The sequence below is a fragment of the Ricinus communis genome, chromosome 4, assembly GCF_019578655.1.
Source record: "Ricinus communis isolate WT05 ecotype wild-type chromosome 4, ASM1957865v1, whole genome shotgun sequence".
NCBI classification, from domain to species: Eukaryota; Viridiplantae; Streptophyta; class Magnoliopsida; order Malpighiales; family Euphorbiaceae; genus Ricinus; species Ricinus communis.
The window spans coordinates 7,938,682-8,010,770 of NC_063259.1; the positions used below are offsets into that span (position 1 = coordinate 7,938,682).

General features: G+C 32.4%; 2 protein-coding genes across 3 annotated transcripts; both read right to left on the reverse strand.

The window, feature by feature from the left end:
* Nucleotides 1-20,295: 20,295 nt before the first annotated feature.
* Nucleotides 20,296-31,854, reverse strand: LOC8286544 (DNA repair protein XRCC2 homolog). 2 transcript variants are annotated; one of them, XM_015717259.3, is made up of 10 exons: nt 31,402-31,854; nt 31,231-31,322; nt 30,693-30,763; nt 29,788-29,847; nt 27,931-28,068; nt 22,118-22,208; nt 21,173-21,209; nt 20,956-21,056; nt 20,762-20,838; nt 20,296-20,654 (listed from the first exon to the last, which is right to left on the reverse strand). In XM_015717259.3, the coding sequence occupies exons 1-9, from the start codon at nt 31,718-31,720 to the stop codon at nt 20,815-20,817; spliced, it is 933 nt and encodes a 310-aa protein (XP_015572745.1). In that variant the 5' UTR covers nt 31,721-31,854; the 3' UTR covers nt 20,296-20,654; nt 20,762-20,814. The 2 variants fall into 2 exon arrangements, with proteins under 2 accessions (XP_015572745.1, XP_048229431.1); XM_048373474.1 differs by lacking the exon at nt 27,931-28,068.
* Nucleotides 31,855-49,203: 17,349 nt separating this feature from the next.
* LOC8286542 (beta-glucuronosyltransferase GlcAT14A) lies at nt 49,204-52,511 on the reverse strand. The gene is made up of 4 exons (XM_002515765.4): nt 51,519-52,511; nt 51,343-51,418; nt 51,065-51,180; nt 49,204-49,825 (listed from the first exon to the last, which is right to left on the reverse strand). Exons 1-4 carry the CDS (start codon nt 52,057-52,059, stop codon nt 49,281-49,283), a joined length of 1,278 nt encoding a protein of 425 aa, XP_002515811.3. The 5' UTR covers nt 52,060-52,511; the 3' UTR covers nt 49,204-49,280.
* Nucleotides 52,512-72,089: the final 19,578 nt, after the last annotated feature.

Genomic DNA, 72,089 nt, shown 5'->3' on the forward strand with positions numbered 1-72,089 from the left:
TCTCTAGAGAGAGAGTTGCCTTCATTCAATTCGCTCGTAGAACCTCAAATTTATTAATAAAACCTTAAATCCATTTTAAACTTGAGGCTCCAGAACTTTGAATTCATTCTAAATTTAAGGCTCTACTTTAACAGAGCCTCGATTTCATTCTAAATTTGAGGCTCCACTTGGATGAAGCCTTGTATTCATCCTAATTTCGAGGCTCTATTTAGGTAGAGCCTCAAATTCATTACAAATTCAACGCTCCCACCTAATGTAAGTTTCAAATGTTTTAACAAATTTGGGTCTCTATAAAGGGTTGAATAATTCCAATTATATTATAAGCTTATCAAAGGCCTATATTTAATTACTCTACAACTAAGGTTTGAATTCATATGCAATTTAATTCAACATCACCACAAAACATAATTAATCATACTACATGATTGTCTAAATTTTTTAGCATGCCATAAAATCACCAAAAATACCAACATCCAAATAATCAAGAAATTCACCACAAATCAACAAAACACAAAATGAAGTTAATTTGAGGAAGTAAATTGAGTTCATTTTTACTTTATCCTTATTTGATAGACAATGAGGAGTCTTGATTTATCAACAAAAAAGGAGGAAGTGTATCAAAAACCTCCCAAAAATATTTTTGATATTTTTTAAATAGTGGATCTTAAGCTAAAGAAAGTGACACCCGGTTTGGTTGGCTTTGGCTTTGAGAAATGGGTGTTCAAACAAGATTATTGCTGGTTGTTATGGGTGTGAAACTTGTTACGGTCAATGAAGAAGCTAGAAAATGGCTATTGTTATAGCAATGAGGGGGGCTGTTAGCATGCAAACGATAGGTGCTGGCATATAGAGAGAGGTTTAGCATGCTTTTAAACGAGAGAGGATTTGCTGCTGGCGCTGGGGAGCTAGGCATTATCACTACTACAGTTACAGCACGCGAGCTAGGTGACGATACTACTACTGGTGCTACTGTCTTCGTGTGCATGCCTAGGCTAATAAGCGAGTCAAGCGATGGCGTTGTGAAGCTCGTCGTGATTGGTGAACTAAGGACATGTGAAAGAGTCGGTGATTAGTAGTGTTGGAAGGGTAATTTTTCAAAAGCCATGGAAGTTACGGAATGATTGTATTAGCTACTCTAAGGGATGTCGGCAGTGTAAAAAATATAGGAGTATTCAGAGAGTCCCAATTGCAGAAATGCATTCTATTATGAGCCTTGGCCATTTAGAGGTGGGCAATTGATTTAATAGACAAGATTCATCCAACTTCTTCTAAGGGTCACATTTTTATAATTGTTGCTACTAATTATTTCACAAAGTGGGTGGAAGCTACTCTTATGAAGAGAAAGTTGAATATAAAAATATAATTTAGTCATTAAGGAATAAATCATATACTAGTTTGGAATTCTAGAATCAATTACCACTAACCAAGGAACTATGTTTATGGGAGACAAATTGAAGGATTTTACAAAAGATTATGGTGTAAGATTCCTAAAATCTACACTAGTTTATGCCCAAGCAATTGGGCAAGCAAAGGCTTTCTAATAAGATTTTGATTGGGGTTCTTAGGGAAATGCTAGAGCATAATCCTAGAGATTGCCACAGAATCCTATAAAAGACTCTATGGACCTGTCGAACTTCTAAAAGAAGTGTTATTAGTGTATCCCTTTTCCTTAACCTATGGCCATATGATGTTGTACTTCTTATGGAAGTAGTTGTTCCTTCTTTCAAGGTGGTAAAGCAAAATGGTTGAATTTCGAATGACTATAACGAGGCAATAATGATAGAGTTGGGGGAAATTGATGATGAAAGACTTCAAGAACTTAACATATTGATTGTTCAGAATAAAGTGTCTAAAGTCTATAATAAAAGAGTAAAAATGAAAAGGTTCCATTGGAGACTTAGTGTAGAAAGTGGTATTGCCTCTTGAAAGTATGGAAAGTGGTCTCCTAATTAGAAAGGACTGTTTAAAGTGGATCAAGTTCTAAATAGAACTCTTGCTGGTTATCTAGCCTTCAAGATAAACCTCATAAAAGATTTATTAATGGAAAATATTTAAATAATATTTTCTAACTATACGGAAAGTATTTACAGCCATAATTGATAAAGTAATCAAAATTCAACTCATCTCAAGATAAATCCAAATAAAAGCATAGGTATATCATATTATAAAACCAAAATAAGTGGCTAAGCATGAGTATATAAAGTCACATCACAAGCATTAAAAATGAAGATAAAAGCAGACAAATCCGAAATATCATCCAGTTACAAAAGAACATATTGATCAAGTCTAAAGATTTAAATACCTAACTAGGTTAGTGCTCATTTCTTTGACGCCATGTTGCTCCCTTAAGTAATAGTTCTCTTTAAGTTTTTTTATCAATCATGGCTCGCAGGATACCTCTATCTCAAAGCAATGCCTTTGTCTTGAACAACCTTGGTAGCTTCTTCACAAGAGGACTTCAATTTCACCCTCTCTTGCAGTAAATCCTTGAGTTATTACTTTTGAACCTTGACTTCTTCCTTTAGCTTCTAAAGATACTCAAATTCGTCCTTATAAGCTTGAGACATGCTCTGATACTTCTGCTGTAACTGAGTGGCTAGTAAGGCCACCATACTCTTATTTGCTAGAACTAAAGGAAGTAATTTTTCTTGACATGTCTTCAATAATCTTGCCCTTATCTTTGATGTCATAGAATATATAGGAGTTAGAAGCATCAAAAGGAGAAGGATAAGCAACGTATAATGTAGAAAAAAAAGAGATAACCAGTTGATGTTCATCTTTGTTGAGAGTCAATAGCTTTAGGCCAATCAATTGTTGAAAAGTCTGCTTGGCAAATCTAATGGTTGCTTAGGTGGGAGGAACCAAAGTGGTGCTCAGAGTCGAAGTAGTAGCCAAGACATAAAAATCAAGACTAGAAAGTGGGTCTGCAAACTCTTCAAAATTAATAGTCTTATGACTTCTGCTTCCTCTAAATGATAAGGTTCGGTAGACTTCTCGTGACATTGCCAGTGGTGAACCACCTACATCACCGCGATCCAAATACTTCACCAGACCATTCAATCCATAGGAGCGATGAGTGGTATGTAGAAAGGGCAGGAACGTAGTTAATGTGAGCTGATGACTCGCACTTGCTAGGAATTCCTTATTGAAGACCCACATTTGCAATGATTTAACCCCATCACGATGAAATTTTAAAGATTGCTTGGGCATGTCGCCTAAGGCTATAGACTCATTGAATACATCAATGTAGCACGCATGCAGCCTAGAACATCTAAGACAATCACAAACTTGTTATTGCCTCAAACTTCCTTGGCTTAGAAAGCTATAGTCCTTCTAAGATGCTGGGTTGTGGAGGGATACCTCCGCATAGCTAATTAGCAAGCTGAGGTCTCATTCGTTAACGGAATTAACCATACAAATTGTTCCATCAACTAAGAACAGCCACACCCATAGAATCAAGAAAGAGTTTTCAGTCTATTCAGTCTATCAATCCTTACTATGTCTGGATCTGGTAAGTTTAAGCCATATGCTCCACTCCTAGTGGTGCCCTTCCATCAATTCCTTTAAGTTTCAGCCTTGCGACTATACTTCCCTCGGAACCCGAAGACTTTGATTTCTCATAAGATGCCGATGGAGTCCTAAAAGCAACATTCGCCGATCTCTGGTTGGTCCTAAAAGACTAAGATGGTATCTAATCGTCTTTGAGCCCCTAACTTTCATTCTTGATTAATGAAAACATCATTGGCAAATGCTTTTGCAGTTATCCGTCTTTCATAAATCCAAGAATTTTACCTCTGACTATGAAATATGGATGCTCCTGATTGTCCCTGTTAATCATTACTCTGGTCCCGAAAGCCAATAAAATAGGACCAAAATCCTATGATGTTATCCCATGTAATGTATACAGAGCATAGGCTTGCTTTAAGCACTCTAATTTCTTCAAAGTAATAGCATCGAAAGCACGACTAGGCCAACAGCACATCGCTGGCAAAAGGGACGAGACGACAGGTGCACATTGCTAGGTGGACTAGTCGACCGAACCTAAGGTCCAACTACGAGATCTTTAACTACAACAACTTAAATATATGCTATTAAAGCTAGAATTACCGCGGTTGCTAGCACCAGATTTTCCCTCTAATAGATCCTTATTAAGGGATTTAAATTGTACTCATTCCAATTACCAGACTCAAAGAGCCCGGTATTATTGAAATAGATGAGCTACAAGATTTGTAAAAGGATTGTTATAAAACTGCTATTTGGTTTCCAAATTAATATATTTATAGTGATATATTAGTTGTTGTATTTATATTATTTTATAGATACAATTATAATATGTTGAAAAAGAAATTCAACAAAAATTAAAAACACCACAAGTGAGTTTGAAAGAAGCTATGGAAAATGCCTTCAAATTAAGTAATGTAAATTTTCTTTTATAAAATTTTGATTTTAATAAAAAATATATAATAGTCTTTATTTATTATTAAATATTTTTTAATTTTGTAGAGATTTCACATTTTTTTAAAGTAAAAATATCAAAAATTGATGATAAGCTTTTTGGTTAGTACGAATCTTGCAAAAAGTGCAACACTAAAGTCTACCCTACTGGTATAAATAACAAGCTTGCATGTATTAAATGTAAGAATCAAGATGTGAAATATGTTGACAAGTATGATTACCATAAAAACATATTATTTTTTTCCACAAGTTTCATAGTTTTTTTTAATGTTTAATTATTTTAGAATATATGATAGGTACATTCTAAATTTAAAATACTTATTGGAGAAAATTTTACATGAGCAATTTTATATAATAATGCTCAAATTTTACTTGAATGCCGCATTGAATAATATAAAAAAATCTATAGAGGTATGTTAAAATTCTATTAATAAATATATAAATTAGTATATTATTGGATTTATTATAATATCTTTCTTGCTTTTTTTAATAGAAAAAATAAAATAAAATAAGTGAATGCTATAAAAAATTGACAAGCATGCAAAATGATAGAAAAGAGTTCTATTTTCTTGTGAGATTGAGAAAAGAATATAAATATAAGGAATTTATTAAGGAATTTGTTGTGGAGAAAGTTTAAGAAGTAACAAAAATTAATGAATCATTGGATATTGATGATGATGAAAATGAAGAAAAAAGAAAAAAAGGAGAAAGAAAGACGAAGAAGATAAAAGCCAGGATGATTATGGAAACGAAGATGGAGATAAAAACAAACATCAAAGTCCAAGACCAAAGAAGAAGATCAAGATTGAAAAAAAAAATTGATGAATTTAATATTTTAATGTATATATTTATTCCAAACGTTAAAAAGAATTTCTAATTCAGATATAATTAATTTTTTTATTTATTCTTAATCTGACATCAATTGAAGTTTTTTCTATCTTAAATTTTTTTTTTAAAATCTATATTTATGTTTATATTTATCTATCGGAAATAACTACTAGAATCTTAAAAAAACAAAGCTAAAGCATCCGCTATTAAAGGTAATTGTTAGAAGTTGTATTTATTCCACGTCGCTTGATTACTGTATATAAGTGGATTGGACATCATCTTCCTTTGAATTAACTTTTAGAAATGAGTTCTATCCAAACCCATTTATCATGGTATCCAAGCGGACGTTTGCACTTATAGATTTGGATTCAACCCGTTTGCATGTCACGCTAAGCTTAAATTGTTGGATTGGGCATCCTTTTCTTTTGAACTAACTTTTGAAAATAAGTTCTACTCAAATCCATTTAACAGTAATATTAAAGCCTTCTCTTTTCTTTCTTTATGGACTGCAAAGATTCTGTTTCTTCTATAAGCTTTCTCTTTCTTGAAGAAAGAAGTTTGTCATCTTTTCTTTTTGTTGAGTTCCCTTCTTTTCTTTTGTTTAGATGTTGAAATTTTATAAATTATCTTTTTATTATTTATAGATCAAAAGATCATCTTGATATATCTGGTAATTGTTATGTGTTCACTCGAGTATGGTCCGATCTGTTTGCAGGGAGCCAGCTTGAGTCAAACAAGAAAGCCATATCAATTCAGGTATACTGTTCTTGGCTACTGCTGCAACTCTTTAAGTAACTTTAGTAGCAGTAGCTTATTAAATCATCCGTTTTTGAAGCTGAAAATTGAGCTTATTCTGCTCTAAGATTACCAACAAGGAAAGGGATTTGGATCCTATTTTGCAAACAATGTCTTATTCAACATGACAATTTTAAAATTTTAGCTGGTAAATTTTGTGTGTGTTTTTGTGATTTTTGGTTGCAATGCAAAGTGTGCATGCAGACATTCATTTGCACCACTACAGAGGTGAAGGGCAAAAAGCATGCAGAAGCAAAACGCCCAAAATCTGACCTATTTGTTTGTTTCCCTCACCTTAAGAAATGAAACAATAAGATTAAAAAAGAAAATTGTAGAGATGGGTTTCAAGCTCCCATTCATATCATATCCTTGTTTCCATACTCTGTTGGATATCATTGCTATGTTTATGAAATATGTTGATATTATTTGCTTGGACTTAATCTGGTTCTTGTTTTCTCTAAAATTCAAAACTAAAATTGGATGATTCAATCAACTCCTTTTTTTCCAGTTGGATGATGTCTCATTGCAGATGAAAGTTAAATTTCAAAGTTGTAATTAAGCCTTCCCAGTTTTCAGGACTGAAACGTAGGGGGTATCAACTGAATGGTGGAAACTATGCCCAAATACGCAAAGTATCGAAACTTGATGTAAAATTGATCTTTGTACCCTATGCTGTCTTGGACCAAAAATCCGAAGGATGGATAAGGGAAGTTAGGAAATGGAAGATTTTTATTAAGACTTGTGTAAGAACAGAGCTTTTAAGATCATAAAATGATACATCCGTCGGTAAAGTGTATTAAAAGACTTCAGCATCTATAATATGTAACAATATTAAACTGATTGAAAAATAGAGATCAGAGTTCAGTTTTACAATACCAAACAGAAAATCTGGAAGGACAGCCTACACTGGGTTCTCCTCAAATAACGTGGCAAAATGGAACGAATGTGCCAAAACTGAATTAAGAGAGTTTAAGTTCTCCCAAATACCATCTTTTGATTGGAGGTAATTTCCATTTTATGGCCTGTTACAACTCGCCTTCCTTTTTCTTTTTTAAGGTTAAAAAATAAAAATCTTAGAGAACCAAAATGGAAAAAGAAAAAAAGGTGAAAACTATGCACAAAGAAAACAGTAATTTTATCTTATAGATCAAGATAGAGTTTGGCCACAAAATATTTACCGTTTTTAATAGTAATTATAAAATATTAATAGTTCTCGAATTATTGATATAATTTTAAATATACATTAATTGGCCAAGTGTGCACCTATTGTTTTTTTTATTTATTTTAACTAATTACTAGCAACCACTAATATTTACTATTTCTAAACATAATTATATAATATTAATGGTTCTCAAATAATTGATATTATATTATATCATATAGTATAACATATATAAATGTGTAAAAAAGAGGACAGTCATATTTAATAAAATAGTCTTTTTGATTATTTAATTAATTGAGTTAATTAAGATATTTATTAATAAATTTTATTTATAATTTATTAAATAAAAATCTAATTCTAGAAGACTAAGTCTATTAAGATTTTAACTTACAAATAATTCTAATTCTAGAAGATAGAATTATAATTATATTTTAATATTGTACTGACTATATTTTTTTATAAAGTGATGTAATTAATTGAAGAATGCCTACAATGCTTATTAAATAATTGAATAGTTTTTCCGTTAGTTTTTGTATTAAATTACTTAGTTTTGAATTAAGATTAGAATTATGTAATTATTATGCCAAAAAAAGTCTTTTGGCTTTCTAAGTAGTTTTTTTGTAATAAATTACATAGTTTTAGATTAGGTTTAGAATTGTATAGTTATATGCCAAAAGAAGTTTTTTGATTTTTGTATTAAATTACTTAATAATTGAAATAACTTACTGTCTTTTGGTTAGATCGCTAATCTTTTTGCTTCTTACGTAACTTTCTTTTATTAAATTACTTAGTTTATTAGAATTGTAGTCATAATGCCAAAAAGAAAGTCTTTTGATTTGCTTTCTACGTAATTAAAAGTGTTAATTCATATTTTTTAAATTCAATGATTTTTGCTATGTAATTTTTGGATAAAGATTTTAATAACTTTTTGAGTTTAATTGAATTAGAATTAGAATTATATCTGGATTAGGGTTTTAATATTGTCATTGTTATACAACTACTACTAAACTAACAATATATAAAAATTATATTTATTATTTTTAGATATTTTAGTAGTATTTATTTTACTTGAAATATAAGTTTATTTTCTTGAAGCATTAATTATCATGATGAAGAAGAGAGGCGGTAACTTATCATTCTCTAATTTCCTACATTATTAAATAGATGCTTGTGATTTTTTTCTAATTTCATTTGAGTAAATTTTTGGTGCATTTGCGAATTTGTTGGCTATTAATGAAAGTTTTGGTTTGGAGTGAATTATGAGTGAAAGTTTATCATATTCTTGATTGTTGGCATTCTGAATTAGATAATAATTAACCTTTTCAATGTCAAAATGCAAGCCCAAGCAATTCTCGATAAATATTAACTATTCTTTCTAAATCGAATATACTGATTTTACTACAGAATTGTTGAATTTCAGATTTACTATAACATCTTAGAGTGAATCGGCTGTTACATAGCATATCTCCATTATATTTTTTTATTCTTATATTTATAATCTTATGCTATCATTTTCTTTAAGACAGTAAGTTATTCCAATTACTTAATAACTTTAATAGCTCATATATGCTATCTTTTCTGTTATCCCTTAGAATTAAGAAGAGGGGTTGAATTGGTGATCTTAAATTATAAATTTAAGTAGTTTTGGTAACACATTAGAATTTAAGAAAGATTAAAAAAGATCTAAAGAGAGTTAGAGTTAGAAAAGTTGGCATACATGTTCATAGTGGTTCGGAAATGATCCTCTCTATATCAACTCCTGAATATCATACTTAAGTATTTCACTATAATTTTTAAGATTACAATATTTAGGTTTTACAAGTTCACCCAACAACTTGGTATTTTCCAAGGCTAACACTAAATTTCTTCTTTTAAGATTACAATATTTAGGTTTTACAAGTTCAGCCAACAACTTGGTGTTTTCCAAGGCCAATGCTAAACTTCTTCTCTTAGTAAACCAATCTCTCACTAAGTCCATTAACTCTTGAATATTAATGGTTACTCAACAACTAATTTTTATATTTTTAATATCTATGCTCACACAACAACCATTTACACTTTTAAATGAATAAGAGTTTCAACTCAATACATAATAGAAAGAAAAAAAATTAGATGTTGAGAGTTGATAAATAAATTTGTAAGAGTTTTGATACACCTAAATCACACACTTAGTTATTGAGTCTTATGAGGGGTATTTATACTCATATCAATCTCTTAAAAACATTATCATTGGTCCAAAACTCATTAAATGTAAATTTAATGACTTGACAAAAACTGTCTAAAATCATAAAAAGCACCATCACGCTTTATAGGGCTATTTATAGTCTTTCCTTGAAAGCTTAAGGATACTTTTACTTTGATAGATTCTTTTAATATTTTGTCATATAGATACTCAGACACAAAGTTAGCAATATTCTAAAATAGAGATCAATTCCTTAGATCAACTTTTTCCATAAATTTGTTTCTAATATATTCCTATCTAGGCAGCTAGTTTCTTTGATTATGATATTAGTACTCCTTTTGTCAATTTTTTTAACTTTTTTGTAATTTAAATATTTTTTATTTTATATATTTACTAATTATTACTAATTATTTATTATTTTCTTATTTATTATTCTCTTATTTATTTATTTTTTAGCTACCATAAAAAATGATACTAAGGAGAAAAATAAAGTTGAGGATTCTACAATTATAATATTATATTATTTGTAGAACTAACTCATTCATATTAATTTATAGATATATAAATATGAATATTGGTGTTTGTTGTATATTATCTCTAAAATTTTAGAATCTTTTTTCTATACAAATTGCAATTCTATACTTATTATTTATTATTTTTATTAACCACAACATCTTTTTTATTAATTTAATTATTTATTAATTAAATTTATTTATTTAATACATGCTTAATTTTAAAAATCTAATTCTATTAATATTTTCAATATTTACTAACCTTTTTAATTAAAAATGGAGGCAAAAAAATTAGCCAAACTATGTACTACTCAGCTAGTTTCTTAATATCTTTACTAACCAATTTTGTTATAACAAGCTTTTAAATTTTAAACTAACAGACGAATATGGTCATTAATACCCAAAAAATACAACTACAAGTCTTTAATTGGTCAACCATCATGAGATCTTTTTTATTTTAATTCTTTATTAGCAAACTTAATTCTTTTATTTATTTTATTTTTCTATTATTTAACATATTATTAAAATGACCTTATTGATTATTTAGTTAATTGAGTTAATTAGGTCATTTATTAGTTAATTTATTAATAAAAATATTAATAATTTATTAAATATAAGTCTAACTCTATTAAAATAAATAAGTTAAAACAGTACACATAACCAATTGATAATCTTAATGTCATCTCATTATAAATAATAACTAATAATAAGAATAGGTATGCCAAGAAAATAAAGTGAGAAATAATTTACAAAATAATTAAATTGAATTGAAAATATAATTTTTTATCAGAATAGTAATTTATATTTAAATGAAACTTATAACTAACAAATAGTTAAGTTATGTGTCTAAGTTACACAATTGCACGAACCGTTCCTATATTAAAGATAAGTTCACAACGAGGTCGATCTCTCAAGAAATTATAAGGCAATTTATTATAAAGACTAATTATCAATACAAAAACAATAAAAGTAAATCTAAACACTTTAAATCAGTATTTTTGAGAGAATAATATTCATAAAGTAAAGTAACCAAACAATGAATAAATATACAATGCAAATGCAAATGCTTATGATTTAAAATTATGCTAAATATAGTATTTAATCTATTCATTTATTTAGTAATCTCTTTATTTTACTTTAAGCCTAGATCTAATGAATGAGATGGTGATGTGTCTTTTCCTGTAGTCTCTCAAACTAATGATGTAACTAAAATTTCTTATACCTACATAGATTGAAGTAAAGTTGTTGTCTCTAATAAATTCAACCTAAATATGTTCATAACAATTACTATTGCTAAATTAATATGATGATTAACTAACAATAATAACTGAAAGTAATAAGGATATGAAGGTAAAGAAATTATTCATTAAATAAATAAATAACAAGATTCATATAAAAGTAGAAAGGCTAAACTAAATACTAATAAAAACTAGCCTAACATATTTAATCAAATTATCATGGTATTAAATAGAAAGACATACAACAATAAAGTAAAAGCTCCCTCTAGATCTATAATTTCTTCAAGTAAGAAGATGATTGGTCATCACTCACCATTTCTTAAAAAGCTCCTTAAATCTTAAAAAAAAGTAATGAAACTAAACTAAAGTGTTTATGAAAAAACAATAGAGAAAATAATGGTGGATAGATATAGAGAGTTCTCCTCCTTTTTTAAAATTAGATTTATAGAGATATATATAGAGAGAAAAATCCTCTAAATAAGTCTTCTTAAAGATAAGTATACCAATATAAGTCTATATGATAGATAAGAATATAGGTATCTTTATCTCCACCAAATACTATCCTATAAATAACTCTTAATATAAATCTTAATAATTATACAAAATGACTAAAATGTCCCTTAAGTCTTGTAATTTTTTGCCAGGCCTTGCAAATAGCAGTTTATGCGTCTTAATATTGGGCATCGATACGCACATATCCAATTAAGTTTCTTTTTTAGTGTAGTACCTGAGATTTTCCTTTAATAATGATAATGTTAATAATAATTAATAAATGAGTTTTTATATAAATAAATTTTACTTTATTTTTATTTGGTTTAAATTGGAATGATTTAAATGAAAATTTTAATGCTAGACAAATAAAGGAGTTATTTTCTATATCCTATTAGTTTGACTTTTAAGGAATTAATTAAGTAAATTCTATGAAAAATATATTATATTTTTGGTTAATCAAAATTTTTTCCCAAATGAATATATATATAAATTAAAATCTATATTTGAGAATTATAGAAGAATTTATAAATGATATTTTATAAAATAATTATTGGAAAAAAATGGGCATTTTAATTAGCTAATAGTATTAAATTTTAATTAAAAGATATTTAGCAAATTGATTAATTAAAAATTGTGTTTTAGGACTAAATTAGAAATTTATTTTGGGATAAGGATTAAAAGTATAATTTTATTAATTTGGGGTTTTAATGAAAATTTGTAAGTTTGATATTTTTTTAATTAAATATGTTGGCAAGGGCTTTTTGGTAATTTTACATTTAAAAGCAAGGGTAAATATGTAATTGAGTATTTTCAATAATTCTAATTTGGCCTAAATTAAATAGTTAAAGGCTTAATTGAAAAGCTAAAGAAAAGTTCAGGGATTAATTAGAATTTCTACAGGATGAAATTGTTGTAATTAAAAAAGTTGAGGGACCAGATGGTAAGGAAGAAAAATTCAGGAATCAAAAGCTGATATGGAGAGGAAAAGAAAGAAAAGAAAGAAAAGAAAGAAGAAAGGAAAGGAAGAAGAAAGAGGTAAGGGGAGAAGGGGGCGTCGGCGTCCATGGTGGACGGATGCTGGAGGCCCGACCGAGGGCGACGTCGACGTCGGGAGGAGCGCCCATCAATGGCGAGCACGGTGAGGCGGGGCGGCAGCTAGTCGTCAGTGGCGAAAATGGTTTATTTCGGCATAATTTCTCTTGTCATCGATCAAGGGGTTTCTGGCGACCATTAGCGGTGTTCTTAGGCTCAAAATGATCAGCAGCTCCGAGGCTTTCTTTTCCGACCATCGCCACCCCTTGAGGCTGCCGGAATCACAAGATCCGGGAAAGTGAAAAGTTAGGGGCAGCCGGCGTTTTCCAGCTTTTCCGGTGAGTTCCGGCAGGGGATGGATGATCGGAGGACGTATCCGGACTCTCCTCAGCTCAAGCTTCGCAATGACACTACTTTCGTGGCGATCAGACTCTGTTTGCAAATCGACGGCCGAGATCGTCCGTAAATCTCTTAATTGGGGGTCGGATTGGAAAATCGGAAGCGGGGATCGTTCTCAGTGCGTCGACTCGAGTCTGTTGGTGTGTTCGAATCGTCGATCGGACTCCGGCGGTTGGAGGCAGGTCGACCGAGCGATCAAGCGTCTCGGTAATTTTCTCTAGTCCGTTGATTTTAGAATTCTTTGGTAAATTATATGCTTATTGAATTGTGTTGACCATTAGAAAATATTGTGTGTTAAAATATTTATTTGTCGGACTGCCTGCCTTAAGTTGTGTTTTGATATGTGTGGCGGAGTCGGGAAATTAGTGAAGTCTCGGGGCCTCGACTCCAGTTAAAATGAATTGTTGGTTATTTGAAGTGTTTTCGGGCAGTTCCTTGACCCATTTTACGTGGGTAAATGTCTGTATTATAGGGGAGGTTCTGCCGAATTTTCGGTAGAATTTACCCGAGTCGAGATTCTTAGACAGTTAGTCCTAGAGATCTAAACATAGGGTTAATTGTCAACTGTTTCAGCGTTATTGATAAATTATTTTTCGTGATTAGATAAATCCGTCAGTTCGGCTCGCTCTACCCGAGGCATCAGAGCAGATCTAGGAGATCGTCAAAGCTGTGAGTTAAAGTCATATATCTGCTTACGTATGTCATGCTAATATTTTACACAATATCTCTAATTTAATGATTAATACTTTGATTATTCAGTTATGTACTATTTATATATGTTTCATTTTTCCGCATTATGATTTTATCGATTTTGTGTTGACTTGGGATGGGACGGCAAAAGGACATATTATTTTGACGAGTGCACCAGTATGAATCCGAGAGTGATGGGAAAATGGTAAATTGGTAAATTTAAAAAGGTAAGTTAGAATTTGCCCTGGTCGAGCATTGCTCTCTTGGCGCCGGCTTATTTGGAAACCTAAGTGACCATACTAGAGTTAAGGACTCTGGTCGAGCTTCGCTCTTTAGGCGTCAGTCTTATTGGAGTAAGAGAGCCGAAAGGCTAAAAGTGTTAGTAATAATTAGTGGCTGAACTGGATTTAAGGACCCTGGTCGAGCTTCGCTCTCTGGGCGTCAGTTCTGCTAGAATGAGAAAGTCGAGATGTTAGTGTTGAGATTAGTCGAGATGTTAGTGTTGAGAGTAGGGTTCTGCTGAGGTGCCCTATCCCGCTATATGTGAAGGTTATATTTTTACTTTTATTCAAGCATGGCATGACACGAATATCGTTGTATGACTTAATATTTATTTTAAATTAAATAAATGTGTTATTGAAGTGTTTGAAATTATTTTTGGGACATATGATTTTAATTAACTCTCGAGACTGACAGTCTCAATTTCATTGTTTTTCAGATCCGTGATTATTAGTCTTTCCGCGGCTCTTATCTAGCAACCCGACTCCTTCATCATCGGGTGATATAATTTTATGTGGTTTCCGGTCTCGCCTAATTCTTCTGGCAAATCGAATTAAATATGTAAAAAATTTAACGATTAAGATAAATTATGGCATCAGTAATATTAGATGAGATTTAATTGAGTTAGTGAGTGTCAGGCTTACTAAGGGATTCGGTGGCCTTACGCCTACCCATTCTCTAGTGCCGGTCACGGGCCTACAAATCGGGTCGTGACATTGAATATTTAGCTCCATATTTTTTCTTTTGATTAATATCACTTGAAAATAGACAATTAAACTTAAATAAAGTAAAAATACATATTTTTACCATATTATATATAGAAATTATATTATTAAAACTCTAAAATATTCTAAATATTTATATATAATTTGAACCTATCATTAAACGTATTATAAATATCTAGCACACTAATATTTATTTTCTTAATTATTTTATCTTTTATTAAATGAATAATAACAAGTCCAAATAGTAAATTTCCATGCAATGCACGTAAAAAAAATCAGCAATTTTAAATATATATTAATTGGCCAAGTTTGCACCTGTTGTTCTTTTATTTGTTTTAACTAATTACGAGCAACCACTAATTAAGTAATATTTAAAATAAAAAATTAAAATTTGTTATTCAATTTGATAGGGAATTTATTTTATATACAAATTCTAATCAATAAAAGAGTTATATGTTTATTAAAATCCTAATAAAAAGAGGATTGATAATTCTCTAATTATTTACGTAATATTATTCACAAATTAGGAGATATATTTTCTGCACAAAGAACACACCATTTCTATAATGAATCAACAACACTAAGAATATGATGTAGAATAATCTCAACATCTTCCTGCAACATGGAGTAACAAGAGAAGTTATCATTGATAGTAAATCAAAGCTTGTAGAATCTTACAAGATTACATGTTCCAAGTTCAAAAACCAGTCTGAACTGATTGAAAAGAAAAGTAGAAGAAGAGATTAGTAAATGCTGCTTCAAAAGAGAAAAAAAAAAAGGAACTAATAATCTTTTAAAGAAAAAGTCTTTAACGATTACCAGAGAAGTAATGATGATCCCCAGAAAGTTTGGATTAGCTCAACTAAAGAGGAGAAAGAGGATTTTGATAAACAGAGAGCGAAGGGATAAGGGTAGCAGTTGGTAGGGTTTTGGTTTAGTTTGACAATTTATTAATGGCGAGTCCTAAAAGAACTAAGCATTTGTTTTTCGGTGCTTCATGGAGTAAATGGCATTATCTATAATTCTAGTGGAATCAAAAGAGGAAGGTAAATTGGTTGAAATCAAAAATAATAAACAATATAAGTCAAAGATAGAAAATAAATCACAACTCACAACACTAAGAAATTATAGTGGTTTGGCTAATCTCTTCCCTACATCCACTCCTCAAAAATTTTCTTAAAATTTCCACTATCAAATAAAATAACAAACCTAACTCTATTTGTGTTGTTTTACAAAATTAAAAACAAACCTAAGTATTTTTCTAAAAACTCACACTCTAATCCTAACTAAGACAATCTTAGTTACAAGAACCTTTAATATAAGATGAAAAAAATGAAAATTTTGAATTGTTGAGAGTAAATGCACAATAGAGACTTAAAATAAATGCTCTTGCTTAACCTAGAACATTTAGAAATAATGTTTAAATACTTTTAAGTGAAATAGAGACGTTGCACCCTCATTAAATGTAAAAATAGTTGTTTCAACAACTTTTATATATGCAGTTTCACGGGCGTAAATAATTCTTCACGGCCATGAATCGTCTGTGCGAAAAGCAGATTTAAAAAGCTGGAACTCGTTATTGCCATGAATAACTATTCATAGCCGTAAAGATTGCTTTCACGGTTGAGAATTCTAATTTCACGACTTGAAAACTCTAATTTCACAGTTTGGAAACTTTAGTCGTGGGCTCTTTTATGATTCCTTGAAAATTTGGAGAGAGTTGCCATCATTCACAGTCGTGAACATTTTCAGGACTGTGAATATCTTCTTCACGGCTAAAAAGATTTGTTTATGGCTGGGAATCCATGTTCATAGCTTGGGAACTTTTCCCATGAATTCTTATATGGTTTCTTTTGATTTTAAGAACATCATTTTCACGGGCATGAATATTTCTTCACGGTCATGAATTCTCATTTTTACGGCTAGGAAGAATGCGACTATCCTTTTTACTATTGAGGCGAGAATTTTTTATGCCTAGAAGACTGAAGTTTCACAGCGGTGAATAAAAATTCACGGACGTGAATCTACTCTATTTTAGAAGACCCAATTTTCTTTTCTTGCATATAAACACCCAAACATAAAATTAGTCATTTTTTATTGTTTGTAAACACCAAAATAAGATTAATAACCCTGAAGGTTCAATATTGTCTATAATTTAAACTTTTTGAGTGTGTCTTTCCTCTGTGTGTATGCAATTATTCTTTTTTTGTTTTTTTTTTTTCATTGGTTTTGGTGTGCTTACTTTGGCTTAAAGTATTTGCTTGAAAAGATTGGTTAGATTTTACTTGAATGTTAGAGCAAAACATGGCTATTATCCGCACTAATATTGTTGGTGTGCTTCAAAAAAATGTTTACACCCATGTACTTATTCATATGTTTAAACCAATAACAAACATGTAAACATGGTAAGTAATTTTCTATAAATTTTATTTTAAATAAATTTTTTTATTTTTTATTTAATAAATAAAATAAATTAACATAATAAATTAAATAGATTTACAAGAATTACAGTAAAATAATAAACGAACAAAAGAAAATAAAATAAGAAAGTAACAAAGCGAGGAAGAAAAAGAAAACTGAAAAATAAAAAGTGTGTAAAAGGAACGAGCAATAAAAGGTTCTTCAATACGAAGAAACAAAAACTAGAATGGGTATTTAGAGCATAATTAGAATCATGCCAATAATATTTTTTTTCAACCACCAATATTTTTTTTTTTTCAACCACTAACACAAAGTTAAGTTATTGAACATAAACACAAACAATAATTAAAATATTAAATACAACATTATTGAAGTGTAAGAACAAATAATGTTAGATTTTATTAATAATAACAAGGTAAAATAATAGTTTAACAAAGTTTCTTATCTAATTTTTTAGAGAAGAATTTAATTATCAATTGACACAAGTAAAAAATTTTGATGTGATTGATCATAACATATATATATATGTATTGTTGTTCATAAAATAAAATATATTATTGTTAAAATTTAAAACCATAACAAAGTCTAACATAATTCTTAGTTTATAATGTTGATTTAAATTCTATTTTTTATTTTTAAATAGATTGACCAATGTATTATATTTATAAATCTATTAACTAAATTAGAAAAAAGGTGGGAATAAGCCCTTAATATTTAGAGCGAGAGTAGATAAGCCATTATTTTCTTTTTTGCACAAATAAATACATAAAAAACATTTTTGTTGTATTCTAAGCCCCTAATTAAACGGAATATCTATTTCAAATGAATGCGGTGCCGTTATCTAGAAAAAAGGTTTTTAAATTACTTTTAATTTTTAATATTTGATTTCTATACAAAAAAAAATTAGAAAGAAAACGAACATCACGATTTCCAATTCACTGCCGCCTTCACCACAGTTAACACTCCACCACCTGCAACCTATCATTACCACTACCATTGCTCCATTACTGCACACATGCATCCGCCACCACAACCACTGCCGCATCTTCTTATCACCATTAAAGCAACCAACAGCTCAACTATGAGTCTAATCTCTTCCAAAAATCAAATATCCAAAAGCAACAACAGTAACATTCATTACCGCAACTGGTTGAGCAACAACAGATATCGCCTCAGCCATATCTCAATTTGCTTCAACCTCTCAAGTAGAAAAGTTGGGCATCCTCAGGCAAACATCTCTCTTAGTTATGTTTCATTATCAACGTTCCCAAACAAACATCTCAAAATACTCAAAAGCAAACATCTATAAGATTAATGTAAAACAAGAAAGATAAAACCAGAAACACTGCAGCATGTTTACTTGTAAAAAACTTTTTTCATTTTCATTTTCTAGTTTTTGAGAAAAATGATAACTTAACATGTTTACTTTATAAAAAATATTTTGTATTCTATTTAGGTAATATTTTATGTATAAAGGTAAACTTCGAATAAATGAAGTGAAAACTTTTTAATTTTATTTAAAAATAAGTGACTTTTATATAAAAAAAAATATAGAAAACATATTAAATTTATTTTCAAAAATTTTTTAAGGTTTAATTATAATTTTGAAAACTTAATAAATTATTTTCTATTTTCATTTTAGAAAAATAGGATAAATAAATATAAAATTCTGTTTTCTATTTCCATTTGAAAAGTTTTATAAAAAATTATCAGTTTTATATAAGTAAACAAGCCCTCGGGATCTGCTTATTTGTAGAAATTTTTTTCCATTATCAGTTCTTGATTTTTAAGGAAAATGAAAACTTTTATAGGAAATTTGTAGAATTTATAAAACATGTTTACTTTATAGAAAAAAGATTATATTCTATTTAGGTAATATTTTAAATATAAGGATAGACTTGGAATAAATGAATTGAAAACTTCTTGCTTTCATTTAAAAATAATTAACTTCTTATATAAAGAAAAATATAAAAGAAAAACATATTAAACTTGCTTTTAAGAATTTTTCAAAATTTAATTGTAATTTTAAGAACATAAAAAATTATTTCTATAAAATAGTTTATATGCTCCTAGCTCTAAATGTTAGGGGCTTACCCACTATATTATTATTATATTTAACTAAAATAAAAACTTATCAAATTTAAATATATAATTACTTTTGACATTAAACAGGGGAATTTTCTTTGAGTTGTAATCCACTTATTTAAATTTCATTATATTTATAAATAGAAAAATCCATTTGTTATTTATAAAAATATTTACTCTTTTTTAAAACTAATAATAAATAAATTTACTATAATTTTTAGAGTTCAAATAATATTTACTACTAATATGTGTTCTCTAATATTTATCTCTTAAAAATACTTTATTAATTTATATGAGATTATAATTAAGATTATGTAATTTTATATTAATTTTATTTTCTAACAAAAATTAAATTAAAAATACTTGAGTTTTATTGTCTACAAAATATTCTTTTTATATAAGAATTCTTTTTTATTGTATTTAATCTCACTATTGTTAATTTTATTTTTGATTTAATGCATGGTTAACTCCTTTGACTTAAAGGATATAACCAATTTAAAGTCATTTTCATACGAATAGAAAATAACACATATATAAACTATTAAGATATTAATATTGAGTGATTGACAAGTACTTACTATAGGTATATATATATATATATATATATATATATAATGATATAATAGTTGATCAATTACTTATTGAATTGAGAATGTCCATAAAATTATGATAGAATTAGAATTGAAATGTATTATTACTAACTAATTATATTAGAATTAAGAATGTAGATTTTTATTAATTTAATATAATTTATTAGAAAAATATTAGATTATAAATAAAAAGACAAATTTTATGGACCTAAAGCTGATACCAATTAGTTTCTTTGTTTGGAAAGGTAATTAGAATTTTTATTAATAACATATAATTAGTAATGAAAAGTCCGAAACAAATGTTTGGTTCAAGCTATACTATTTTTTTTTTTTACTTTTAAAATTACATTAAATTATAATTAATAGTTAAAAATTTTAATAGAGTTAGACTTTTATAATTAGACTTGTAGTTAATAAATTAATAATACAATTTATTATTAAATTAAATTAACTAAATTAATTAAAAAATAAGTAAATTGTTTAGGTAAAGTTGTCCGTCCCCTCCCGTTGCATTTTACATAATGTTATGATATATATAATCTCTTCTTTCCAACACACCGACATATTGTGAAAGAAATCATGCCCATCAAATCTAAATGGATGGTTAATTGGTTAGCAGCAAGCCCATTAGCTAGATGCTGCAAAGGGCACTTGAAGGGAAACCATTGTTAGCATTGCTGATGTCTTAATACTTCCTACATGAGGCTAAAAAGAAATGCATAGCATCAAATTCAGAGAACATATGTTACATCAGCCAAAATGCAGGTACCTGGATTGAGCGAGTAAAGTTAAACAGTGGAGAAAGAAAATGAAATCGAACAGTGAATGAAACATTAGAGTAAGAAAAATGAGTTATTTTTGCAAGAACAAACTCACCTGGCCTCATGAGAGAAAATCCAAGTCTTATGCTTGTACAAATACACGCATCATCATGAAACACAAAAGACACCAGCCTGCATATTGTGAATGGTTGTAAAATCAGAATATTAACATGAAAACAGAAGCTCAAGTCTCTTGGATATATTTTTCCGTTTTCAAACACGAGCAAGGGTGTTACTGTTTTTCCTTACATCTTCGACAATAAATTTATCCACATAACTCTGTGATGGCAATAACCACTCTGACAAGTAGACTGACTTATTATGGTTTCGGTCAATAGAAATATGGTCATCTGCAAGGCAATAACAAAACTGCATATGTGAATGGAAAGATGAAGTTTGGCTACCTGTAAGACAAAGACAACAGAGAGAAATTATTGAAATGTATAGCATAAACAAATTTTTGAACCTGTGGCTTGTACAAGTATTCTGAGCGTAACAAAGGACTGCATCAACACAGCACAATTAATTAGATGACGAAAAGAAGAAAGCAGAAAACATAGTGCTATTCAGTAATATATTCAAGATATAGAAATTGTGAAATTAACAAATACTTGTGTTTTGGATTTTTTTCAGCATAATCTGTGCAAGTAGAACATATTAAAAAATAATGTCACCTTAAATTACCAGTTATAATTTGGCTAGAATAAAGAATTGTTGATTGGGCGCTTATATTGTGTTATTCAGTAATTACTGGCCGAGTTTTGGAACACAAAAGGTTCAGCATACAATTTTTCTAAGAAAAATTATAGAACACAAATAATTACAAATAAGAAGTAGATCGGCAAACATATGGCCCATTCAGAACAATTTTAGTACAGTTTGTCATAGATAACAATTGTTTATCATGAATCTTTTCACCTGACAGTGCCAGTTCAACCTTATAACTTTATTTTGTGTACCTATGGAGGGATTTGAAACCTGGAGAATTTGATAATACGTAGAATATCTGATTGATTAGATTCATGTACTTAGGTTTCCTACAAATACTCAACAGCAAATAAGCCCTCATCCCTATTATAAATATAATTTTCATGCATAAATCTATTACATTATCAAGTACACTTATTTTCATTCAGAACAATTTAAATTCTCTCATTTGCAGTACAACTACCCAAGCAGAGCATAAGATTGTTCCTTCATGAGGTACATAACAAAAGAAATTGTGGCATATGTTTGACTTAAAATTCTATTCTACAAAAGAACGAAAAAACAGCAGGCCTATGTTAGGAAATTAGTATTCACATAACTATTAGGCTATGGGAAGAGTTCTAACAGGCGCCAGAAAATATGAGATGGAGAAGAAGGCAATCTCTAAAGATATTAAAGCACACAAATAATCAAGGAACATTACCTGCCAGACAGAAGACATATACTCACGATGCACAAGCTTATTTGATACACTTGAAACTGCAGAACCCGGTGAACATGGCCTCTTGAGATTCCTTTGCCAAAAAAGATTATTGGGCATCAACAAGTTACATGAGAATACAAATAGAAAGTCAAACATTGGCTTCTAAGAAATTACTGAGATAACTTTTTATTCATTGAATCTTTGTTAGGACAATTAAGCCACGCTTAAGAATATGGCTTTAAGCATTGTAGTCTGCTTGAAAAGGAATTAAAAATGATAATGGATATCACGAGTCAATTATGAAAATATTTCAAAATACACTGCAAGAATCTGAATGCTACAGTGATACATGGAAACATCAAGTCATTCAGAACCCAAGCAAGGACCAGAAAGGGGAAGCCTGTGCATAGATATAGATGCTCGGAATTGGAAATTTGTACTACTATCGGATTTAACAGATTGAAGAATACATTGAAGGTCATGCCAACATATAAAATGCACTATTGCTATATAGAAGGCATTGCGAAACTGGCAATAAATGCATAACCTGAACAAGATTGTCAAGAAAGGAAGAGATGAACACAAAAAAAAGGGAAAAAATATTAGCGCCAAGTTTTATGCTTGCCCGTTGTAATTTGATTGAAGGATTCAAAAATATTAATCAATAAAGTTACACCCATATATATAAATATACACTACATACAATCCTAATCAATTTAGGATTTCTAATTGAACCAATCTTCTAATTGCTATATACAATCATATTTTATGTACAACACTCCCTCTTAAGCTGGAGCATACATATTAATCACGCTCAGCTTATTACAATAATAATCAACCCGAATTGTTACAGTGATAATCAACCCGAATCCCATTAAGGGACTTTGTGAAGATACCTCCCAGTTATTCTCCTATGTTACAGTCAAGCTCACTCCAAACACATTTCAAGGATTGGTTTACAGACGTTTCACTCATGGTCAGAAGAAAAAGAAAGTGACGGCAGCATCTAAGAAGGAAATACTGGCAGCAGCTGGTGATTCAAAGAACTGATGATAGCAGTAGTTTGATTTAGTTAAGTTCTATGTAGTAGTTTGTTTTTGTTTAGTTAATTTCTATACAATGTAATTTCTTTATTTTTTTTTGTAATTTCCATGTAATATATAAACATGGAAAGCAGTTACTATTAGGAATAGCAGTTATCTTAATGGGAAGTTTCTGCTGTAGGATAGTTATATTGTAATGTATTATAATCAAGTTTGTTTAATGAAAAGAAAACAAGTTGAAATTCCAAAAATCTGGTGTGTTAATGAGATCGTTGGGTTCTCTCTTAACGAGCCTAAATTCAGTTAATTCACAAAATAGGTCACAAGGACAGAGATTCTCAAACGAATAAACCAAACACTAATCCACATTTTGATTTCCAAGTTCATAGACCTATAACTTAATCTATTACCTGAGACCATAACATCCGGTCTTCACATAAACTGTAGAAATCAAACCTTGCTGAATCTTCTCACGAACGAAATGGCAATTAATCTCGATATGCTTAGTTCATTCATGAAATACAGGATTGCATGCAATGTGAATAGTAGCTTGGTTATCACACCACAACTTGGCTGGTACTGAAGATTTAAGACCTACTTCAATCAAAAGCTTTTATATCCACATTATTTCACACACAAGCCGTAGCTCTATACTCTGGTTACACTTGAACGTGAGACAACATTCTGCTTTTTGCTTTTTCACGAAACCAAATTCCCTCCAACAAGTACACAACAACCTAAAGTAGACCTATGATCATCTTTGGATCTCGCCCTGTCAGCATCTGGAAAACATTCAATTCTAGGATGATCATGATTACCATACAATATTTCTCGCCCAAGTGCTCCTTTTAAGTAGCAAAAAAATTTGTTCAATGGTTGTCTAGTGATTAATTGTTGGAGAGCACATATATTGACTCACCACACTAACTAAATACGCAATATTTGAACAAGTCCAAGTAAGATAATTCAACTTTCCAACTAATTTTCTATATCTCTCAAGATCTTTAAATAATTCATCATCTTTATGAGTTGCAAGTTAGGAACCATTGGAGTATTGCATGACTTAGCTCCCAACTTCCTCATCTCAGACAACAAATCAAGTACATATTTCCTTTAAGATAAAAATATTCCCCTCTTACTTCTTGTTACCTCAACACCCAAGAAGTATCTCAACATTCCCAAATCTTTGCTATGAAACTGAGTATGGAAAAGATTTGAGGGATGAAATCCATATAATATCACTCCCAGTAATAATAATATCATCCACAAACACGACTAACAAAATGATACCAATAGCAGAATGCTTATTAAAAAAAAGAATGATCCAACTTACTTTTCTTCATGCCAAAATTCTTACCTACCTGACTAAATTTTCTAAACCAAGCGCAAGGACTCTGCTTCAATCCGTACAGAGACTTATGAAGATAGCAAACTATTCCATGCTCCCCTAAGCAATAAAGCCAAGCAGTTGCTCCATATAAACTTCCTCTTGAAGATTTCCATGGGAAAAAACATTTTTGATGTCTAACTGATGGAAAGGCCAATTATAAGTAGCCGCCATAGAAATAAACAATCTTATAGAAGTCAGCTTAGCAACAGGAAAAATGTATCAAAATAATCTACTCCATAAGTCTGAGAATATCCTTAAGCAACAAGACAAGCTTTAAATCTGGCAATGGATTCATCAGGATTGACTTTAACAGCAAACACCCATTTACACCCAATAGCCTTCTTAGTTGCAGGCAAATTTACTGAAATCCAAGTACCATTATCCTCTAAAGCACTCATCTCCTCAATCACAACCTTACGCCAACCAGGATGAGAAAAAGCTTCTTTAACAGTCTTAAGGATAATTATAGAATCAAGAGATGAAATAAAAGAACAAGAGGGCGACAAATGATTATAAGACACAAATGAAGACACTGGATATATGCACGTACGCTTACCTTTACGAAGAGCAATAGGAAACTCACTGTCAGAGACTGGTAGTGATGATGAAGGAACAAGATCATTTAAGACTGGATCTGACGACGAAGGAGCTGGTTTAGAACATGGAACCGGAGGGGTTGATTGCGAGAATAAACTTATACTATAGGTGGCTTAGGTTTATCAGGAGCAGATGTAACAGTATAAATTAACAAATCCTCATCCTCCCCCAAACTTAAATGAGAAGTAGATGGAAAGAAAGGTGTATCTTTTAGAAAAGTGACATTAGCTAACACAAAATATTTGTTAAGAGAAAGACAATAGCATTTATAACCTTTTTGAACACGAGAATACCTAAGAAAATACACTTTAAAGATTTTAGATCTAGCTTGGTAACCTGAGGACGAACATCCCGAACAAAGGATGTACAGCCAAATATCTTAGGCTCAACAGGAAACAATGTTATATTTGGAAACAGAACATGATAAGGAATTTTACCTAAAAGACAGATGAAGAGAAAAGGTTAATTAAAAAACATGCTATGGAAACTGCATCAACAAAGCTCTTGCAATTTCAAGAAGGTCTCTATTTCTTTCTTGTAGCGACTCCATTTTAAGATGGCGTATCTACACAAAAAGTTTTATAAATACTGTCATGCTGAAGGATGTAAGTTTGAAAGGATTTTGACAATTATTCTTTAAGATTATCACTCCTCAATATTTGTACAAAAACATTAAATTGAGTTTTAACTTCTGCACAAAAGCAAAAAAATGAGAAGACACCTCTGACCAATTTTTCATTAAATATAACCATGACATACAAGAGTAATCATCAATAAAAATAATAAGATATATATACCTAGTTTTGGACTCAACTAGACACGGACCCTAAACATCTGAATGGAGTAACTCAAAAGGAGCACTAGCTCGTTTATTGACTTTAGGACTTGAACTAAGATAATGGTATTTAGCAAACTAATAAGAATCAAAATTTAATGAAGACAAACTCTGAAACTGGGAACAAAGTTGGTTTAACACATGAAGAGAAGGGTGACCCAACCTAAATGTGCTTTGAGAGGGGCTACAATTCCATAACAGACTATAGATCTTGAAATTTTTGTATTAAGGATGTAAAGATCTCTAGACTCATGTCTTTTACCAATAATCGTGTTCGTCATAAGATCCTAAAAGAAACAGTGATCGGGAGAAAATGAGATACAACAGTTAAGGCTATGAGTGAGTTTGTTGACAGAAATTAAATTAAATGATAACTGTGGTAAACTAAGAACAAATAACAAAGAAAGTGATGGTGTTGAATTAATTGTTCCATACCTAATAACACAAAATGTTGACCCATCTGCTAAAGTAAGTGAAAAGGTAAATTTATGCGACTTGAAGGTAGAAAACAGATTTGAATTACCTGTCAAATGATCTGTAGCACCAGATCAATGACCCAGTTTGAAAAGGAAACAAGAAATGTATTGGGTTTACCTGACTCAACGATGGTAGTAACAGGAGGAGATTGAGTTTTCAATAATTCTTGGTACTGGGCAAATTTTGCATACTCATCTGCAGATAGCATTACAGGCTTTTAGAAGTATCTGTGGTGGATGCAATATGGGCAAACTGTGTTTTCTTATTCTGCAACTTTCTAAAATCCTACTACATATGTTCTGGCTTATGACAGTAGTGACGCGCTATCTCTCCTGACTCTCATCCACAAGTATTAGTATTCCTATCATAGTTGCTAGATCTCATCCCTTTACTACCATTCCCGCTCTTGTATTGTTGTCTTCCTAATTTAGATGTAGTATTATGACTAACAAGTACACTACTAAGCTGAACAAGTGAAGAATTTTCTATACGAATGACTCTACTAAAAGCATCTTGTAGAGAAGAAATTTCTAAGCTAGAAAGAATTTGTAGTGTCCTAAATAATTCATTAATTCTCTGACTGTCCTACAGAAATTCTTAATTCTTCAACTCCAATCAAGATAATTTGTAGCATTAAGTTTATGTTCTGTGATTTTCGACATCAACAAAACCACATCAGAAACAACCAGTCTTTTTCTCAGCCATATTTCATGAAGAATAAACCCAACATACCCAAATATAGAAAACAAATTTTGCCTAAGAAAATTTTTGAAAAACCAAACCTGTAAGAAAAGATGTCCCACACCGCAATTGATATTGACCCAAACAGGTACACAAACAATTTGTAGAAGCCTAGGCGATTTCATTGAGACAAATCGGAGCAAATTTTGGCACAGGACATGTCTCCACATGCCGGCAAGTTAGGCTGCAACAGAGATCTTCCATAGGTGTGTGTGGCTCACGCGCAGGGCTGCTGATCGCCGGATTTTGGAAAACCACTAATTGGCAGGTGATCTTTCTTCCTATATGGGCGATGACAATAACAAAGCACTCTAGGATGATGACCCAAATATTGAACAAAAACTGTCACTATATTTTTCAGCAATCCCAAACCCAAAAAATATACTAGAAGTTCTAATTTCTTTAGTTCTTGGCTCTGATACCATGTAATTTGACTGAAGGATTCGAATAAATTAATCAATAGAGTTACACCCATATATATACACACACACACACACTACATATAATCCTAATCAATTTAAGAGTCCTAATTAAACCAATCTTCTAATTGCTATATACAATTCTATTTTATATACGTCTATAATACCGATCAACCGAAACAAATGTACTCTCGTTGACAAACGTAGGATGTGCATTTCACCACAACCAGCCAAATAAGTAATTTCTTAAACCGAAACAGCAATACAATGGAACTATAAAAATTCATCATTTTGGTTTCTCAAGAACTAACCATTTGATGTTATTTGCTGCATATCTATTCCCAAGAATGGTTGCTTTTGCAGCAATCACGAGCATAGGATGCACCAGTAGAAGCTTTTTGATCTCCTGAACAATAGTTTCCCAAACATTCTGGAGCGAGAAACCTTTCCTATGTGCCAAACATTACCATGACTATATCACAAAGTCCTTCAATATGGTACACAAGAATAATGTATTATAGCATACACATCACTAACTCGCTGTGCATAGTTATTAAAGGCACTCTCGAGGCGCATGCCCTTGCACTCAGCCCCCAAAAGAAGGGTAATGTTACAAACGCATGCAACTTAGTACACCATAACCTGCAGGCAAGGTGCACTCACATCGCGCTTTTCTTACAATCAACTATTTTTACGTTTATTTTTTTTCATTTAAGTTTGAAAATAGCTTATCACAGACCTGTAATCACATATCTGAGAGAATAAATCGATCACTTTATTCACACCAATAACACGTATATATACACAAGTAGGAAGACTCCTTAACATGGTAGGAATACTATACAAGGAGGACTCCTATTTAGGGTATACAACCTATCCTATATACATTTTGTAACAAGACTAACCACGCAAAATTATCTCAATAGAAAAAGGAAAAGGATAAAAGAAAAGATAATTTAAAGAAAGAGACGACCGACTTAGGGCAAAGGAGACATGATTAAAAGAAAAAAGAAGTTGCTGCTCACAAAAGAAGTTGCTGGAACACTAGTAAATCATTGTGCTTTGATATGTGTTTTAAGAATCGTTGCTATTTAGTATTAGTAGGATTAGGAATATCATTTTAATTCTGATGTCTTTTAAATTCCTCAAATTCAATTTTAGATTTAGAAACCTTTATTGCTAAGTTTCTGTGTTTATTTTTGTCACGACTCTTGTTTTGAGTATTAGTTATGTTATTGTATAAGCTTGCTAGTACCATTTTTCAATTTTATTTTGTCTAGTATCCATCAAGCGTGCACTTGCGTGCAGGCTCCAGAGCCCTTTTGTGCCTTTGTGTGTGCCCTACGCTATATGCAGATATAAAACCCCAAACAGATAGTACCATGAAAAAGAATGAAAATCCAAAAGCATTCTCACTAGGTCTTTCTGTTAGTGGAAAACACCATACCTTCAACCCAACTCCCAAACCAGTTTCCTCCATGTCTTTCTAATCTTTTAGGATTTGTTTGACAGCAAATAAGAAAGAAACAAACTCCTGTAAATGTTATGACTTTTTTAAATTTTAGTTTTCGAAATTTTGAGAGAAAAATTAATAAATAAATGAAGCATGTTAAGATTGTTTTTATATGTTTCTAATTTTTTTTCTCTATTAGGCCTCCATTGTTTTCTTTTGAAGTTCATTAGGTTGAGCATTTCTGTAAATTTTACAGAACCTATTGTAGTTTCAAATTTTGACTTTGTAGTCACTACCATAATGTGTATTCAAATTTTTAGTACTAAATGTATCAATATTTATCCATTTTATAAGTTCGACTAAATTCTTAGCATCTACACTAGAGTTGAGCCACTTCAGTTGGTTCCTAATGCAGGATAGCAATATTAAATTTAGGAACTTAATTCTTATTAATAATTAAATTCCTAATTCCGATATACTTTCCTGCAGCAAGTCACAATACCTTATTATGATTGTTTTTCTTTTTTGGTTATAGAAGACTAACAACAGGATGTAGTTCAAATCAAATAATATTTTGGTATTTAAAAATGTACTATTAAAACTTTAGATAATGCTAAAACTATAAGTTTAAAGGCTATATTTCAACTTCCACTAGATACTAAGAAAACTGCAGGATTGAATATAAAAACCTTTTACAGCAAAATGATACAATCACCTGCTGTTATCACCGAGGAATGATGTTGAAGCCCGATCTACCCAGTGAAAAGCTCCAATACTAAAAGGGATAAATAGGAAAGGAGCAAAAGAAGATTACATTAGATAATTCTCGATAGATAATAATATGATTGATGTTTGTTAATACTCAATCAAGATTGGGAAACATTAAAGAATAAAATATAAAAATATAATGTCTTTTTTCTAAAGCATCCAACAAAACTCTTTCTGATGCTTTTCACATTCAAGGTCCACGAAAATTTCAACAAGGATCCATTACATGTAAACCTTTTTCAAAAAGTGTAGCCAGCACCTACTAGAAAGAAATCAGCTTTGCTTTCCCTCTATCAAAAAGGGGCGCAGCACTTAAACAAAACGAACCTAATAGGCTCTTCTTTATATATTACATAGGCCCAGCACATGCACCTCTATGACCCTCTTTCTTTTTAAAATATTTTCTCTAAACTTGATATGTTAAAAATTTGTGCCATGTTCTTCTTCAAAGACATTAACAATTAAATCTCCAGCAAACTAGCATAGCACATGTTCTTCCTCAAAGACATTAACAATTAAATCTCCAGCAAACTAGCATAGCACTCAAAGTCTCAACAACTACGATAAGATCTTTGGCTTCATTTTACCACATATTATGTGTCATAAAAAGTTCTCAGTTCTTTTTGTAAGGTAGCACTACAATTAAACAAACACTATGCACATATGTACATTTAAAGCAAAATAATCATTCCTTTGCACTAAGGATACTAATATAGTAACCATACCAAAATTTTTGTGTTATCAAATACAACAAATTGTGAAAACGTTATGATATAGTAGAAAAGGAAGCAAATAAACTGAAACCAGGCATAGTATTGAAAAGGCACAATAATCAAAAACCCAATGGCAAACCTGTCAATCATCATGCAACTGATGGTAATTCCTTGAGCTTCTCTATCCCTTTGAATTTGATGACGCAAAGTCTATAACCCAGAAAGTGAAAAAGAAAAAAACAAAACAAAACAAAAACAAAAAGTTCAAAAATGGTGTCAGATCAAGGTAAGCTTTAGAAAGAAATAAATAGCTAATATGCACCAAACCACCACAGATTGAGGAGGCAAGATAAATTACCGGGATCAATTACATTTAGTTTGGTCATAGGCAATCACGGGGTCTCATTACTTCCATTCAAAGCAGCGGATCAGAATAAGAAAAAAAATAAATTTAAAAAAGCCATATTTTAGCCATGATCAAGTACCTTAGCATGAAAAGTTAAATGGGATGCACTATTAACAAGCTCATATCGAACTAACCGAAAATTGGCTCATTAACTTTTGATATTTGAGTTAAATGGGATTCTTCAATCCCATTTTTTTTTCTTTTTGTGTATTCAGAAATAGCAATTACGGTTCATTAATTTAAACATTGAGTAAGGAACAGATATTATGACCTTGAGAGTAGCAAGAAACTCAAGGCTATCATAACAACGGATATAGCGAAACCGTCTCATGCAAGCTCCAAATATTTCCTCATCATCAGATCCTACCCAAATTTTTAAACCAAAATTTACAAAGTAAAACCAGAATAATAACAACAATAAAGGGTATCTAAATTAGCTTACCGTTTGTTTGGATGATGCGATTCTTGAGGATTTGAGAAAGGCGTAAGATGTCAAAACGACAATCCAAGTCAACAAAGAAGACTAAACGACCCAATCCTCCGCAATATTGAGGAAGAATGCAATGGGTTGCAGATTGCATGAGTATGTGAGTTTTGGCAGAAGGAGAGGAGCCTATAACCTCGATCACATTCCCTACGCGAATTGGAACTTTATGAAAAGGAGGAGGAAGATGTAAGTAGGGCCTCTCCTTTTGAACCCTTGACAGCATCTCCCTCCCGCTCTCATCTCCCTCTATCCACCCTCTTATTCCGTTGCTCATCGATTTATTCTCTAGTTCCTACCTGTTTCTGCGCAAAATTTTTGAAGTATTAGAGCGGGAATGGTTCTTCTTTTCTGTTTCTTTTGTCTGTTTGGAAAGCTGTGGCAGTGTGGCTCCACAGTGGCCTATAAGAGTTTTTTGTTTTAAAAATCCTGCAATGCGAAACTTTTATCTCAAAAATAAGTCTATTGGTATAAATTTTAGAATTCTTTTTTAATATTAGTAAATTTATCAAAAAAAATATAAACGTTTTGGTAATTTTAACTAATTGATTAAGTCTGTCAAATTTTGATATATTTTATCTATTGCGACCTAAAATACCCACAATCTTTAGTATTTAAATGTGTGGGGTTATCCGACTTCTAATGTAGTTAGATTGGTTTTCTTAATTAAATGGAGTGGTTGCATTAGCACAATTTATATATATATATATATATATATATATATTAATTTTTGAAATCTAAAATTTTTTAACACATATGATTAATTTCTTACATATATAATTTTTATTTTGACATGTATATTATTTTTGATACGTGAGATTCAAGCTTATGTGTAATTTTATAATTTTTTTCATTAATTTATTAATTAATAATTTACATTTCTAATTAAACACTCATTCTAATCTTAAAAAATAACATATTAATAATAAATTAGTTTTCTAATGATTAGTTTTCTAAATAGATAATATTTAGTTTCTAGTTAGATAATGATTATTCTAAAAATATCAAACTAATTATATTTGAATATTATATCAAGTAATAGATTATTTTTTAAATTAGATAATGATTTTAATTATAGAAAATAATATTTTTAAATATTATATTTACTAATAAATTAATTTTTCTAATTCTAAAAAATAGTAATATCAATTATATTGATAATTTATAATATTAAAATTAATAAATAAATATTTTTAAAATAATTTTTATATTATTTTACTAATAAAATTTAAAATATTTAAAATATTTAAAAATAGTTAGTTTGCTATTATTTTTAAAATAATATAAATTAATATTAAATATTAAAAAATTTATTAAATTATATCTATAAACTTGATTGTATAATCAAAATAATAATAACGGCAAAATAATAATAATGGTCATATAATACACAGATAAACGACTAGTAAATTATTAAACTCGAAATTATTTTTTGCAATAGATTAGCTATGGGTAAATTTATTTTACTAATGTTTATCTACCTCTAGCTTGGACGATGTAATCGTTGAAGGTTTCACTGACATTGTCAATCACATCACATCACATTTAGAAATCTCACGAATAAATAACTTATAAAATTTGTAAGGATCTCTCTTTAAGAAATTAACTTATGCAGTTTTATTCTCACCTTTAATTTCATTAATGATTTGTTTATAAGGAGCTTCATAAATACTTCTTGTAGCCTTTTAGACATATTTTTTACAACTTGTCCCTTAAACTCCTTATAATATACATGCTTAATACAATTTCTTTGTTCAACGAAATGTGCCATATTCTTTATAGCATTAATCGGACTCTCTTAATCATTACAAAAAATAAATGTTACACAAAAATAAAGTAACTACAAGACAAATAACATAGTGAAATATAGTTTTTACCTTTTGTTGGTCATTAATAGAGATCTAACCTAATCCATTATTGATTTGCTACTCTTCCAAAATAATAGTAGAAAACCAAGATCATTAGTATTCATTTTTGCAACTCTTCCAAAATAATGGTAAAAAAATAAGGCCATTAATATTTATTTTTAGTTGAAGCTACAACCCAAAAGATAGAAAATATTTAGTTGTTTCAATCTTATCCAACGGTGCATAATAAAATCCTAAAAAGGTTTTCAAAAAGTATTTATCTAACTCAATAATGGGTTATAAGCTTTCAAAAAGCTTTTTCTTAAATTATTAAATCCTATAAAGAATCCTTTAAAGGTGCAATCTTCTTCTAGTAAAAAAGTTTTCTTTATCCACCCCAATAACTCAACTTTATAACTTCTTAATTTAGCATAACATCATGAACATACACTCTTAGCATATTAAATGTCTTTTATTTGGCCCTATAGCACTTTGATCGTGACACTTGTACATAAAAATTACCTAGCAAATCATCCTCTAAGTCTTTGATAATCCAACTGAGATTTCTTCTAACTTATGCATATATTACTTTGCTATCCATTTAGAGACAGCTTGTTTATTCTTCATCTCTATAGCACCTACACTTAGTCACTTATGACTTAATGAAAAAGGTATGCTTTCATTTAATCATGCTCCCATATAGCCTTCATACATTATGACTATTAATAATTGCCCATTTTCTGAATTGTAGTTTTGCACTAGCGTGCATCTACAAATTACATTCTAAGAACTAGCTATAAATACTTATGAGTACATCTAGGATCATATACAACTCTCTTTCTTCTCTTTCTCGAATCCTCTTCAAAGTTCTCTTCATCAATACAATTTGAATTCAAATCTCCTCCAAAGTCCTCATGTTCACTAACAAAGCTAAAATCTTCACTATTTGTATTTCTTATCCTATCACATTAGTAGTTATCCTTTTGAAATACAAACCAGTGCTACTATGTAATCTATTAGTAACCTCATCAATTGGCACATAATTCATATACTTTATTTTGTTTTATCTTGCTTCAATATACTCTTCATCATCTGACAATTCATTGTCTTTAACCTCATTGTCGATGTCCCTATCATTAAATAGTAAGTAGTAAAGATCTTTTGCTTCTCTTACATGTATTTGCTCATTTTATTCTGCACTAACATCAATAGTAGTGTTGACATTTCAAGTCTATCTAAATTGTTCACTATGTTAGGAATTGCACTAATGCAGTTAACACCACCTCCTTTTTTATTGTAAGAGATTCATACTTGTTCCCATCTATTAGCCTAAGCGCCTTGTGATAGGTTATAAATAGTTATACTTATTGTGTTTAATTCTCTTACATTTTGATTGGATAATGTGCTTAGTTGTGGAAATTGTGTTTATTCCGATCTAGATGGTGAAATATCAAGGACTGAGTGAAATTCAGCCAAAAGACATATTTTAAAGCATCACTTATCAAAAACTAAGTCTTTTGAAGGAAGAGCAAAAATTTGGGCAGAAGATCATTTTCAATAAGGCGTGACCACGCCTTACAACCCATGAGCTCCTAAAAGTTGCAAAAGATAGCTTAGAATTTTTCAGAGATAAATTTATGGTGGACCCATCTTTAGTTAATTTCATTTATTTTTGGAAGTGTTGGATAAAGAGGACTTTCTCCCATGTATTTAGGATTTTAATTTGTTTAGATTACTCTTTCTCCCACATGAAGTTTATTTCTTTTTAAAAAGGATTCTCTTATTAGGGTTTAGGTTTAACTTCCTATATAAGGAGGCCAGTTCTACCAAGTAAAGGGGGCTGAGTACTTTGAGATTCATATTCTTATTCTTCTTCTATTCTCTACAATTCTTGTGAATTCTTACTCCACCATGAGTGGCTAAGTTTATAGTTTCTAATTCAAGAGTGAATAAATTCCAATTGTAATTTTGTAAGGCTTTGTGCTTAACAAAATTCTTCTTTAATTCAAGTATTCTTTATTTCTTGTTCTTATTATTTATGAATTATTGATATTGGTTGAACTGACGACTCAACTTTAATATTGATTTTTTTATTGCTAAACTTTGAGTTTGTGATCCGTAATTGTCATGAACGATTGGCACAAGTAGCAAGGAGCTGGCTCATGTGTGTGTGATTGCGGCTTATTCAAATTACATAGCTTGCATGATAGGCTCTAGGAAAATAAAGGAACAAGGTTAATTCAATTGCAGTTATCTCAATTAATTAATATTGGTTTAGTCATTCTCATTATTCTTATTGCTATCACTAAGTTGATATGGAACGCTATCGTGCCTAGTTGACTAATGGTGAGTTTTGATTTGGATGTTGGGTTTGAGTCAATTATATTAGGAGAATTACATTTATTGCGACTTTTTCGAATAAGTAAACTAAGTACTTGAATAGAAGAATTGATATTTTAGCCTATGATCATTATTACAATTGGATGGAATTAGCACTCTTGAATTGGAAATTTGTTAAGATTGATTTTTATTTACTTTAATATTCAGCTTTCATTATTTTCTGTTTATTCATAATTTTAATTCAAACATTCAAAATCCCCCCATTTTTATTTTACTTTGAGAAGCTATCCATATTGGTTCCCTTGGGATTCGACTTGGTTTCACTATTTCTACAAGTTAGTTTAGGAAAATCAGTAATTTATTTTGAAGGGCTTCGACAACCCGTTCACCTTGTCATATGACTTAATCACTTATTCTGATCTTAACAAATAAATTGAATTGTTGATCTAATAATTTTTCAAGAGTTGATGTTGTAGCTTAGTTCAAGAAAGGTTGCTCCAAATTGGCGATTGCACCACGAGAGCGCGCCTGTGAAAAGCAACATTTTCATGGCAGAAACTTCAAGTCTACAAAAGCTTAGAATCATGATCGCACCTCAAGTGGGTGTCACCACAAAACTTGAAGTTTAAAGTAACCGTTAGGAACCACTAACAGTAATATTGGAAAGCCGCCAATGCCATGCTGCCACGTTAGATAGCCATTAGGAAATTTCAAGATTCACGATCTCAATTTGGCATTCTGTCAAAGTGCATTTAATGCATTGTCTTAAATTAAAATATGGTGATTTTTTAAAAATATATGTGTAACGGCTCTTTTAGGTTTTTAGGCTATAAAAACCATATCAAATATCCATTTATGATTGGTCAACAACCTCCAAAAGTCCATATATTGTGTATTTAATATTTCTCTTTCTTACAAATAATTTCTTAATTCTTGGTTGTTTTAATAGCTTGCATGCTCTTGTGAGGTTTGAGTGTTAGCCTAAACACTTTGGATATGATTTAAGGGTTAGCTTAGGAAAAACTCTTGTAAGGGTTCGGTGTTAGCCACTAAAATAGAAGGTGTACGGTTTAGTGTGAGCTATAAAACACCAAGTTTGGAGTGAGCTTTAAAGAAACCATTTTGTAAAGATTGATAGTATAGTGAATTTTCAATTGTGAATTGGGGAGTGGACGTAGAGTTTGTTAATCTTGAACCACTATAACTTCTTTTATCTCATTCTTTACACTCTTTTAAGCTTTTTTCAAACCAAAATTTTTAATTTTCCATCCTTCTCTATTCACATAATTCAAAACACTCCCCCCCCCCTCCCCCCAAATCTTGGTTCATAAAGACAAACAAGTGGTATCAGAGCTTAGTACTCTTCATCAAGCTTAAGTGCAAGAGTCAAAAATCAAGATGACCAATAAAGGTACCCACCACCTTAGACCATACTTTGATTTTGTGCGATTATGCCCATTGGAAGTACAAGATAGAGATCTACATGGACAACGATACAATGGATTATAGGATTGCACGAGAAAGGAGTGAAAACTCTTATCCAAATAAAAAAATGGCATAAACATCTCTCTCCATGGAGATGAGTGGGTGGATGCTCATAGAAAAGCAAATAGAAAGAATAAGAGAGCTATGATCATCCTCCTTAGCTCACTCTCTAGATAGGAATGTGAAAGAGTTCAACATCTTCCAACTACCTACAAGATATGGAAGATGTAATATCCAGTATTTTTATTTTTAATAATAAAATAATATATATATATATATATATATATATATATATATATATAAAGTTATTTTTTCCCTCTTTTTCTTCCAATCCCCTTTCCCTCTCTTTTCTCCTTTTCCTTTACCCCCCTCTCCCTCCTTTTTTCCTTCCTCCCTTTTCCTCTCTCCGTCTCCTTCTTCCCTTTTCCCTTCTTCTGCCGGCTGCCTCACCTTCCCCGCCCGCCTGTGCACCTCTGCTACCGCTGCTGCCAACTCCTTTTCTTTCCGCCGACGCCGACCGGAAACCGACGGAAACAAACTCTCCACCCCCAAAAACCCTAGAATCAACTCTCCTCCACCGAAAAATCCTTGCCGGCAGCCTTGGGAAATGTCGCCGGAGCAGATAATCCAACCTTCTCGCCAGCTCCACCTGAGGCGTAGGAGTAGACTGCGGAACGCGATAGAGTTAAAGTCACATAATCTCTACACTATTGCTAAGTCTAATTTGATATGCTACTTTAAAATCATGTTTAATATGATTATTAGTATCGCAATATAAATAATTTCATTTAATTATTAATTACTGAGAATAATTTTAATATTATTATTAGTAGTAATATATCGTTATTTTGATAGTTAATATTATATTAATGCGATCTTTATTATTTTTCCATACAAATTGCATGATGTTTTTCCCGAAATTCTAAATCTTTATTTCAATATGTGTTGAATGATTTTGTTAGATCATGATTATTATTATATGTGTTGATTGTGATTTGGGGATGAGGCTTTAGTAGAACATGCCACCTGATGGGTTACATCAGGACCATGTGCGCACCGGTAATAATTAAAAACAGATAACAAGGTTATTATGGATTTTTGTCCTGGTCGAGCATTGCTCTTTGGGCTGAGTAGAGTTGATTGCTGGAGGTAAGGTCCCTAGTCGAGCAATGTTCTCTGGGCGCCGGCTTGGTTGGAAATCAAGTGTTCAGGCTGGAGGTAAAGACCCTAGTCGAGCTTTGCTCTTTGGGCGCCAGACCTGTTAGATTAAGAGAGCCGAAAGGCTACTAGTAATTGGAGTTAGGGTTTTACTGAGCCACTCGTCCTGCAAATATAAAAAATGTATTTTATTTTTAAAATTATGGTATGATTATAATATGATTTGTATTTGATGTACATGGTTTGTTATACTGATTGTAATAATTATTATCTTCTGTGAAGACTGCAATAGTCACAAGATTATTTGATTTTAACTCACTCCCGAGACTGACCGCCTTAGTTTTATTTTTCAAGTGACAGTTAGAGTTCTTCGTCGTCCTGCATTTTGACAGTCCGATTTCTTCTCCTTCGGAATTTTTTTTGTAAATAACCTGTACTTCATACTTTCGTTATTGTTTACTCTAGACTATCCGCAGTAGAGAACCTTTAATTTTGTTGTGATTATTCTGGTCCATGTTGGACGTGTGATGTTATAAAGACCTGATAGAATTATTTATGAAATGTCAGTCATGATTAATTATATTTTGTTAACTGTTTATTTAAATTATTGGTCTGTAAGGCTTACTACGGGATTCAGTGGCCTTAAGCCTACCCATTCTCTAGGTGTCGGTCACGAGCCCACATAATGGGTCATGAGAGAAGACCTTGGAGAATTACCATGAGGGTATAAAGCAAGTCAAATCTGAAAAGATCCACTTACTTATGACGGATTATAAACTCTTCAAAATGAAGCGAAATGAGAGGATCACCGACATGACCAACCGGCTTCTCAGCATCATCAACAATCTTCAAAAGTTGGGCAAGTACTATGAGCTTGTTGACATAAAAAATAAAGTCCTCAAGGCTCTTCCACTTAAGGACTATTGTTCAAGAGTGGCAAGTATAGAAAAAGCCAATGAGGACTTTGGAAAAGTGTCTACGAATGAACTTATTAGGAAGCTTCTCACTCATGAGATAACTCTTAAGAATGAGGAAGAGCAAAAAAAGGAGAGAGATATACAAAAGGAAACCTTTGGCTCTCAGAAGCTCCACCAAATCATAAGAAAGTGAGCTCTAATGGATCTAAATCAAGTGAAGATATGTGTCCCATTTTAATGACTATATTGCTATTGAATGTAAAATACCATGCAAGAAATGCGCACATCATGGAGAAAGCGTATTTTTTGTAAAAAATAAAAAAATAGTTAAAAAGGGGATTTTTAAAACTTCTTTTTAGAAGTAAAAATGTTATTAATGTTATACCATGCAAGAAATGCGCACATCATGCAGAAAGCGTATTTTTTGTAAAAAATAAAAAAATAGTTAAAAAGGGGATTTTTAAAACTTCTTTTTAGAAGTAAAAATGTTATTAATGTTATAAAAAGGGATATTTTTGTAAAGAACCCTTGTTACTTGGCTTCAAGCCCAGTTCGTTAGGACTTATGGGTCTTAGAATCTTGTTTTTAGACCATTTATATTATATTCTTGTTTAGGCCTTTGACCTTAGTGCTCTAGGTAGGGGTGGATACTTTTGTTGAAGGGAAAAGGCTCATTTTGGCCTTTAATGTTCGGATCAAGGAACAAATATGCCTCTGAACTAAAATTTAGGACATTTAACTACGAAAATCATATTTTCCAAAAAATATAATCCCTTGGCTAAGGGAACAAACTAACAAAAGTTACTCTATTTGCTTAAGGTGACTTGGCATCTTTGTTGGTTCCTTGTAACATAATTTATTCCTCTTTATCTTTCTTCTCTTTTTCCCTTTCTCCTTTTGCAATAATTAAAACCAATGAATTTATTAATCTCAAACTCAATTTTTATTATCTATTAAAACCATTAAACTCTAATAAAGACCAATAAATTGATTGGTATAGGATCAAAACTCAGTCAAAACAGTCATGCTTTGCAACATTGAACCATTTTTTTTTTTAAAAAAGAGAGGAAAAAATGGCTGCTTTCTTAACCAAATTCAATTGCAGTGTATAAAATGAGAAAAAATAGTTATGAAAGAAAAATGATTAAAATTTGACACCATTCATCAAGAGAGGCCCAATATTTTGTTATTCATTTTCTTTACAACAAAGCCAGACAATACATTATTCCAAGTCATTAAACTTCTACTAAGGCATATCATCTAAAACCTTAACTATATTATCCAAATCACTCACTGCAAAGTAAAATTCAATAAGCTTATCATCCAAAATCCTTTCTTTATCAAAATCTAGCTTCAAAATTCTTGCCATGAAGCTTTTTGCGATCTAACAATTATATAGAATTCAAACCTTGTATATTCAAATCCCTTTTAAAACAATACGAAAGAAAGAGAGACAATTTGGAAAAGAAGAAAAACAAATGGAAACATAAATATATAAATTATGTAAACAAATAAGAACTGAAATGATGGGTTCTTTGAGAATAATTAAAAGCTCATACCGCTTAAAACAATCTTATACAACAGAGATTAAGAATGAAGCTCTGAAATCCATTAATGGCAGCTCTACCTCAGTACTTCCAGCTCCAGATTTAACATTCTCTAATATCCAGTGGTGATAATAAATGGGAAGGGTATGGATCAGATCTAGGAGATAAAACATCTGGCGGTTAAGCACTAGCCATTACAACATTTCCAAATTTTGACACCCCGAAAATCGCTACCATATACTAATCAAATAGATAATATGAAGGCAGAACATGAAACTTTTAAGACTCTAACTTTTTCTCAAGGAAGGATTGTATAGAATTAACTAATCTAAAGTATAGAGATGTAGCATAGAGAGACAAAATAATAAAAAGAAAACAAGAAAGGAAGAAAAAGGCTGAGGAGAAATCTGAAGAAAATATCGAGAGATCAGAGAGTTAAGGCCGAGAAGGTGAGGTGAGAGTTAAGATTTGCTAAGAAGGAGAGGAGTACAAAATGGGTTCCTTCATATTTATAAATTTAAGACACGTGGCACTTAGGTTAACGTTTGTAACCTCCATATTTTATTGCTATTAGCCAAGGGTCTTATTTTCAGAAAAATATGATTTGCACAGTTAAATATTCCAGATTTTAGTTTAAGGGCATATATATTCTCCACACGCAAATATTAGAGGCTAAAATGAGCATTTTCCCTTTATTGAATCATGGTTTTTATTGTATTCTTTTAAGACCTTTTTTAGTCCAGCAATTTCTTTAATTGTTCAAACATTCATCTATATTAATTTTATTTGCAGTCCCTAATTTTAAATGTGTTCTTTTATTACGGTTTCTGATTTTTCATTGGTATTATAAAATTTTTTATATTTTAATTTGAAAAATATTTAACCTTTTGAATTTCAATAATTGCCCATCTCTATTATGTGGCAATATAATTTGAAATAAATCTAATATTTTTTTATTTAACAAATTCATAATATTATAATATCGTATCATTTTTACTAGAAGTTGACTTGAGATCAAATTGAAATAGTTTTAATAGTATTAAAATGAAACAAATTCTAAATTCTTTCACGCTTATGCATCAAAACAAAGAAAGAAGAATAGAATTGAGAAGTTGACAAAAGAGAATGGCAATTGACAGTGTACTCCTCATGAGTTGAGTATTGTGAAGGTTAATTATTTCAAAAAAAGTTGTTCACTTCACTCTAAGGGGACACGATTGCATTCTGAATTTTGTTCATCCTAAAGTATCGGCAGATCAGAATATGGCTCTAGGAGGCATTATTTATGCACCCGGATAAATCTTCAAGTTTGGATGGAATGAATACAGCTTTTCTCCAAAGGTTATAGGATATTGTCGGAGGTGATGTGATTGATACGTGTAACCTTTTCTTCAACATGGATCATTTCAGGAAGGGCTTAACGATACATGCATTTTGTTAATTCCCAAGAAGTAGAATCCAGTGTCGACGGGAGATTTGAGACCAATTGCTCTCCATAATATGGTTTACAAAGTCATAGCCAAAATTCTTGCTAATCGGATGAAAGGTATTCTACCTGGCCTTATTCTTAAATAATCAAAGTGCATTTGTGTCTAGGCATCTAATCACAGATAATATATTAATTGCATTTGAGACTGTTCACTTTCTCAAATGCAAAAGAAAAGGAAAGAATGGTGTCGCTACCCTCAAAATCGACATGAGTAAAGCGTACCATTGAGTTGAATGGCACTTTTCTCAAGGATTGTTGAGATTTTGAGTTGTTAGGGTTGTTAGGATATGATAAGTATTTATCTTTTAAATTTAGAGTCTAGCTATTAAGAGGTTGTTATTTAGTTTCTATCAAAATCTTATATATAAGTAAAAATATAAGGCTGATGTATATCTTTTTGATATCAGAATACAATAATGAAAACCTAATTCTTAGATTATTTCTTTCAAGTTCGTATCAGAGCCTACAAAAAAAAAAAAGGCTTTGAAACACTTAAAACAACATGAGTGGTAGAGATGCTGAACCATCTGAATCGAAACCTATTATCATTCAATCTGAATGAGCATTCAATGCAGGAATTACGCTTACATAATCGAATTTATGACGTATGGTCTCAACTAATGGAAATGCATATTGCTGAAAGAGAAAAGCTTTCCTATATTCAGGGAAAAATAAAACCACCTGCTGAATCAGAGGATGGGTATGAAAAGTGGTATGCTGAAAACCAAAAGGTGAAGAGATGGCTGCTAATGTCTATGAGTCCAGATATCATGAAGCGATATTTACGCTTATCCACTGCCCATGAAATCTGGACTGCTTTATCAAAAGCTTTCTATGATGGCAGTGATGAGTTGCAGCTCTTCGCCTTAAACCAGAAAGCCTTTGCAGCCAAACAGAATAGAAGATCTCTCTCTGAATATTATGGAGAACTAACTGTAATTTTTCAAGAATTGGATCACAGAGACAAAGTGGTCATGAAGGATCCTGATGATGTGGTTGTACCAAAAATCTATTGAACGACTACGGGTGCATATATTTTTAGCTGGACTGGATGATCACTTTGAGCAGGTTCACGGAGAAATCCTATATCAGGAGTCTACTTCAGGCCTAGAAGAAAGCTATGCCCTGATTCGACGAGAGGAGAACCGTCGTATAACATTAAAAGGAGACTATGGAGACTCTGCTGCTACTGCAATGGTGATTTGCAACAAGTCAAAGACATCTATTGGTATTGGAAAGTCCACACAAAAATGTACTCATTATGATAAGTCAGGCCACATCAAAGATCGTTGCTTTGAGCTTGTAGGCTATCCAGATTGGTGGGATCAGAATCGAGGATCACAAAGAAGAAAAGCTAAGAATTTCATGATTTCCACTGTTGCTGAAACCAAAACAAGTGTGGACAATGTTGAATCAACTTCAACATTAGTAGCAACCACAAGCAAGGAAGGTAAGGTGTTTAATGTTTCTACATCTGTTTGTGATAGTACATGGATAATTGATTCTGGTGCTTCAAATCATATGATCTTTGATTCTGGACAGGTTAAGAAACTTAGACCATCCTTACAAAAATCTGTTTCGATAGCAAATGGTAATGAGGTTTCAATTATTGGAGAGGGATCTATTACTGCCACCAATTCTTTAAATTTAGACTTAGTTTTAATTGTTCCATCATTAAATTACAGCCTTTTATCTGTTTCACAAATCACATCAGCTTTGTCTTGTGTTGTTATTTTTTGGCCCAATTTCTGTTGTTTTAAGAATATCCAAACGAAGCAGACGATTGGCTGTAGTATTAGGCGAGGGAATTTGTACTACTTGGACATGCAATCGAATACTTCTTCCAAGTTGCATCATGCGTTTACAATGGATGGTCCAAAGAAGGAAAAAAATGAAGCAGAAATCTAGTTACAATATAGACGACTAGGGCATGCTTCTTTTGGCTACCTAAAAAAATTATTTCCTGGTTTGTTTAACAACATTGATGTTTCTATTTTTCGTTGTGATGTTTGTGAACTTGCCAAGAGTCATCGAAGCTCTTTTTCATCAAGTTTTAATAGAGGTCATTTACCTTTTATGATTGTTCATTCTGATGTTTGAGGTCCATCTAAAATTTCAACTTTGGGGGGGATCTCGTTGGTTTGTTACTTTTATCGATGATTGCACAAGGATGACTTGGGTGTGCTTAATGAAATCTAAGAGTGATGTGAGTGCATTGTCTCAGAAATTTCACACACATGTTAAGACTCAATATAATGCACATATTCAAGTGCTTTGCAGCGATAATGGTGGTGAATACCATAACTCTGAATTGAAGCATTATTTGGAAGAAAATGGAATTGTCAATCAAAGTACATGTGTTTATACACCCCAACAAAATGGGGTAGCTGAAAGGAAGAATAAGCATTTACTAGAAGTTGTTCGTGCCTCATTGCTTCATGCAAAAATGCCATTATCATATTGGGGAGAAGCTTTTTCTTCTGCTGCATATTTAATTAACCGAAGTCCTTCACAGACTCTTGATTTTTAGACACCTTTTCAGGTTCTCAATGATACTACAGCTGCTCCATCAACATCAAACTTAACTCCTCGTGTCTTCGACTGTGTAGTATTTGTACATATTCATAAACATCATCGCCATAAGCTTGCTCCTCGAGCAATAAGATGTGTGTTTCTTGGATATGCAATAAATAAAAAGGGGTACAAGTGTTATTATCCTCCAACTCTACGTATGTTCATATCCATAGATGTAGTCTTTCATGAAGATGTGATGTATTTTGAGTCTGAATTTCCGGAGGAGAGACAGGAAGAAATTCAGACATTAGATTATCAATTTCAAGAGGAGTATGAAGTGGTTGATAATGGTGTTGGTGATCACTCAGAAAATCATGGGATACGTATTGAGCAAGAAGATCTAACTCCATCCATTGAAGAAGAGTCGTCAAGTGAAGAAGACCCTGAATCTCAAGCTGAAATACCACGCAAATCACCTGCTGAAGATATTCCTATTCCTAAACCCGATCCATCGAGAAAACAATTATCAGAACGATCCACCAAAGGTATTCCTAAACTTAGTTATGAGCCTAAAATTTCTAGTAAAGTTAAATACCCAATGAGTCATTATGTGTCGAATCATAACCTGTCAGAATCAAATAAGTCATTGTCAAATCAATTATCTACTGTATCTATTCCTAACAGTGTGCAGGAAGCTTTATCTGATCCAAAATGGAAAGCTGCAATGAACGATGAAATGAAAGCCTTGCAAAAGAATGAAACATGGGAGCTTGTTGATTGTCTAGCAGGAAAGAAACCAGTGGGGTGTCGTTGGGTCTACACCATAAAGTATAAAGCAGATGGCACAATCGAGCGATTCAAAGCAAGATTGATAGCAAAAGGATACACTCAAACCTATGGGATTGATTACATTGAAACCTTCTCTCCCGTAGCTAAAATCAGTACTGTGAGAGTGTTATTATCCTTTGCTGCAAATTTGGGTTGGCCATTACAACAGTTTGATGTTAAGAATACTTTTTTTACATGGTGAATTATCTGAAGAAATCTATATGGAGCGTCCACCTGGATGTATGTCAACAATGCAGAATGGGAAAGTTTGCAAGTTGAAGAAATCGTTATATGGACTGAAACAATCTCCATGGGCATGGTTTGGGAGATTTTCAAAGTCTATGAAAGCTTTTGGATATTATCAGAGTAATGGAGACCACACCTTATTTATAAAGAAGGCAAATGGGAAGATCACAGCTCTCATTATCTATGTGGATGACATGGTAGTTACAGGAAATTATCCAAAAGAGAGGAAGGCATTACAAGAATACTTGTCCAAAGAGTTTGAAATGAAGGACCTGGGTTGCTTGAAATATTTTCTTGGGATTGAAGTTTTAAGATCAAAGAGAGGAATTTTTCTGTCCCAAAGGAAGTATGCATTGGATTTATTGCATGAAATCGGAATGTCGATGTCAACTAGTTGACACACCGATTGAGGAAAGCCCCGAAGTTGTGCATTGAGGTAGACCAAGTACCCGTTGATAAAGGAAAATATCAGAGACTTGTAGGAAGATTAATGTATTTAGCTCACACAAGACCTGATCTTGCGTATGCTTTGAGTATTGTTAGCCAATTCATGCATAATCCTGGAGAAAGACATATGAATGCTGTCATAAGAATCTTACGATATTTGAAGTCTGCACCTGGAAAAGGAATTTTGTTCACTCAACATATGGATTGGCTAACAATACTCAAAGCATACGCAAGATCAGGTCTTGTGTGAGCTAAATACATTAATCTTCTTCTTGATCCTACTAGTGCTTTTATATCTTCTGAAATTCATATTAGATTAGAGGATGTTAAAGTTTCCAGCTCGTTGATTATAAATAACCTCCAATGGGATGAGGACATCTTGCTTGATCTCTGTAATGAGAGAGATTAAAGTTAATTAATCAAATCCCTTTAAGCATGAGGCGAGTGAAGGACGAAAGAATGTGGTTCTACAATTATCAAGATTGTTATACAATCAAGCGCTCCTATAGATTACTGTATTGGGACTATCAGATTCATAATGGTGCTAATTAGTCATGTTTGTAGAATTTAAAGGTGTCTGGTAAAGTCAGAAACTTCTTGTGGCAAGGCTTGCAGTAATTGCCTTCCAATAATTGATCTTCTTCATTTGAGAAGAGTCCTTATTTCTAAGAAGTGTCCTGTTTGCCCATCCCATAATGAAACCACTTTATTAGATTGTCCAATTACCAAAGATTGTTGGACCATGGCTGCCATTAGCCGACTTAGATATGGTTCCAACACCTTATATGAGTGCATTATGAATTTCTTTATTAATCATAGTGTAGAGGAATATGAAACAAGACTATGATTAATTGGATTTTATAGAAAAATAAGAATGATATGATGTGGAGGAACAAAGCTTAGACCAAACTTAGGATGGAGGTAATATGATATGGACTAAGCCATGTTAGAGCATACTAAAATTGAATATGGATATTGCCACTTTCTCAAACACTAGAAGTATACATAGAATGTATCTTAAGAAATAACAAAGGTATTATGATTGGAGCCTTTTCAAAATTTATTAGCAGTCCTCTTACTCCTAAAGAAGTTGAAACAATGGGCCTACAAGAGGCTTTGAGTTGGCTAAAGAACAAGTCTCTAGATCACTTGGTTGTGGAGATGGATGCTTAACATGTTTTTAACACTGTTATGAACCCCTCTAAAGATCTTTTTGTCTTTTGGTATTCTTATTGCTAATTGTATTTGTTAGCTATGACTCATATACCAGTTTAAGGGACAGATACTAGAGCGGAGCGATAGCATCTGTCTAATGGGAGAGTTCCGTAGTTAGTTTGCGGTGGGTTGGGGGTGCGGGGGCAATGCCCCCGCGGTACGATACGGTACATGGTATTTTTGTAATTGTGCCAAGGGTTATATATATATATATATCTTTTATATTTATAACCTAGTTAGAGGATTAAAAAAAATAATACAGCCGCTCATCGCTCCCGAGGACATAGGCACATTGCCGAACCTCGTTAAATTCTTGTGTTCTTATTTTTCTTGATTGTTTGTTCATATTCCTGTGATTATTAGCCTTATTTCTCAACAGTATTAGTTTAGCTTCTAAATTTGCAAATGCAATTTCAGTTTATGAGGCATTTAGTGAACTTAGCTGCACACAAACTTACTCGTGTAGCTAGTTCTTTATTTGATGCTAGGGAATGGGAATATTTTCCTCCCTTTTTTATAATGATGTATTGCTTTCGTATATTTTTTCTTGGAAGATTCTTACTTAGATTTGGTGGACACACTATAACTAATAGGAGAGTACATTTTGGTATTGGATAACTCACACATACTTTATCATTTAAAACTAATGAATATCTATCAATTATCTACAATTTTGTATATAGGTGGGGACATACACCAAGTATAGATAATAATTTTTCTTTCTTTTTAATAAAACTCCTTTTGATTTCAAGAAAATATATATATATATAGGAATTTTCTAATACAAATTGAAATGTAAGAATTATAATAGAAGAAAACACGCTTAAAGTGAAGGACTGCAAATGAAATTTATCTTGAAGAAACAAAACTCAACTCGAAACCACTTTTAGTCTTGAATCTCTTTCGAATTAGTGGACAAAGTTTTTGTAGGCAACTACCACCCAATATTTATATGTATAGTAATTTAGGATTATTTTTATTTCATAATTATAGCTTTATAATGCACAGTTGCAAATTTTATTCATAAAATATAAAAGATATATACTAAAATTAAATAAGTATTCTTTCTTATTATTTTATTCGGTTGTATTTCTCAAGACAAACACATACATAAAAGTTAAGTAAGGTTAGAACAAGATAGTGTACGAAGGAGATGCTCTTGAAGTTATTAATAGTGTTGCGAATCTCAGGGAGCTCCATCTATAGCAGCGATGGTTTTCCATGATATAAATTTTCCCCGGGTTCATTGTGTTTTCCATTATATACACCGTCATTTTTAATTCTCTAGCTCACTGATTTCTAAAAGAGTGTCTTTTCATGTTCTACCGATGTAATTCTTATTCTATCCATGGAACAAAAAAAAATAACGTTAAACTAAAAATTGAATAACCAAATATCTATTTAACATTTTTCCTCTCTAAATATACCAAGTTAGAGTTCTATAATTTATGATTTAGAGAACATAAGTATAAAATTATATGACGATTAAAAATTTGCAAGCCACCATAATGTTTGTTGTGAAGTTTAGGACTTAGCTCAATTAGAATTGAACTCCTCTTTATGAATATGAAGTTTCAAGTTTAAATTTTAATCAAACCAATTAATAGCTAATTCATATCTACACTTAATGCATACATGCACTAAGTGATTGCCAGTTCTCATGTTCAATTATTAAAAATTAATATATATATATATATATAAATTCTATATATTTATTATCTATCGGTTCAATACATAGAGAAAACATCCGCTCACTTAGATTTTCGTAAAAAATTTCTCAAGTTAATGTACATATAAAGAAAAACTATTGAAGGCAGTGATTGCCAGTTCTCAATCCCCCATGGATTTGCAACATAGAAAACAAGGATGCGAGCTTGATACCACAACTCCCTGGCTTGACAGCATCAAGGTTGCCCCAGGTTGAGCATAAATTTGAACTCTCTGCAGCCTCCGTGTAGTTGCTATTCGTCGATCCACCTGTGCACCAGTTCCCAGGCACCACAACATTTGGTTGGCGGTTTAGTACAGTTTCATCGACCTTGTTAATTAGCACACTATCGTCTCTTCTGAAGGGTCTTGCAAATGCTGCTCCACTAGCTAGCATCTTGTCATAAAATGACTCTGATGGTTCTCCATTGGAACTATGGTTCTCCAAAATATTGTACCTGATTAAGTTGGCATTTACTGTCGTGTTTCGGAACTCTGGAGAGTTGCATATGACTGTGTGGAAGTAGAACTCTATTGGGTATACCATATTATTGAAATACATTAGTAGTTTTCTTGGAAGGTTCTCCCATCCCTGGACACAGTACTCCATCAATGACCTTGTAAGAATCACCCAAGGTGAGCCTGTATATTGGTAAAAGGGTCTTAATCTTTAGGTGCTGGGATCAACTGATATTTACAGCCAAGGTGAGACTTGTGTATATATTATAACAAATTAACGGGTGACCCGTAATTACAGCTTTTTTAACTTTTAGACTTTTGATTACCGATGAATATATATAACCCGTGACACCTAATTAGAGTTTTTTAAATTTAGATTTTTTTTATTACTGATAAATATATGCAGGGAAAAGTATAAAAAAGTGTCTCATGGTTTAATGCTTTTATAATTAAGGAATTACAGTTTTTTTCGTGACAAAAGAAATACTTTATGATTTAAATTTTTTTAAATTTTACTAACTAATTTTTTTAAATTAATATAATTTAATATTAGTATAATACTTATTTTTAATAACAAAATCATGTATTAAGTAATTTAACATATAACTATATTGAATTTATATTAAATAAAATAGATATATATTTTTTAATTTTATAAGAAATACAATGAAATGATTTCTAAAATAAAATTATAATAATTTTAGGAGTATCATGATAGTTGATTTGATGGTAAATCATATATAAAATAATTTTATAATTGAAAATAAATATTATACTAATATTAAATCATAGAAATCTAAATATATTAATTTACAAAGTAATAAAAATGTAAGAAATTTAAATCACAAGGTACTTATTTTTCATGAAAAAACATAGTCCTCTAATTGTAAAAGCACCTAATCCTAAGATATATTTTTGTATATTTTGTATATATGTAACTCACGACACGTCAGGCTTTTGAATACAGATAAATATATGTAACTCGTCTATCGGTTATCAGAGAGTTTTTGTAGAGTAAGTAAGTAAAAGCGCCTAGAATCAGACTCTCAAACTTTACTAACATAGTGTTTGGTTGTAATTTATAAAATTAATTTGTAAATTTAAAATTTATATGTTTCAAATGCAGTAAAAGTCAATTTAGTATTTTACATAATCAAATTTATATATAATTAATTATAGTTAAACTAAATTCTAGCACAATAAGACGAATTTTTAAAAAATTCTACGTTAAGAAATCAATACATTCTATAATATTAAAATATATCTTTAACCTTTATTATTTTAATTTTATTTTTCATCTCATTTTTTTTAAATAAAATAAATGTTTTTAAGAATTTCAATAAAATACAGCATAATTGGATGTAGAAATCCCAAAGGAGTGGAGGTTTCAATCCGGTTTGAAATTCACAAAGAATTACTGACCTCCAAAGATCTTGAAAGCGTCTGGGTTTGGCCGTGTCTCTACAGCATAAAAAAGGTCACTGCTCTTTTGAAGATATAAGCTTGGATCCATAACGATTTGGTTAACCTTGTACTTCCTGCATGCACCAAAACAATTCATATCTGAAAATAAGGATCAAGGGAAAAGAATGTGGTTTAGAACAAATGTAAATATTTCAGGTATTCCTATTCTGCATCATCATGATTTAGGTACCTCGAACCTCATGACTTCTGAAGAATAGGTTACAGTTGAAGCTTACTGTTTCCATTCAGTATCCTTGGAATAATGTATAAAGTTGAGATCTTTTGGCAAGGAAGTCATGGCATGGAGGAAATCTGCATAATTTCATTAGATAATACCAAGAAATTTGGTTATGATATTAAAGCAGAATGAATTGCTTGAAAGCACCCACCGCATAAGTAGCACCCAACTCACCATCTTGTCTCATAAGCGGATAGTCAGCAGGGCTTAAATTGATGAACCAATCCCAATCTTTGTTGAGCTTGAGAAGCAGAGCAGCAGCGTGAAGTGTGGCAGAAAGAGCAGATGATCCCAACTTGTTGATAGCATAACTTCTTCCAACAACATTAACATTCCCGAAAGCTCGAAACAAAGCCTCAGATTGTATGGAAACAACCAACTCTGCTCTTTCAGAAGCTGATGACTCTGCATCTAGTTGCAGTAAATACTGGTTTCTTGGATGATAGATTGATTTCAGCAGCCTCAGCATTCTGTTACTGTCTCCACTAGTACCGCAAATCCAGTAAGCAAGAATCGGAGGGAAGCCATGCCCTTTCGAAGGAACAGGAACAGTTGGTGAAACTCTAATATCTTCCATTGGAGCAGAAAACTCATCGTGGTGGTCGAGAAGCCATGGTCGTGCGACGGCTATCAATAGCATTAGACTCATTGGAAAAGCAAGAATCCATAGACGATGATCTGAATTCCCCAGGGAAATCTTTGAAGTTCTCATCATGTTAGGTGCTACAGTATTGACAACCTGATCAGTCAGCACTGCGAGAGTTTAGTCCCCACCCTGTTCACAGGTTTCATATCCCAGGGCCACACTAGAAGGAAGTTATTTTCAGTTCTGAAACAAAAAGAAATGGTGAGCATTGAAGGGGCATGAAGAATGTCGAAAGAAAAATGGAATATAGATTAGCTGAGAAAAAGAGATAGTGTCAATAGCAGGTTAACAGAACTTTTTGAGTAATTAGCGGCTACGAGAAAAGTTTTGAAGATGTGGAACCACCTAACTTAATTGAAAAAACTTAAGCTTAAAGGGAAGTGACAGAGATTTTCCTTTTTCTTTTTTTCTTCTTTTGTTAGAAAGGTAGAATTCTTCGAAAACAAGGGAAAGAAATGGGTAGTGTGCATGATGACAGAAGGCCTCCATGAAAGGGATTGAAAATGACTTTAAGGTGCGAGATATGACTGCAGGTTTAAGCAAGCAGGTGAAAAATTATTATATGAATTAGATCACCACATCCATTCAAATTATGGATGAATTCTAAAAGATATTACAGATAATGCCATAATTAGCTATTTAATATTAGATTATATAAAATTAGTTTTGGCCATTAATATTTTTATAAAAAATTTTATTTCTTACTTTTATTTGTTAACATGTAATTAGAAATACAAATTATTTTTTTTATAATATCCTTAAAAACTAAAATAGGTATTAGGTCTTTTCTTATTTTGTCATATCTCTTTTTTTTTTAATTATTAATTATATATTTCTCTTTTATTGATTTAGAACAGTATGTATTTATTTTAAAATAATAATTCAAATTATTAAAAAATATGCATGTTTCATTTACATTTTAGATTTACATTGACTTAAAAGATTTAGTATATATTATATATATGCTAATTTCATAATTATTAAATTTTTATATTTTGTTATATATTTTTTCAAATTAATTATTTTTTACCCCTCGTTTTGTATTAGTTTAAAGATTTTGAGATCATATTATTTGATATAAGGTAAATATCGTATGAATTAGGGATATTTAGGTTTTACCTTACTTAATATCATAATTCTATCAATCAATTGTTTATTTAGTGACAAAGGTGGTTGAAGTTGAACGTATTTAAAATATAGTTGAAATTTATTAGAGTATTGGTTGTTATAATAAATAGTTGGTTATAAAATATAACTTACTATTATACTTTTCAAATTATTGATTTAATTCATAACTAACTTTAACGTTTATTCTCGTGTTGTTAGTTTTAATCTAAACAATATTTGGTTATTATATGCAACCACTATTTTTTATATAAAATATAACTAATTTAATAAATTTTTAACCATGTAACTCATTCCTCAACTTTATAAAATTATAAATTATATAATAAATGAAAAAAATAATGTAAATAGTATTATTTTTTATAATAATATCTTTTTGTATATTATTACAGAATATATAGAATAAATTATTTTATATAATAAAAGAATTTTATAATCAGCATAAATATTACATAAAGTAATTTTTTTTAATATAAAATGTAACTGATTTAATACTAAATTATTTACTTATTTTCTTAACTTCATAAAATTAGTAATTTCATACACTATATAATATAAATTATATAATAAACAAAAAAAATATAAATAGAATTACATTTACATAATAATATCTCTTTGTAGATTTTTATTAACTTGTGTAAATTTTTATCAAATTATGGGATTATTTCAATTAACTTGTCAAGTATTTCTATTTGCATAATATATAGAATAAATTACTTTATATAATGAAAAGATTATATAAGTAGCTAAACATTACATAAAGATATTCTTTTATGTAAAATTTAACTCATTTAATAAATTCTTAACCAAATTATATAACTCATTTCCTTAACTTCATGAAATTAGTAATTTTGTACATCATATAATATAAGTTATATAATAAATAAAAATAATATAAATAGCATTTTATTTACATAATAATATCTTTTGATAAATTATTAATAACTTGTGTAAATTCTTATCAAATTAATTGACATTTTCAATTAACTTATCAAAAAAATTTATTTGCACATATATAGAATAAATTACTTATCTAATAAAAACTTATAATCAGCATAAATGTTCCATAAAAGTATTTTTTATGTAAAAATGTGCTTGGTTTATAAATTTTTAATCAAATTATATAACTCATTTCTTTATTTCATAAAATTAATAATTTTATAAACCATATGGTATAAATTTAATAGCATTATATTTATATAATAATATCTTTTTGTAATTTTTTATTAACTTGTGTGAATTTTTATTAAATTTAGAGAGCTTTTCAATTAACTTGTCAAAAAATTTTATTTGCATAATATATAATAAATGACTTTATATATTAAAAATTACATAATCAGCATAAATTATAAAAAATATTTTTTATGTAAAATGTAACTGATTTAATAAATTTTTAATCAAATTATGTAACTTATTTCCTTAATTTCATAAAATAAGTAATTTTGTACGCCATGTAGCATAAATTATATACTAATTAAGGAATTATATAAATAGCATTATATTTACATAATAATATCTTTTTGTACAATATATACTTTGTACTATATGATGTACAAAATTTATAATTTAATGAAGTTAAAAAAATGAGTTAGATAGTTTAGTTAAAATTTTATTAAATTAGTTATGTTTTACATAAAAGATAGTAGGTTACATTACGTATAATAATAAACCAGTGTTCATATTAGAACCAATAAAATCAGAACAAATATTAAAGGCTATAATTTCAACCAATAATCTAAGAAGTATGATAGGAGGTCATATCTAATAACCAACTATTCATTATGAAAACTAATACTCTAACAAACTTCAATCATATTTCAATCGCATTCAACCACTTTTATCGTTAAATAAACGGTTAGTTGATTGAATTACAACTTTAAGTAAATTAAAACCTAAATATACATAATTCACACAATATTTACATTACAACAAACAATATTATATGAAAAAATTCAACCTAATACAAAAAGAGGGGCAAGAAAACAATTAATTTAGAAAAATATATAACAAAATATGAGGACTGAACAACTATAAAAATTAGCATATACACAATATATGTTAAACCTTTTAAGACAATCTAAATCACATCATAGGAGTGTTTTGTATTACTTTTGGCTTTTTGACCTATATGGAATTTTAGGCAACCATTAATGATTCTCGGGTATGGACGGACGAGGTGTGGGTTTTTAGCCATTCTGCTGACATGACCATGGAATGTTTAGGGAGGATTGAAGAGTTCCCGGGATGTGCGAGATATTGTCAAATTTCTAGCATTTGTTGCAGCTTCTTATTAAGGTTTGGACATCCTTCTTCATGGTGGGCTAATAATATCCTTGCAGCAGGATCCTCCTTACAACTGTGGTCATGCCCTGTTAGGTTCCACATATCCCCTTGTGGATTTCCCTGATGATGTAGTTCCTTTTCTCTTTTAAAATGCATATGGACTATGGGTGTGTCACCGACCTTCTATAAAGGCAACCATCCTGTTTAGAGCTTTCCTTTGTATTCCAATGGCTTCTTTTTGTCCTTGGGCAGCTCTCTGGCAGCAAGAACTTGATAAGTGGTTTCACCCATTCTACCTCTTCTCGATTAGCAACATCTCACACTGCTCGGTGGTTAGGCTGAACAATTTTTCCTTCAGTTCTAAGCTTTAGAACAGGTATCCCTCCCCGGCTGCCGATTTGGCTAGGGCATGAACTTCTCTTGCTATCTTCTCTACTGTGCAACTACATCCCCTATTTTCAATTCTTTTGATAAGAGACTGATATTTCTCCAATTATTTGCTTATTGTTTGGTCTCCCATTTAGAATTCAACCCAAAGCTGGTGAATGGCCAATTGGAAATCGCTTCTGCCCTTACTTCTGTTATTAATGACAACCCTACCACCATGGCCACATATTCTGTGGCATTGTTGGTTCCTTGAAAGCATAGCTTCCCTACAGACTTGAACCTTACTTTCTCTAGACTGATGAGCACTATTGCAGACCTGAACCTTACTTTCTCTAGACTAATAAGCACTATTCCTACTCCTACCTCATGCTCATTTGAAGCTCCATCTATATACATCGTCCATCTATAAATCTCAAGGTCCGCTGAAAACTCAATTTATCATTTTTACTACAAAGTCAACTAATGGCTAGGCCCTCAAGGCCTACCTAGGCTCATAGTTTACATCATGCTCTCCCAACTGTACTAACCAATAAGCCAGCCTTCCCAAACTTTCAAGTCTATACAGGGCCTTTTTAAGTGGCTAGTCTGTTCTTATTATAATCATGTGGGCTTAAAAATACGATTAAAGCTTATTGGTTGAGTTAACTGAAGCCAATGCTAACTTGCCTATGGTGCGGTATCTGATCTCAGCCCTCCTCAACACTTTGTTGAGGTAATAGATCGACCGTTGCTCCCCTCCTCCTCTTGGATTAATACCAAGGCTACTATCTCCTTAGTGACCAACAAGTACAAAAATAATTCTTCTCCCAGGATTGCTCGGCTTAGTAGAGAAGGTGAAGTTAAGAAGGTCTTCAAGTCCTCAAATGCTTGCTAGCATTCATCTATCAACTTAAACTACTTTCAATTCTTCAGCGCTCGGGGAAAATGTAAGCACTTTTTGGCTGAGCACGAAATGAATCGTCCAGGTGCTGTAACTCATCCGTACAACTTTTGTACTCCGTTCACATTCTTAAGGGTTTCATATCCATGATTGCTCTTATTTTCTCTAGGTTTGCTTCGATTCCTCACAATGAGATCATAAAGCTGAGGAACTTCCTCGCTTTTACTGTAAAAGCACACTTGTCTAAGTTTAGCTTGATGTTTAACTTGTTAACATTTTAAACATCTTCCTCAAGTCATTGACATGGCTCTCCCTGGTCTTACTCTTCATAATTAAGTCATCAACATATACCTCCACGTCTTGACTGATCAAATCACCAAATATGGTTCATCAACCTCTGATACATTGCTCTAACATTTTTCAATTCGAATGACATTTTAGTGTAGTAGTAAGTTCTCTTATATGTTATGAAGGAGGTTTTTCCCTCATCCTTCTTTGCCATCGGTATCTAGTGGTAGCCTTAGGCTGTATCGAACAAGTTGTACAACTCATATCCTATAGTCGAGTGACTAACTAATCAATGCTGTGAAGAGGATAATTGCCCTTCAGGCATGCTTTGTATAAGTTTGTGAAATCCATGCACATTATGTGCTTTCTGTTTGCTATTTTTACTAGTACCACATTGGAGACCCATTATGGGTACTAGACCTAACGTACAAAACCTACCTTATCCAATTTCTCTACATCTGTTGCTATGATTGCCTATCAGTCGGCGATGAACCTCCTCCTTTTATGTTTAACCAGTTTTACCTCGAAATCTACCCGGAGCCGATGGAAAGCTATTGATGGGTCAATGCCAACTATCTCCTTAACCAGACTTACGAATAATCTAGCATTCTCGTGCAACACTTCTCAAATATCCTCTGTAACTGAGGGTCTTCCTTCCTTTCCAAGCCTTAGTGTCCTTCCCAAAATCATTTCTATCTGCTCTAGTTCTCCTACAAGTTAGGTGGTTTTGTGCTCTCCCACATCAGGATTGAGAATTTCCTCAATGGGAAGAGCCTCTATCCCCTCAAGGCAATTGTGTAACAATCTTTTGAGACTTTACTGTCACCTTTGACTATTACCACCTCGCCTTGAGATAGGTATTTTCATGGTGTTATCACCTAACTCTTGCACAACCGTTGCATAAGCCAAATGACGAGACTAGGATAAGTCAGGTGGAGCAAGCTTTGAGGTAAGGAGGAAACCGGTAGACACCAAAAGGCATTAAGAAGCTCCAAAATGGGTGTAAATAGATCTGGAACCTTGAAACCCAAACCAAAGACCTCGAGACTCTACTAACCTTAAAAAAGAATCCTATAACCCCAAAAACCCTAATGAGGCCTTAAAACCATGAAAACCCTACACTGAGATAGATGAAACCCTAAAATCCTTGAAAATTAACTTTATAACATGGGGGCTAGGGCCTAGACATGTGCGCTAAGCCTTGAGCTAAACCCACATGGAGTAAGTCTATGCTGATATGGGCTAGGCGATTACCTTACATGGGCTAAAGCTCTAGAACAAAATCATTCTTAAAATTCGAACCTATGAGGCATATTCCCTCATAGGGACATGTGTCTCCATCTTGAATATTCTTTTAACACCTTAAAGTTGGTCCTTTACCATCCATTTCCTTAAACCAATCAAAAGCACACTATAAAAATCCTTAAAATACCCATTTATAATCTTCTCTTCCACCCTCTAAAAACCCTAACCACATACATGCACCCTTAATCTTACACAAAACGCTAGCTCATACATTATTCTAGCAGCCTCTCCCTTTTCTAAGACTAACAAAAAACCCTAAGGCTCCTACCAAAACCCCACCTCCATACATATACACCTAAAATAGAAGAATTCCACATATTCACACCCACCAATTATTACCTTAAACTTGATCATCCAAAGCTTTAAGAGTCGTTTCGAACCTCTCCATTCAAGCATTTCCAACAAAAGAACTTCCCCTTCTCCTTATCAAGTCATTACCTTTGCCCATTTAAGTATTCAAGACCATACTTCCCTACTTACATCCTTAAAAAACCACTTTCCTTTTAAATCCATTTAGTTTTCTTTATTTTGTAGGGCAAGTCGATTCATTCTAGAAGCATTTTGGTGTCTCTTGGTGCCCTAGGAGTTGGAGCAACTCCATTGCTACCCAAAGGTCATCCTCTCTTTGGAAGTCTTCAAAGATATACCTTGAGGGTAAAAATCTAGAGCTAAACTTGCCTATTATCTTTGTTTGCTTTTGTTTTAACTTTATATTGTCATTGATTGATTTGGGAAGGAGTTAGGCATTCAAAAGCACAAAAACAGAAGCCTTGAAGCTTCTATGTGCTTATCACACACGAGGTAAGTCCACAAAAGCTTAAAAGCTTTAATTTTTACCTTTTGATGATTAAGGCTTGAATAACATGTTTAATATGATGCCTATGATGTATTTCAGTATATAAATCCTGTTTTGACATGTTTGAAAGTATTTTTAAGCTTATTCTCTATGATTTAGGTTCATTATATGATTAATGTGTGTTTGAATGGCTTGAGAAGCATTGTAATGTTTTTGGTACTTGAGTTGTAAGATTAGTGGCATGTTTAGGGTTAAATAAGCATGCTTACTTTCTATTTTAATTAAGACAAATTGGTTTTAGGTTTTATATACAAAGTTCGCATTTTTACTATTTCTTATGTATGTCAAGTATTAAAGTCATCATTTTGTTTATTTAACGTCCTAATACTAGTATTTAAGTATTCAACTAATTTATTTTTCTTCATACTACAGGTGGCCCCATTTATGCTTTGGCTTAATCCATTCAATTTGATTATCATTAATTAGATTAAATATGAACTCATTAATTGCTTGTATGTTAGTGTGGTTTTATTTATAATTAGTTAGGGTGTTAGATAATTTTTTCCTTTTCATATTTGCTAATCGGTCTTGTATCCCTATTGGTTCCTCTCTTCCCATTCTTTATTTTTATTTTGATAATTGTTTGGTATGCTTAGATTTCACTTCACATGCTAATGGTTAAACTAAATTAAGTTTATGGATCACCTAACATGTTAACTAAAATAGATCGAGTCACCAACTTGAGTCCCCCGCCTTCCCACATTTCACTCACCTAATCAATCAAAGATAAAAGGATCTAGCACCCATATGCTTAATCAACCAGCTTTTATTTGGTCACCTTGGCATGTTAGATAAAACTAAGGTACTAATAGTACCTCCTTTAGAATTAGTGGCACCAGTGTGCCTTCCCCTATTTAGGTATATGTATGTTAGGCTAGTCTCTCCTTTCTCACACTTTCGTATGCTTAAATAAGATAATAAAATGTCATCATAATAAAATGGGTAGCAACCAAGCTAGTTTAGGGAAACTAAAAAAGATTAGAGTCTGCTGGGGGCTGGACTCTATGTCTAGGCATATTAGGGTGCCTATCCCCTTCCTAACACGTACCTAATTTTTTGAACGCAAATCTCTGATTCGGGGAGGGGGAGGTTAGGCTCTCCACGAGGATCCGAGCTGCCATCCTTCACCCCTCTCTATTTGTCCCGGTTATCTCACTTGTGAGGTGACTCCCAATCTTCTCCAATAATTCACACTCATTGCGGTTGTCGTGATCCCATAAAACCTCTTCCTGGATGGCTCACTTTCGAATCAAGCCTAGTATGGATGACAAACTCTGATACGATTACGTAGCCATAATCACTTCGGGCTCGCCCTGAAGATACCGCGTTCAGAGTGGCGACTCCATTAGGGACATAATGAGAAAGGAATCATGCTTTAATAGGTTCAATTCCTTAATCATAATGACAAATAATTCTGGATATTAGCCCTATAATATGTTTCTAATTAAATCTAATATCCTAATTGGCAAACATCAGATCTAAAAAAAACATTAAGTTCTTATTATTAGATTCAAAACCTTATTAATCATGCATATTCAAAAAACCTAGTCTAATCATATTTATCATAGATCAAAACCCTAATCATATTTCTAAGAATAAATAATATAAAAAATAAAAGAAAGGAATGAAAGAACTAATTTTTAAGATGAATATAGATTTATGGTGGAAGGAAACATCAAGTTGTCACCATGAATGTTGGATCTGCGAGTCTCAGGCGATGATGAAGCAGTTGAATAAAAAACCAAGTAGGAATCCAGTGCTGGATCTGACTTAGAGATACCTTCTGTCGATTGAAAAACAGTTTTCCAAAAATGCTCTTCCTTTAGTAACTTGTTTCCTAAAATAGTTCTTTCTTTAGTGGCTTGGAGTCTTAAATGATGACTATGATAGATAAATCTTTCTGTTTTCTTTTGATTTTCTCTATTTTCCTTCTTTCTCTGTGTTTCTTCCCTCTTGATTTCACTTACAACTGATATTTAATTCTTGATTCCTTTTTAAAATCTTAAACACCTCTTTCTATTTATTAGGTAGGGTTTCAAGGGAAACCCCAGAGGAAGCGATAGATTTTAGGAAATATTGATAAACAACTCATTTTATTTATTAATATTTAAATAGTTATCGTAAAATGATGATGATCATCAAGGAAACCTTCTAGAATCTGCATCTAGATGTAAAATCGTCCGAAAAATGACGTTGAAGTGTCACAATCTCAATACGTTCTATGAAGTGCCAATTGGCTCTATAGAGAAAGCTGAAAATTTATAATTTAGTCCATGATTTTATAAAAACTGTTGTTTATACCCTTAAACTTAATTTTTTCTAACAATTAGGTCCAAATTGATTTCAAAAAGATAATTCCAGCTGGATTAACCTTGAACCTAGCCTTAGATATGCCTGTCCCTCACTTCTTGAGACTCGAGAAGGCAGTAACTTTTATCATAGGATTTTTCGCTTTTTCCTCGATATCTGGATTCAGAAAAGGAGTGCTGAAAGCTGCTCCTGATTTGTCAAAATCTATGAGCATGCAAATGTGTTAAATAAATAGAGACAAATCCTAGACATCAAGGATATAACAAAAGGATATATGAGCCGTAGAAGCCATGCCTCAAAAGCTCGAACTTCGATTGCTGATTCGATATGGGGCCATACCCATTTGGATTGAGGACTTCGCTCCACTAGGGAAATGTCGATTTCACTCCATTGGGGATTTGAGGACTTCGTCTGCTGAGATTTGAGGACTTCGCCTGCATTTTTGGGAAACTACCTCATTGAATTGGGAGTTACACTCGTTGAATTGGTGATTGCAGAAACTTCCCTCTAGCTACTTTCCATTCTAGGAAACAATTTGCCCCTTCGGGTCGAATTGGTAATTTTCTACTTTCGGGTACCTAAATTGAACTTTCCCACCTCAGGGCACAATTTGATTTCTTTTTATGCTTTCCAGAAGCTATACTGGCATTTGGCCCGTCTAGGGACTAAAATGTAATTTTATCGAGTCAGGGACCAAACTTATAATTTTTGTGAAAATTTCCCCTCAAGGTGTGAGTCGGGCTTCTATGTGTCTTTTTTGGACTTGTACCAGATTTTAGACTAAAACTCAATTTTGACAGGTTAAGGACCTAATTGACATTTTTACTCCTTTAGGACACACACATATATATATATATGGGTTTATCCACTCCTCTTTCTTCACCTTACCCATCTCTTTAGTTTCTCTCTAAAGCTCCTTTTTCTCTTTCTTTGACTTCTCACTCAATTCTAAACAAATTTTTGTAAAACTAGTCTCTAAATGGCAAGTTCATCTTCTAGATTCACTAGACACATTCCAGTTGCACCAAATTGGGAGTTTACCACCCCCATTTTCTACCAAAATGACCTTAGGCTTGTGAAAGGAGAGGAAATTCATCTTTTAGCCAAATTGAGTACAAATCACACTTTTTGAGCCATCGAAGAGGTTAATCTCTTGACTTAAACTCCATTTTCTACGAGCTAGAAACTTGGTATGCAGGTTAATTACTCAAAGTACATGAGAAATTGCAAAAAAGTTTTTAAAAATTCAAAACCCTAGCCCATACAGCCGATCAGCACTATGTACTGCCGATTAGCATTGTGTAGTGCTGATTTAGCTCTACACAGTGCAAATTGATTGTATACATGCCAAGTGAAGGTATTCTAAGGTTTTCTGTGCAAACTAACACTGGATAGACGTATACTTACCTCTTTGAAGTCTTTTTCGGGTGACATTTAAATACATGTTCCTTACCTTCTAGGGTGATGTGGTGCCGATCCGGTTCACTGGAAACTTCTACAATGCACGTGAGTGGTTTAACGAGCTACCTAGCTTGGTTTAGGCCAAGATCGGGGACACTGTCTTCCAAGGTTCGTGGCCATGCTTGCCTCAGTTACTGGGAAAGTCGATCATACCTCGGTCTATGCTTTGTTTGAGAGGTGGATGGGACACACATCTTTCATCGATTTCTCTGGTATGCCCATGCCATTCAACGATGCGATCCACTATCGGTGTTTCGATGCTCAGAAGTACTTTATCATTAACTTACTTGAGTTCTTGCCAACATTTAAGAATGCGAGATGCATTGCCTACCAATACATCCTTCTCCACTACCGGGACTTCATTCCTCAGGATGCTCGAGAAGTTGACTAGATGGCCCAAGCTTTTGTAGTGTACCTTTCCGGTAAGAGCCTGTTCAGCGACTCGGGAAACTCGTTGAACTTTCATTATCTGGCATATCTGTGGGACCTGGACTAGGTCTCTTCTTACGACTGGGGGTCTACAACTCTTATATATCTTTATCATTAGATGGACATCAGTGTCCGCAGTAGTAAGAGGATTTATAGCTTCTAGCATGTAGTCCACTTAAATTTCTCTAACTTCTTTACTTTAATTCCTTTCTTTTATACATATATCGTTCATGTTGACTCCTTATTTCGCAAATTTAGGCCTTGGATATCAACCTTGCGGTGGGCTCACAACCTATCTGTACTCTAGGACATGGTAAAAATAATTCATTAGTTATATTTGTGTTTTAATTACATTATTACTTACCCTGTCTGGTTCGTAGACTCAGAGTGATTGGCTGGGGGAGTGCGACCAGTGGGAGCCTTATATGTTGTTTGTACCTAACCTCGAGCAAAGGAGAGTGCTATTAGTAGGGCCTGTCTATCAGGCTTGGTATCTTGACAACAGGATTTACGGTCGGAGCACGGTCCTAGTAGGTGTTGAGTCCCTTTATCTTCTCCACTCTCCATGTTCTAAATGACGGATCTTGCTGGGGAAGAGCTAGCGGAGTGCTTGAATGGGTACGGCGAGCTCGAAGACTTCACCATCCGGTCGCGGCTGGCCAATTACACCTCTTTCATCCTACGACTGTTGGGGACTTTACCTCTTAGCGATGATGCCATTGTTCAGGTACTTTTCTCAGATTACCTTGGAATGCTCTTTTTTGTTTGTCGTGTACTGCTCTTTTATTCACCTATTTACAGCTTGTCTGTCAGGCCCCTGCTGGTTGCGAGCCGACTGAAGGGCGTCTTTTCGATGCACACAGCCTTCTCATGTTGTGGGCTCATCAGTCGGTGTTACTTCTAAGGCATCTCTTATGGCTACATCAGACGTGGTGCTGGGGGCTGTCTTGTTCCCCCTTGATCCGATAGTCTTCTACTGGAGTCCACATCGACTTATTATGAATCAATATTTCCCTCCGGAGTTCATACGAAGCACTTGCACCCATGTAAGCTTATTCTTTGCTTTTGTGTTTTCACTTTTTAATTTCCTTGAAAAAGGTTAGTGACATATACACAAATACAGGTTTAAAGAGACCAGTTTGAGCATGTACATCAACTGGTTGAGGCTGCAAGGAGACAGTTCTTCATCTATGGCGAGGATTGGCAGGTAAGAACCAAAATAAATTATAAATTATGAAATGCAAAATGTATTCATGAAATGCATAAGATGTGTTAACTAATTCTCGTTTTGGGTTTTCATCAGAGGGACCTTGAGGGACTGCAGGGGCAGCTGGACGACTAGTAGCATTAGCTTGATGCTTAGCAATAACGAATTGATACCCTGACCCTCCAACTATCAGCTTTACAGACCTAAGGGATGGATGCTAAATCAGATGATGAGATGGATGGTTCGGGAGGGGATTTCAGTTTCTGACTTCACTTTGCTTGTACTTTTTCTTTTTCTGATTGAGAGTAAAACTTGAAACCTATGTATAGACATTTTATTTTGAAGGTATAAAATATTGCCTATGGATTGCCCCCATTTCTTGTCTTTATGATCTTGAGCACTGAAAATCAGGTAAACACCCAGGTTAGAAATCGCACCTAGAGGCCACACAGTGAAATCTTTCTTTTTATTTTTATTGCCTTATCTTTTGCCTAAGCCGCGCTTTCGGGTTTTCAACTTAGCTTTTTCTTTCTCTTTTTTCTTATCTTATTTTTTTTTTACCTCTTTTTGCAGATTTGGCCACTTTAGGTATTGATTTCCCTTAGCTTTGCTCGATTCAGGAACTAACTGCTCTATCTAAGGATGCAGATGCATATCATGCAAAGAAAAATAAAGATTTTGCTTCTTCTTAGATCTCATTTATTTTGCTTAGAACTTTTAGTATTTTTTTTTCTTTTAGTTAGTGCATAAAATGATAAACATACATACATATGTTTGATAACAATCCTAAACAATTTTATTCATTTAGTAGAAGTCCAGATGGGTACATTTTGATTTCTCACGATATAACTTCTGTCATCAACCAGTTTTTTCAGATTTTCTGGCTGATTATTTTCTCTCTTTTGTCTTGACTTTTGCATGACTAGCCTTTTTAGGTTTTCCAATCATTAGGCTATTTTTTATTATTCTTTATTTTATTTTTTACTATCTTTTCTTTTACACATGGTGTTTCATGAGACGATCTATGTTGAATGGCTCAGTGAACTCATTCCCATCCAAATCTAAAATATTAGCAGCACCTCTGGGCATAATCTTCTTGACCAAATATGGGCCTTCCCAGTTCGGCCTAAAGTTCCCTCTTGGGTCAAATGCAATAGGTCTTGTATGCTTCAACACTAAATCACCACCTCTGATCTTTCTTGCCTTTACCTCCTTATTGAATGCCCTAGCTATCTTTTTCTGATACAACTGCATGTGGTATAGGGCTTTCATCCTTTTTCTCATCGACAAGGCAAATTGCAGGTATCTCTTCTTAACCCATTGATATTCTGGTATTTCAGCCTCTAATACAACTCTCAAAGACTTTAACTTTAGCTCAACTGGCAGAACTGCCTTAGTTCTGTAAACCATAGAGTATGGCATTTGCCCAGTTGATGTTCGCTTAATTATCCAACATTCTCAAAGCGCAAAGGATAATCAAAACGAGGAGTCCTTATGATTCCACACCATCTTTAAAAGTATCTTCTTCAGGTTCTTGTTGGCCGCCTCCATTGCTCTATTCGCCTAAGGTTAGTACAGAGAAGACCTTTGATGCTTGATCTTGTATTCTGCCTGTAGGTCTGTTGTCTCACCTATGAACTGCACTTCTTTATCTATCACGACATGATGTAGAACCCTATATCTACATATTAGGTTCCTTTCTATGAATCTGGCCATCTGCCTTACCCCCACAGTGGTGAATGACTCGGCTTTAATCTATTTAGAGAAGTAGTCAATGGCTATACCTATGAACTTATAACCATTCAAAGAAGGCTTTATTTCTCTGATAATATCGATTCCCTAAACTGCAAAAGGCCAAGGAGATGTTAAGTTGTGCAGTTCGGTTGGAGGCGTGTGACTTAAGTCACTGTATAGCTGGCACTCTGGGTATTTCCTTACTAACGCTATACAATCCTTTTCCATTATCAACCAGTAATAACCTTGTCATGATCTTCTTGGTTAACACAATTCCACTCATATGAGGCCCACATACTCCTCTGTGTATTTCCTCCATCACTACCTGAGCTTCTGCTTTAGTCACATACCTGAGCTGTATCCCCGACACCATTCTTCTATATAGGAATCTCTCGTGGGTGATGTAATTCCTAGCTTAGATTCGTAGCACATACCTTTCATTGGTTGTCGCTTCTTCTAGACACTCCTTGTTTTCTATGAACTTCTTCAGATTATAGAACCACGGTTTCTCTCCTGATCCTATCTAAATTTGCATTATACGATCCATTTGATAACAAGGCGCACCTGATTTCAGAATCACCATAGGCTTCATTGAAAGCTGCAAGGGATTGACCGACATTGATGATAGGGTAGCTAGTGCATCTTCCATCTGATTATCATCCTAAGGCAAGTGTATAAAAGAACACTTGGAGAAGTTCCACACTAATGTCATAAGATAGTTGACGTACTTTCTTCATTTACTTCCCATTCTTTGAAGGCCTGTTGGATTACCAGCATAGAATCCCTAGAGACCATCAAATGCTTAGCTCCTGCTACCATGGTCGCTTCTAACCCAAATAAACATGCTTCATACTCAGCCATGTTATTAGTCACTTTAAATCTAATCTGTTGGCCATTGGTAGCATCTCCCCTTCTGGCATGATCAGAACTACTCCTAAGCCTGCACCTCTTGCCTTAACGGCTCCATCGAAGTACAGCTTCCATTCTTGGATCTTAATTGCCCCTAGATTCTCATCAGGAAATTCTAGATCCCAAGGGTCATCTCCTTCAATTGCATTTTGAGCTAGAAACTCAGCCACAACCCTACCCTGGACTACCTTATTAATTATGTACTAAATGTCAAAATTCTATTAGGAGTACGAACCTCCTAGCCAGCTTTCCTAGAAGAGATGGAGTCTAGAATAAGTACTTCAGATGGTCTATTTTTAAAATTGTCTGCACCTTGTAAGATTGGAAGTAGCGCCTTAACTTCCTTGTAGTCTATATCATATGGCTAGGCATGTCTTTTCCATGAGGTTGTACTTTAACTCGTAAGGCAGTAATTTCTTGCTAAAGTAATAGATTGCATGCTCCACGTAATTAGGCCCATACTACACTACCATCATGCCCATAGCTTCCTATTCCAAGGCTAAGTATATGATTAACGGCTTGCCATCCTTCCATGGCTTGAGTACTGGTGGCTTCATTAGGTGTTCCTTGATTCTGTCGAAGGCCTTTTGACAGTGCTCATCCCACACAGCGGGCTGATGTTTGCTTAGAAATTTGAAGATAGGATCATAAACCATCATGAGCTTGGAAATGAACCTACTAATGTATTGCAGACGTCCTAAGAAATCTCTAACTTCTTTCTCCGTCTTCAGCGTCGATATCTCTTGAATAGCTTTGACCTTGTCTGGATCAATCTCAATACCCACTAACTTACTATATGACCTAATAGCTTTCCTTATGTAACTCTGAACACACTCTTTTTTGGATTGAGTCTCAGGTTATACCTTTCCACTCGTTCTAAGAACTTATCAATAGCCTAGAAGTGCCCTTCCCTTGTTTCAAACTATACCATCATCTCATTAATATACACCTCCACCTCCTTGTGCATCACGTCATGAAACAAGGTAGTGGCTGCTCTTTGATAAGTTGCCACCGCATTTTTTAGTCCAAAAGGCATAACCTTGTAACAGTATGTCCCCCACTCGGTGATGAACGCCATCTTCAGTTTGTTCACTACTGCCATTATAATTTCATTGTATCCAGAGAACCCGTCCGCAAGGGAGTACACTATGGACTATCACATTTTTGTGAGGAAGAGGAAAGTCGTTCTTCGGGTATGCTTTATTAAAGTCCCGGTAATTCACATACATCTGAACCTTACCATCCTTCTTCGGGACTTGAATGATGTTTGCCAACCATTTAGGATAGTCAACTACATCGAGGAAATTGGCCTTAACCTACTTAGCAACCTCCTCTAGTATCTTTTCTACCATTTCGGCCTTAGTCTTCTAATCTTCTACTTGACTGGCTTAATGTGTGAATGAGTTGGGATATGGTGCTCTACTATTTTCCTGTTTAGACCTGGCATGTCATCATAGGACCAAGCAAATACCTCTTTTCTTTTTTCTATTATTTTATCAAATTCTCCTCTACCCTTAGGAGTTATATTGTGAGTTATCAAAACATTCTGTGGATTTGCATATGTGCCTAAATTAAATGAATCAATTTATATAGAATTGATGTCAAACATACACATGTCATTATTATCAAAATGCACACTACTATTAGGAAGAACATCACACAAGTAAGCAAAATCATTCATATCATTGATCTTAAAAAGAAAAGAAACATCATCCTCATAAATATCAAATGTTATTTCATCATCATCATATAATACATCAATGATATTGTTTTCTATTAGAGCAGCTAGCTCCTCTTGGCTTACCTTTTTCGGTTAAGTGGCAAGCTCTTCCATCTCAATGGTGACCTTCTCCTGGACTTTCCTGATACTCAGTTCAATCATCCTGTCGACAATCAGGTTCTTAAAAATCTCAAATCCCGGTACCTTAGTTCTAGCTATACAAATAGGTTCAGGTCCTAGAGTAGGACTTGAATTCCTAGACAAACACGTCTTTTAGAGTCTTGCTGTAACGCCTGCATTTTCTCATCATCCATGTTATGTGCATTTACATTTAATCATTGGGCATATGATGGTATATCAATGATATTTTTATTTTATGAGAACATATATATATTAATTATAAGTAGAGAATAAGAAGCATGATATTAGATTATTAATTTAGATAAGTTGATTAAGTACTTGGGTTATGTGTATTAAGCCTTAAGACTTAATTGAACCAATAGTTGAAGGTTGGGTAAATAGATTGGACTTAAAAGATACAATTAAAAGTTAGTACATATATATGGTTAGTAAGAATTAATTTAGGGTGATAAAAATAGTTTAGTAGGTGGTGGCATTAAGAGAGGAATATTGGAAATTGGAACCATGAGTAAGCTCATTTTACCTCTTCATTTCTCTAAAATTCGTTCATGGCCAAAAACACAAAATTTGGAATAAGAGAGAGGAGTGGAATACCTAGAAAACTTAAGATTAAGATAGGATTTTGCCAACTATTGAAGGAGCCAAGCTAAAGCTAAAGGATTTAAGCATATTAGCAACCCAAAAGCTGAAATTGGTAAGTTGTTACTTGAGTGTTATTAATTTGTCATTAGGGTTCTTGATTACAAATTGGAAAAACTTCATTTGATGGTCTCATTGATTAATTAAAGGTCTGATTATCATGAATTAGTAGAGTATTGAATGATTGCATAAAGATTAAGCTTGATTTAAGTTTAAGTATGTTAAGATAGAAAACTGTCAAAATTCCAGCAACCTTGATATTCTGTATTTTAGGCATAACATGGGTTATATAAGTCCAAATTAAGCTTAATTAGTGTCTATGGAAAGTTTAAAGAGTCCTCTATAACTTTGTAGTTTTGTGATTTTGCTATTTTTGCCGTTTTGGTTACTTAAATTGAGCAAACAGATTGCTGCCCGGGTACAACTAGCTGTATGACCCTTGCTCAGTAATTTGAAAATAATTAAATCTATAGAAGTCGGAATTGAGTAATTCTTCTTGGAGATGAAACTAGACGCATAAATGGATATGTCAATTTAATATGAGATTTTTGTATTAAGCCAATTTTGCCCAGCAATAAATATACCTTGGTACTAAATTCTGTCTAGAAAACAGAAATGTTGGAGATTAGTTTTATGCAATTTATTGATGTTAATTTGAGTTAGATTGGTATTTAACTAGATGGGAAATGTTTATAGGATATTAAAACAGTAATTGAGAGTCTTAGAGGAAGAGTTAGACCTATGAATTAGAGAGGGGATGATCTTGTAATGCATTAGAATTCGCATTTACATGAATATTTGTAATATGCATGAAATGTGAATTGATGAATGTGTTGACAGTACTCAAAGGCCCTGGAAAGGAAGTTGTGGAGAAAGGAGGTTCTTATATGCTAAAGGAATAAGTATATTTTGAGTAAGTAAATAGTTAATATTTGCTATGTTCATATATTTAATCAAATGTTCCGCAAATGGTTGCGTTTGCTTAATATTGCTTATGTTTGAATGACCGAGATGGAAATGATTGGTGTTGAGTGGAACAATTGTTATTGCTGAAATATGATATAAGTGAAATGATTGAATTGTGATGTTAAGTGCATATGTGCATGTGAATGGTGGATTCCCCTATGAAAAAAAAAAGATATATATATAAAGCCTTGGGAGGCTAAAGCCTAGAGAGGCTATAAAAGTGTATAATGTGAGATGAGGCGAGCAGCCTTACGTGTGTGATATGTGAGGATGAGGCGGAGCAGCACATTAAAGGGGATCCACAAGCCGTGAGAACTAACCATAATTGTTGAATTGTATTTCTTCTATGATGGTTGTAATGAATTGAGTAGAATGGTATGACTTTATACCTAAACTATGAATATCATGGAAAGTTATGTGATTGGGTGGAAATTGTATTAAGTGTATGTGATATAGATTATGTTGATTATTTATTTACCGAAATGGAGGCTCACCCTCTCCAAAATTTTTCTTTTCAGGTTTGTAAATAGTAGTGCATCCGTTGGTTGTATGCGAAGTCTAGCTTTTAGCAGCCTGTCAAGTTGGGCCGTTTGTGAAGTCTCCTCCCGATGCATTTTTGTATGCGCTATGTGATATATATGGAAGTATGCCTTATAAGGCATAAGAAGATGTTTGTAATACTTGTTAAATGATGTTTAAGTATAATCATATGTTTATATATTAATAACCTTGTGTCTGGATTCTTAACAACCTACATATTGACCTATCTACCTGTAGTATATATTCTACGACGCTTGTATGCTTCCTGGCTAATGTTTATTGGTTAGTATGTGATGGGGGTGTTACATTTTAGTGGTATCAGAGCAGGGATTAGATTCATTGGGAGTAGATTCATGTTGCACATCATTAAGCATATGATATATGTTCTTTGAACTTGATTGAATATTTGCATTTCATATATATAGATGGAGAGACAAGGAGAACACGCAACTGGCCCAGATAAGTCATTAGAGTCTGTGCATGGTCATGAAAATGCATCTGAACATGATCAACATGATGAGCATGAGCTACATTCTGAAAATGCTGCACAATCGAATGTACAAAATGTTATGGAACAGTTTATGGATTTTCTGATGCAACGGGCAGCTCAACAACAAGCACCGGCGCCTCAGACTCAACAACAAAAGGCTGTGATAGATAAGAATTATGAAAGAGTTAGGAAACAAGGTGCTAATGTTTTTCAAGGTACTACTGATCCTGCTGAGGCTGAGGAATGGTTACGAAATACAGAAAGGGTGTTGGATAGATTTAATTGCACATCCGAACAAAGGCTTCTATATACAGTATCTTTAATAGAAAAAGATGCACTTGATTGGTGGGAAACAGTTTTAAGAAGCAAAGATCGACCAATGACTTTGACTTGGAATGATTTCTTGAGAGAATTTGCTGAGAAGTATAC

Bases quoted from the DNA above. Each gene is read 5' to 3' on its own strand.
- LOC8286544 (XM_015717259.3), bottom strand. From the start codon at position 31,720: ATGAGCAACGGAATAAGAGGGTGGATAGAGGGAGATGAGAGCGGGAGG. The intron at 21,210-22,117 runs GTAATGTTCCTT...GTGTTGATGCAG, and splicing joins ATATGTCTTCTGTCTGGCAG to TCCTTTGTTACGCTCAGAAT. The intron at 21,057-21,172 runs GTTCAAAAATTT...ATTGCCTTGCAG, and splicing joins AATACTTGTACAAGCCACAG to ATGACCATATTTCTATTGAC.
- LOC8286542 (XM_002515765.4), bottom strand. From the start codon at position 52,059: ATGATGAGAACTTCAAAGATTTCCCTGGGGAATTCAGATCATCGTCTA. The intron at 51,419-51,518 runs GTGAGTTGGGTG...GAAATTATGCAG, and splicing joins TCCGCTTATGAGACAAGATG to ATTTCCTCCATGCCATGACT. The intron at 51,181-51,342 runs GTAAGCTTCAAC...TGGTGCATGCAG, and splicing joins AAGGATACTGAATGGAAACA to GAAGTACAAGGTTAACCAAA.